The sequence below is a fragment of the Malania oleifera genome, chromosome 7, assembly GCF_029873635.1.
Source record: "Malania oleifera isolate guangnan ecotype guangnan chromosome 7, ASM2987363v1, whole genome shotgun sequence".
Classification (NCBI taxonomy): Eukaryota; Viridiplantae; Streptophyta; class Magnoliopsida; order Santalales; family Ximeniaceae; genus Malania; species Malania oleifera.
Window position 1 is genome coordinate 12,505,706 of NC_080423.1, and position 72,089 is coordinate 12,577,794.

At 36.3% G+C, this 72,089-nt stretch overlaps 2 protein-coding genes, 1 long non-coding RNA gene and 1 pseudogene across 3 annotated transcripts; 1 reads left to right on the plus strand and 3 right to left on the minus strand.

Annotated features, from left to right (window-relative positions):
• Nucleotides 1-17,636: 17,636 nt before the first annotated feature.
• LOC131160754 (uncharacterized) lies at nt 17,637-19,648 on the minus strand. Its single transcript, XM_058116635.1, has 2 exons — nt 19,292-19,648; nt 17,637-17,894 (listed from the first exon to the last, which is right to left on the minus strand). The coding sequence occupies exons 1-2, from the start codon at nt 19,646-19,648 to the stop codon at nt 17,637-17,639; spliced, it is 615 nt and encodes a 204-aa protein (XP_057972618.1).
• A 3,824-nt stretch (nt 19,649-23,472) lies between these two features.
• LOC131159201 (uncharacterized) lies at nt 23,473-51,827 on the plus strand. Its single transcript, XR_009137742.1, has 2 exons — nt 23,473-23,938; nt 51,135-51,827. It is a non-coding gene; the product is annotated as an uncharacterized LOC131159201 (long non-coding RNA).
• A 9,591-nt stretch (nt 51,828-61,418) lies between these two features.
• LOC131160460 (heavy metal-associated isoprenylated plant protein 23) lies at nt 61,419-63,009 on the minus strand. Its single transcript, XM_058116163.1, has 2 exons — nt 62,147-63,009; nt 61,419-62,042 (listed from the first exon to the last, which is right to left on the minus strand). The coding sequence occupies exons 1-2, from the start codon at nt 62,304-62,306 to the stop codon at nt 61,744-61,746; spliced, it is 459 nt and encodes a 152-aa protein (XP_057972146.1). The 5' UTR covers nt 62,307-63,009; the 3' UTR covers nt 61,419-61,743.
• Nucleotides 63,010-70,531: 7,522 nt separating this feature from the next.
• LOC131159999 (probable CCR4-associated factor 1 homolog 7) overlaps nt 70,532-72,089 on the minus strand; it is a 2,881-nt pseudogene continuing 1,323 nt past the window's right edge.

The following is a 72,089-nucleotide window of genomic DNA, read 5'->3' on the forward strand; positions in this document are numbered from 1 at the left end:
AGCAAAGGACTGGTTGGTTGACCTAGGGCGATTTTCCTTTTTTCGTGAGTTTGGTCGGCTGGTCAAATGACTGGTCGACCGTGCCTTGAAGGTCAGTCAATTAAGGCTATTTTTTATCTTAAAGGTTGGTTGGTTGGATGGAGAAGGTAGGAAAGGTCAATTTCAAAAGTTGGTCGACTGTGGAAGCTAAGTTTAAAAAATTGTCGGTCAACCAAGCTTAATCAAACTTTGACTTCTAGCCTAAGGTGTGGTCATTCGACTAAGGCACTTTGAACGTGCATAGGATGGTCAACCGAGGTCAGTGAAAAACTTAAGGTTGGCCCAATTTTTTAACCCTAAATGATATAAACCTTTTTGTATGATTTTAGTTGTTAAGAAAAAGGTTTTTCCTTTTACCATGTTGGGTGCCCTAAGATCAGTCTATGGTTCATCCTGAGCATTCAACCATATCATGCATGAGATGCATTATTACAACCCAAAAATATATAAAAAAAAAAAAAAACTGAATGCAATTATAAAATAAAACATTCGTCTTCTTCTTCTTTTTACTCTTCACTTCTTCATGGAATTCACCACCCTATATAAGCTTTACATTCCTCCTAGCTTCTGTCTTCTTAATCTTAAGTGTGATCTGAATTATGAACCTGTTCACATGCTAAGTACACACATAAAAAACTTGTGCTTTGTCAACATCAAAATAGGGATCGGACACAAAAAGTCAACAATGCTCTTTGGAGAGCAAGCAAGAGTCTTAGGTCGTAGACTCTGGTGCCTCATTTCATGTCACTTGCAGTAGAGATTGCCTAGAGGAGTATACACCAGGTAATTTTGGTAAGGTATACCTTGGCAATGATCAACCTTGCGACATAGCCGGCAAGGTAATTTTGAAGATCAAGTTAAACGGGTTCGGATGGAAGCTAAATGACGTCAGATTTATTCCAGACCTAAGAAAGAACTTGATCTCAGTTGGACAATTGGAAGGTGAGGGATACACCTCAAAATTCATTGGCAATGAATGGTGATATCAAAGGGTGCACTGGCAATTGCACGAGTCAAGAAAAATGAAACCCTTTATCTGACCTCCAATGCCTACATGTCTATTTCAATTGCTACAAGAAATGACGATAGCAACATTTGGCACCAACGACTCAGTCACATGAGCGAGAAAGGACTCAGTGTGATGCACTCAAAGGGAAAACTTAGTGATCTACGATCAGTAGAGATTGACATATGCGAGGATTGCATACTTAGGAAATAGAAGAGGGTTAGTTTCCTAACATACACCCATACCCCAAAGAATGAGAGACTAGAACTAGTCCACTCAGATGTATGGGGACCAATGATCATCTCATCCACAGATGGAAGGAGTTACTTTATGACATTTATTAACGATCATTCTCGGAAGGTATGAGTTTACTTTCTGAAATATAAGTTAGATGTCTTTGATGCTTTCAAGATTTGGAAAGCAATGGTTGAAAATGAAACAGGTTTAAAAATCAAGAAGCTGAGAACTGACAACGATGGTGAGTATGAAGACATCAGGTTCAAGAAATTATACTATAAGCATGATATCAGGACGGGAAGAACTGTGCCAGGTACGCCCCAGCACAACGGTGTAGCTGAGTAGATGAACAGATCGTTGATTGAAATAGTCAGAAGCATGCGTATATAGTCAAGCTTACCAAAGCAGTTCTGGGAAAAAGCAGTCAACATAACAGCATACTTGATTAACAGGAGTCCATCAGTACCATTAGACCACTGTCTACTAGAAGAAGTATGGAGTGGAAAAGAGGTGAGACTTTCACATTTGAAAGTCAGTTGTGTTGCATATGTGCATATTAGTGATCATATCAAGAACAAGCCTTATCCAAAGTCCCAAAAATTCACCTTCGTTGACTACGGGGAAGATGAGTATGGGTAACGCATTTAGGACGATGAAAACAGGAAGGTGATTAGAAGTAGAGACGTGATCTTTAACAAAAAAGTGATATACAAAAACAGACACATAACAGAACCCACAGAACCAGTTCAGAATGAAACAATTTATGTATACACGGATGATGTCCCAAAAGGTGTCGAGAAACAGTAGCAAAATGCCGAGAATCCTCAGGCGGAGGAACTTGTAGGGCAAATCATCGCACCACCACCTCCTACTCCAGCTCCAGAGCTTAGGAGATTTCCTTGGTCCCATGTACCAAATAAAAGGTATATGAATTATTTACTTCTTATAGATGGAGGAGAGCCTAAATGTTATGATGAAGTATGTCAGACAAGAGATTCAAGCAAGTGAGAGCTTGCGATGACGGACGAGATGAAGTCCCTAACCTCCAACAAAATGTGGGAACTAGCTAAGTTGCCCAAAGTTAAGAAGGCTCTTCGCAACAAGTGAGTGTACATGATCAAAGAGGAGCATGATGGCTCCAAGAGGTACAAGGTCCCGTTGGTAATCAAAGACTTCGAGTAGAAGGAATGAATCGATTACACCGACATCTTTGCGCCAGTTGTGAAGCTAATAACCATTAGATCAATCTTGAGCATTGTTGCCTCGAAGGGCCTACATCTCGAGCAGTTGGATGTGAATACGACATTTCTTCAAGATTATCTAGATAAGGAGATTTACATGCACCAGCCAAAAGGATTCTTTGTGTATAGGTTGAAGAAGAGCTTGCATGGTCTAAAACAAGCTCCCAAGCAATAGTACCGAAAATTTGACTGCTTTATGCATAGGAAAGATTTTCAAAAGTGCAACGCCGACCATTGTTACTATTTCAAGAGGTATTAGTATAGCTATATCATTCTGTTGCTATATATCGATGACATGCTAATCACAGGACCAAATATAGAAGTGATAAAAAAATTGAAGCAGCAATTGTCAAAGGAGTTTAACATGAAGGACTTGGGTTTAGCAAAGTAGATACCTGGAATGCGGATCTCTAGAGACAAGCAACAGGGAACATTGCGGTTATTTCAGTTCGAGTACATTAGTCATGTTTTACAAAAATTCAACATGAGCAGCACCAAAGCGGTAAATATACCATTGGCCGGACACTTTTTCCTCTCCAAGAATCAAGCTCCCCAAACAGATGAAAAGAAGGACTTCATGGCTAAGATACCTTATGCCTCAGCCATCGAAAGTCTCACCTGCGCCATGGTTTCTACCAGACCATACATTAGCCAAGTATTGGGAGCTATCAGCAAGTTCATGTCAAATCCAAGGAAGACTCACTGGGAAGCAGTGAAGTGGATCTTGAGGTACCTAAGTGGCACTATTAATAAATTCTTATATTTCGGAAAAGGAGACTTGAAAATTAAAGGGTATGTAGATGTCAATTTTGCTGGTGAAGTTGATCACCATAGAAGCACCACCGGATATGTGTTCATTATTGGCACAATAATTGTTAGTTAGATGTCACAGATACAAAAGATTTTTGCCCTATCTATTACAGAAGTTGAGTACATAGCAGTGACAAAAGCCAGCAAAAAGATAATTTGGCTTTAAAGTTTATTGACAGAACTTTGAATAAAGCAGATAAGGAATGTTTTGCATAACAACAATTAGAGTGCGATACATCTGGAAAAGAACTCCACATTTTATTCCAAAACTAAACACATTGGATTTTGTTCTCACTTCATCAGATCTTTATTAGAGGACGGAGTGCTGACACTGGAAAAAATTCAAGGTAGCAAGAATCCAACAGATATGTTGACAAAGGTGGTGACTACAGAGAAGTTGAAGTTGTGCTTAATTTTAGTTGGTCTTCATTCTTGAAGACATATGTGAGCACATCATTTAACTATACACTTGTTGAGATAGTGTCTCTGTCTCCAAATGGTAGATTGTTGAGTTCCAGTGGAGACGTTGGCAGCCACCTCCACCAACCCAGCTCACCTTGGTTGAAATTAAGCTAACTACTCTTGAATTCCACCCCATCCATGGCTATATATAGGAGATGTGTGTGTGTGTGTGTGTGTGTGTGTGTAAGAGGTGTGTGGAACAAAGTGAAATTGTGTTGAAGGCGAGAGAGAAAGGTGTGTGTGTGTGTGTGAAAGAGAGAGAGAGAGTTAAGTTGAGCGGTGCCTCCTCCTCCTTGTAATTTTTCTCCCAATTTTTAGTGAGATTGGTGGGCTCTGTGGATGTAGGTCAGTTTAGGCTGAACCACGATAAATCTTGGTGTTCATTTCCTGCTTGTTTATTTTTGCTTGTGTGTAATTATTGTTCCTAAATCCCTAACATAGATATGATAGAGGGCACAGATCAAATTAAAGGAGTCTAATTCTCTTTTGAAGCAGCTAAATCAATACAGCAAATATTCACAACCCAAGACAATTCGCTTTGTCCAAAAGGATCAAGTTTAAGAACACCAAAAAATACTCACCTTATACTTGGGAGTATACCTTGTGTAAATTGAGACAAAACTTAGTAGAAAATTATGTTGAATTTTTTTTAAATCAAAATCTATACTCTCAAACATAAGGATAAAAAAAAAATGAATATGTTGAATTTGAGAAACGATAGGAGAAGAAAAGACAATCTCTTGATTCTACCATATCCAAACAAATAAGGCGATGGGCGTTAGTAGCCTGGCTTCATTTCTAGATTATGTCCAGTAGACCTTCACAATACTTGTTAAAGAGCATTCTAGTCCCAAGCCTACATGTTCACTTGTAATAGCAGCTTTAACCTTAGGATTAATACCTAGACAAAAGAGGGTTTACTTTTTTGGTCAACGCATTATGCATGCCTATGACCGCTTGTCTTATGTGCATGGGATGGGTTACCATCATGTAGATAATAATATTGGTTTTATACTTTGAATAGGTGTAAGACTTCGCGTAAAACAGGGAGTATGACTCCTTAAACAATGTTCCCTAGTGTTAGAGGTAAAATAGCATATAAAGCTCTTTATAGAACGGTGATTGTACATTAGTCTTGTTAAATTCACCAGCATTTGTTAACTGTATTTAGCATACTTGCCTCCCTCGCTAAACATATGTTACTTATAGAGGTGTTGTTGATGAATTATGTTGTTTTAATGTTTACCACTTGCTTTCCATTTGCTTTCATATATTGTTTACTACTTGTACTTACTTTTAATTCAACTGCTGTGAATGTGTTTTTGCAGTAAACTGTGGTAATCTTTGGTTGACTCGTTAAACAAGAGTGCTTTACCTAGTGCAGTAGTGTCACACAACCCTTCACAAAATGTGAAATATTTGGCCCGTGATGGTAAGTAATGGCTTAGGGAAGATTAATATGTAAATGTTTGTGCATGGGTAAGTAATGACTCAAATGTTGTACATGTGATAATATGAAATATGCACAGCCCAATAGCTACTGGCCCATGCTTTTGAGGTTGATTATGTGTGTGATTTATATAGATCCATGCTATGGAAATACATGGATTAATATCTATCTGCTTTGAAATGTATTAATCTCTATCTACTTTGAAATGTATGTCTTCCTGATCATTAATCTCTTTCTCTCTCCCTCTCTACATATTTAATCATAAAGTTCTCAAATTTTAAAGATTATCTCTAGCATAGGGTTTCTAAGCAACACAACATCCCTAATCCATAAATCAAAAGTGAAAGCATCATTTGCCTAAAAAATCATAGAAGCACAGTTCATAGTCTGTGAATAGATCAATTTAGAGGGAAACCAAGAAAAAGTGTTTACGTCTTCGCCTTTGTGGTTGAGCTTTCTTCTTTACCTCTTAAGGCTAGTCTATAATACAAATTTCTCCTTTACTAGAATATATTTTTTGTTTCTTCACAAATTTCTCTCTTAAAATTTTGAGAATGGGCAATGGAAAATGGGTGAAGGAAATGGAGAGACGGGATATATGTAATTAATTTCCTAAAAAAATGAAGTCATATCTTGATTTCCAAATAAACAAGAATGTAATTATAAGACTTCTAAAATTTTTCTTTTATACTTTTTATCTAGTTAGATTCAAGCTAATGCTTAACAATCCTATCAATCAGCATAAAGGAAAGGTTGTCTAAAAGTGCAACAACTATTTTCTAAAGTTACGTTTTTGCTTTTTTGCTTAGATAACAGATGAGCCTTGTCTTTTGCCTTTTGTGGTATGTTTAAATTGCTTTTTTTTTTTTTTTTACATCAAGTTGTATAAAACCTTGCTACATTTACTAACTTGTTAGATATTTCATTTAATGTAGGACGGATGCACAAGTAAACTTTGCTATCCATCATGGTGGTTGTTTTGAGGAAAATAATAAAAAATTGGAGTATGTTGAGGGTAAAATAAAGGTGTGTGTTGGGGATCCTGATAATCTTAGTTCATTTGAGTTGATAGAGATGGTCAAGTAATTGTATTACAAAAATATAATTAAAGTATACAGTCTATCCTCAGAAATGAGCTTAAATATCGGTTTACAACTAGTATGGAATGATGAAAGTATTTTAAAAATGCTTGATTTGTTGGTTGTACACTATACTATATAGAGAATTATATGTAGTGCATGATGTAGATAATGTCAAAACTATTGATAATGACATTCTAATTCTACTTGATAAGAGTGTGAGCTGAGAGAGTCAAAAGCAAAATGGGAATGAAGACTTAAAGAAAAGTCAGATCACTTATCAAGTGAATAAAGTGATTTTGAAAGCCATAGTCATTGGGACATTGAATTGGTTTTAGATGATGCGGAAGTATGGCAAGTAAAAGAGAAGATAAAATTAAACGCAAAAGACACATCCTCTTTCATTGATGATGTCGATGATTAGCAAGTTAGTGTTTTGAAACAAAGGAATAAGGGGGAAACATGGCTAGTGGCAACAAATAGGATGAATCAAAAGGTTATTATAGCAACTTTGACTAGTCCTTTGAGCCTAAGAGTGTGTCCTAGTGATTTTGGTGAAGATTTTGAAAGTGATGGTTCACTAGAAAGAAAGAAAAAGTTTTCTATTTTTGACAATAAAATACAAAATGAAAACATATGGTTTGAGGTGGGCCAATCATGGTTTTCAAAAATCACAGTAGCAGGTAGCGTAACGTAATGGTAACGGGTGTAACTGGAAGTAAGAATAGAAGATGTTACATAATGGAAAACAAGAGTAACGCTCGTGAATTTTTTTTCAAACACGCGCAAACTTGTGCATATTAATGTACTTGCATGTTTTAAGCTTTTAGCCCTTCTTAGAAAGAGTTGTAGTGTATTTGAATCCTTTAGGTCAACAAACTAAGTTGTTTGGTAAGGGCAAGAAGTTTATATTTGTTTTAAACCACCATTAACAGAAAATGTGTGTGTGTGTTTATACTTCTCATTGTTATGTGTGATATAAATTTTTATGTGTGCTAAATTAATTAATAAAACAAAATACATTTTACTTTACTTTAATCTATTAAACACATTAGACATACAAATAATACAAATATAAAATAATTAGAAAAAAAAGAAGGTTGAAGTTGAAAAATATAGAACATAAATATGAAATTACTAATATTATCAAAATAAAATATTTTCCTAACAAGTTAGTATTTTCAAATTGTTAATTAATGCACTCTTGTGAGTATTTAAAAAAATAGTAAATTTTTTATCATTAGCATCCTCATTATAATCTTTTCCCCCTCTTGCCACATATTATATTGAGAATGAGGGGGGGGGGGGGGGGGGAGAGTGAAAAAAATGTTGGCTTAACAATCCTATAGTGATTATTAATGGCCACAACAACCTTTACGCAATGATCGCAGTCAATAACAGTTGCTACAAATATGATTTTCTTCCCACCGATTTCGTAATGTGTAAAAGTATTGATAATCCAAAAAACTAATAAGTAATGGCATCACATAACGGTCACGGATATTATTTAAAACCATGGAGCCAATGCTTCACTAATGAAGTAATTCATCACAAAACTTGATAACAATGATATTGCTAAGGGGTTCAATACTAAAACATACAAAATAATGCCCAAAGAATGAGTGCAAGATGTGTGGATGGTTGTAATTGGAGGGTGTAGGCATCATAAATGCAATATGAAAGGGAATTTCAGATGAAGACCTTGGAACCGGTGCACATTTGTGCCAAAGGCCACTCAAATAGAAGAGTGTCCAATAAGTAGCTTCCTCAACACTATCTATAAAGGTTTGGAACTATTCTAGATATGAAGACCAAGGATTTTAATGATGTTGCTATAAAAGAACTCAAAGTCAAGCTTATTAAAAGACAATGTGTGAGGACAAAGGCTAATGCTATGGAGGTCATCTATAGTTATAGGATTATGTAGTATGAAGTATGAACTACTTGGGAGCTATGTAGAAGTAAGGTAGTCAAACCTTAGTTTGAGAATAAAGATAAGTCTTGATAGGCAAGGGGAGAAACCAATGTTTAATAGGATGTCTATATGTCTTGAGGCATAAAGAAATGACTTTAGAAGTTTGTAGTGTTGTAGGAGATGGCTTAGTGTTAATGGTTGCACTTTGAACAGGTTTAACAAAGGGGAGCTACTTTTGGTAGTTGTTAGAGACAAAAATAACACCACAACATCCTTTTGCATGGGCAATAGTTGAATGTGAGAACACAGATTCTTGGTTCTAGTTCTTAAGCCTTGTTGTGATATGGATCGAATAAATAGAATGCATGACAAAATAAATAACAAGTAAATGCAAACACAACCAGAATAAGAACAGCAACAGATTTTACATGGTTTGGCAAAGCCTACATCCATGGAAGCAATGACACACAAATTTCACTATAAAATCACAATGTACACAATACACTTCTCAAAATGATCACTCACTACTTCAATATATGCCTAGAATAACATATATAGAAGTTACTCAGAGGTTTCCCTCCATTTACTCAATCACCCAACGTTCAAAAATTCAAAATTCAAAAAAACTGCTCGCAGCCCATGCCTTTCGTCAATGAGTCCAGGGATTCATCGACAATCTATAGAAGACCACTCGTTAATGATAAAATGCTTTCGTCGACGAGTCTAGAACTCTGAGATTTTCCTACTCGCGGTATTTTCTCGTCGACGATTTCAGAACCTTTGTCGATGAGTCCTGGCTATCCTCTCGTCGTTGAACACAAAGCATTCGTCGACGATCTCCTACTGTGCTGCCCTTTCATGTTTTTCCTTCTTCCTTCTTTGTTTAAGAAAAAAAAAGTATAAGAGCCACAAAAAACAATCTCCACCTTGGCAATTATACGCCCTTTAGGAGAATCCCGAAAAATATGTTTAACTGCTCCACCTTGAATTTGTAAATAGTTGGTTGGGTATGTCTCCCTTCATCACTTGGAGACATGGAGTAAGTCCAAGCAATGTTTGAACTTCTCCGAAGTAACTGATTTTGTCGGAATATCCACTGCATTTTCAGATGTGTGAACTTTCTCCAACACAAGCTCACCCGAAGCAATCAATTCTTGAACCCTGTGAAACCTCACATCAATGTGCTTGGTTCTAGCATGGTATATCTTATTTTTCACCAAGTAAATGGCACTTTGACTATCATAATGTAGCACAACACCATCTTGCTGTAACCCCAACTCTCTGACTAAACCCATAAGCTATAAGGCTTCCTTTGTAGTTTCGACAACTGCCATATATTTCGCCTCATTGGTGGATAATGCTACCAAAGACTATACCATGGATTTCCAACACACTGGTCCTCCTATAAGGGTAAACACATATCCCATTGTAGACCTTTTGTCATCCATATATTCATCATAATCAGTATTAACAAACCCCATAACTGAAGGATAACCCTGTTGCTTGTTGAACATGATGTCATATCCCGATGTACCCCGTAAGTATCTAAGTATCCATTTGATGGCTTCCCAATGTTGCCTTCCTGGATTAGAAAAAAACTTACTTGCCACGCTCATTGCATGAGCCAAATCTAGTCTTGTACACACCATGACATACATCAAACTCCCCACAGCACTAGCATAGGGGACCGTTGACATGTCCTGGATTTTCTCATCCGAACTTGGGCAATCTACAGTAGACAACTTGAAATGATTCACCAGCCATACTAAACCTCTTCAACACCTTCTGTACATAACCGCCTTGAGATAACCATAACCTCCCTGCAGTTTTGTCAGGACGAATCTCCATCCCAAGTATTTTCTTGGCTGAACCAAGATCCTTTATGTCAAATTCCTTATATAATAGGTCTTTTAATTGATTCACGTCAGTTAAATCCTTTGCAGCTATCAACATGTCATTGACATACAATAACAAGAAAATAAGAGAACCATCCTCAAGCTTATTCACATATACGCAACAGTTATACTCACACCTTTTGTAGTCAATCTTGCTCATGTAAGAATCAAATCATTTATACCATTGCCTTTGAGACTATTTCAGCCCATAAAGAGATATCTTCAACCTGCAAACAAAATTTTCTTTTCCCAGTTCAATAAATCCCTCCGGCTGTACTATGTAGATTTGTTCCTCCAAGTCACCATGAAGAAACTTCATCTTCATATCCATTTATTCCTAATGAAGATCGAAATGAGCTACCAACCCCAACACAATTCTGATAGAAGTATGTCCGGACCACTAGAGAAAAAATCTCATCATAATCTATATCCTTCTTTTGTGAGTATCCTTTTGCCACCAACTATGCCTTGAATTTATCTCCTTCCTTTTCTAAAATTGTCTCCTTCTTCCTTTATACCCATTTACAACCTATCAGTCTCTTCCCATTTGGAAGCTCCACCAAGTCCCAAGTTTTGTTCTTATGTAGCAATTCCAACTCCTCAATCATTGCTCCTATCCGCCTATCTTTCTCCTGGTTGTACACTACCTCTTGAAATGTAGTTAGATCATTGCAACAAGTAAGGGAAACATAAGATACTAAATCTTCAAATCCTTACCTTGATGGAGGTCTGATAGTGCGTCTAGATCTCCATATAGGAATATCGTCGACTTGCTGGTTCCCCAAGGTAGAGCTCCCTGCAACCATAAGACCATGATTATTTCCGTTGCCTTGAGCTTTCAACTCCACCTGCACAACATGTTCATCACTACCCCAACTTTCTGGCTCCTATTTGTTTTTTTCATACTCTTAAGTACGCTTCACCATAGCCTTCTCATTAAAGACTACATCCTTACTGATCACCACCTTGTTTGCCACTGGGTCCCACAACTTGAACCCCTTCACACCTTTTAGATATCCCAAAAAGATGTAACAACGAGACTTCGGGTCAAGTTTATACCTCTCCTCACTAGACACATGGACATAGGCTGAACACCCGAATACCTTCAATCTGGAGTAGTCTACTGCATTTCTCGTCCAAACCTCTTCTGGCACTCTACCCTCTAGTGCTGCCCTTGGTGATCGGTTTATCAAAAAACAAGTCATACTAACTTCCTCAACCCAAAAGTTCTTCGGTAGCCTTGCATTAAGCCTGATGCACCAAGCCCTATCAGCAAGAGTCTGGTTCATTCGTTTTGCCACACCATTTTGTTAAGGTGTCCGGCGAATTGTAAAATGTCTCTTCATGCCCTACTCCGCAAAAAACTCCATAAACTGAGAATTAGTGTACTCGGTCCCATTATCCGACCTCAAGTATTTGATTCTTCTCCCCGTCTAGCTCTCCACTTCAGCCTTCCAAATCTTAAACCTTACAAATGTATCCGATTTGTGATGCATGAATTATTCCTAGACCTTCCATGAGTAATCATCAATAAAACTCACATAATACACATGTCCACCCTTTGATGCAACTCTAACTGGGCCCCAAACATCTGAATGCACATAGTCAAGAATACCTTTCTTCTTGTGAGTAGCTGATCCGAACTTTGCCCTGTTTTGTTTTCCAAGAACATATATCCTACAAAAGTCCAACCGACATGATTTCAAGCCCTTCAAGAGTTTCCTCTTGTGTAGTTCCTTCATGTCATGTTCCCCCATATGCCCAAGGTGCATATACCACAAGACTGTCTCATTTGATTCAGCATCCACGGTTGCAACTCCACCTACAATGGTAGTTCCCTACAATGTGTAAATATTCTCATCTAGTTTCTGCCTTTTCATTACAGTCAGTTATCTTTCAATACCGTCAAGACTTCACATTTAGATTTGTAATTGAAGTCATTACAATCCAAAGTGCCAAGAGATATGAAACTTTTTCTCAACTCAAGTATATGTCTTACATTACACAATGTTCTTACAGCACCATCAAACATATTTATCTTTACATTTCCTATGCCAACAATCTTGCAAGAAGCATCATTACCCATAAGAACTGATCCAGAATTCACTAACCTGTAAGTGCTGAACCACTCCTTGTTCAGAATCATGTGATAAGAACATGCTGAGTCAAGTATCCAAGAGTCCATTAGATTATCTGACCCCGCTGAAACTAATAAAACATCACCATCCACTGAATTTTCTTCTTGAACAACATTTATAGCTTTTGAAATCCCCTAATGTTTTTTAGCATTTCCCTTCTTCCAATCCGGACACTTTGGTTTCGTATGCCCATTTTTACCGCATTTATAACACCGAATTTCTTTCTTCTTCTTGGATTGTTTTCGAGATGATTTCTGACTAGACCCATTCTTAAACTTTCTTTTGCCTCACTCATTACTACCCTTTACCATAAGTCCTTCTCCTTCTTCGCATATCTTCAACCTTTGATGAAAATTTAACAAGGCACTTGGTACCTCTTCCAGATTAAGAGCTTCTTTTCTTTTCCCCACATAAGAGTGGTGACAAGATTTTCGTAGGTATAAGTCAAGGGCAAAGAATTTAATAGCATCAAAGTCTTATCATCCTCATCAAACTTCACATCAATTCTCATCAAATCACTTATGATTTGGTTAAAAGCATTGATGTGTTGATCCAGACTTGATCCTTTAACCATCTTAAGCCAATATAAATGCTGCTAAAGAAAAAGTTTGTTATTGAGGGATTTAGACAAGTACCGACTTTCTAACTTTCGCCAAATAGCCGATGGAGAATCCTCCTCCATCAACCCATAAAGAACTTTGTTGGCCAAACACAAGCATATTGTAAACGTTGCCTTTGCTTTCAAATCTACCAATGTTGCCTCATCCATTCCTTTTGATTGAGTATCAAGCAAAGCCTTAGTCATTCCTTGTTGCATAAGAATGTCCTTCACTCTCCTCTACCATAAACCGAAGTTTTCGATTCCATCGAATTTGACAACGTCAAATCTTGTAAAAAGACGGTCCCGATGCCATAACAATAATCGCTCTAATACCAATTTATTGTAATATGGATCGAATAAATAGAATGCACAGCGAAATAAACAACAAGTAAACACATACACAACCAAAATAAGAACAACAACCAATTTTACATGATTCGACAAAGCCTACATCCACGAAAGCAATGACACACAAATTTCACTATGAAATCACAATGTACACAATACATTTCTCAAAATGATCACTCACTACTTCAATATATGCTCAAAATAACATATATAGAAGTTCCTCGGAGGTTTCCCTCCATTTAACCAACCACCCAACATTCAAAAATTCAAAATTCAAAAAAACTGGTCACAACCCAGGCCCCTTTCGTCGACGAGTTCAAGGATTCATCGACGATCCTTAGAAGACCATTCGTCAACGATAACATGCCTTTGTTAACGAATCCAGAACTCTGAGATTTTCCTACTCTCGGTATTTTCTCATCGACGATTTCAGAACCTTCGTCGATGAGTCCTTGCTGTCCTTTCGTCAACGAACATAGGGCATTCATCGACGATCTCTTGCTATGCTTCCATTTCATGTTTTTCCTTCTTCCTTCTTTACTTAAGAAAAACAAAGTATGAGAGTCACAAACAACAAGCCTATTAAAGGAAGATTGTAGCATTTAGATGGAAAAGGATGGACAGTCCAAACAAACCAATAGAAGGTAACAATTGCGGCATTCATTTGCACATTATTTTGAATTTAAGGCACTCAATAATATTTAATATAAGGTTGTTGGTTGCAAAGTTCAGTACCTACCATTACAAAGCTTTTCCTATATGTGAAGGTAGGAGTTGTGCATGGCAACTCTATGCTAACTTTAGGAAATACTAGAGAGGTACAATATTCCAAGATCAATTCTTTACCATTGCCAAAGAAACTAATAAAATTTTTTTAAGTAAATAGTAGGCGAAAAAGGGAAGTTATTTGATGAAGTAGCCAATGTGCTTAAAACATAGCCAAAATTTTGGTGCAAGGCATTCTTTCTTCTCTACTCATAATGGGTGTGATGCAATCACTAATAATATGAGTGAAATTTTTTAATGGTTTCATTATTAGGACTAGAGCTTTGCTAATAATTACAATTTTGGAGGAGATAAGAAAAGCATTGATGGATAGGCTTACATGAAGAAGTTAAAGAACTTAATAGGTTTGTTAGCATATCCTTAAATCATTGCATAAATTGAGAATAACAATGATAGTAGGAGATTTGGCATCTACTTTTGTAATGGAGACAGGGGATATGAGGTGAGAAAGGGATTAGAAGGATTCACTAACATATTAGAGACTATTACTTGCACGTGTATGTCATGGAACATGACGAGTATTCCATGCCTACGTGCAATTACAACCATTTAGCACAAGAGGGAGCATGTATAGGATTATGTGGCTTTTTGGAATAAGGTGACCACATGGATGAAGGCATATGCCAATTTGTTGCAATCAATCAAGGGTTTCAATCAGTGACCAACAACCCAATATGAACCCTAACTACCTAACTACCACCTTCATCAATGCCTATGCCAAGCATAACAAAGAAAACAAGGAGGAGAGATGTAGGTGAAGAAATGAAAAACTATTAAAAGTGCAAGATAAGTTCAAAGTGCATCTAACATTTTCACTTTAACCTAATAATTTTTTGACAATAAAATCAAGTGTCTAACTTAAGATTCTTGTAAAATCATTATATTGCAAGTTTAAAAAAATTAGATTTAAATAAAGGGAAAGGTCCACTACAAAGAAAAATAAGCAACCAAAATGCAGTAATCTCTGCTCCAAGGCCAAAAAAAATAATATCAAATATTCATGAGAAGAAGCAAGGCTGTAGAACTCAACAAACTAAAGCTAAATCCACACAAACACAAGGCAACCATAAAAAACCTGGCAATTGTGATGCCACGACTTGGTAGCACTTTGAGATGTGAGTCAATAAAGCAACTTAAAGAGAGCAGTTTGCAAGCAAGTGGTAGTAAGGACATCAGTAGGCAAAAAGAAAAAAAAAACCGAAGTAAATGAGCATGTTACAAGCAAGGGATCATTTTATATATTTATTTGTTTGTTACAAGGCCTCAATCTACGAGGTTCCCACAATATTCAAAGAAATATTGAAATTCTATTTCTTACTTCCTCAGCATACTCTATACAGATTAACAATTAAACCAGGGGAAAATATTCAAACAGTTATTCCGCAAATGCAGACTTGAAGTAACAGCCATAGTCTTCATGAGTACGAAGAAGTAGTATTTACCTAGGTATGTGGATGGTTGGCCAATTTCAGGTATGTCACTCAATTATTCTTCTACTTGATGCTTAGTTAAAGATTTGAAGGATTTAAATGAACATTTAGTAAGGAAATATTGTTAGATTTTAATCTAATATTCTATTGTAATTTTACCAAAATAGGATGTTTAATTATCATGATCTTCACAAATATATTACCTTTGATGCAGAAAAATAAAGAAAGCTATAAATTAACATACCGAGATCGTTCATGATATATATCAATCGGGAAGAACAATTGAAGAAATCGTTTCTCTCGCTTCACCTTGATATCTTTCGGTACTTCACTAGATCATATTGGAGTAGGACTGATGATAAGAGAGCAAAGGTAGAGAGAGGACAATTTCTATATATCCCTTTCTTTTCATTCCATTAGATTACTATATATTAGCTACTCCCCATAATAGTAGATATATAGGAAAACCTTTTCACTTCCAGCCATTAATCCTCACATTATTTTCAAAGCTAAACTCTTTAGTTAACCCATAAATGTGACCTTTCATTATCCTCATCATATGTCATTACCCTTATCATATAGGACACATATGGGACATACTCTTACATTCTCCCACTTGGCCCATATGAATGACATTAATACGGATTAAAAAGATAACTATAATGTACGCATAACATTAGCTTATTCATATGTTAGTGAGATTACCATTATATCATAATTAAATAACTCACTAACATGAGTCATGGCGGTAAATATCAATAAAGCGACATCTTTCCTTCCATGTACTACAATACTAGAAAATCACTTAACTATAATCCATAATAGGAAGTAACCATAATGTCTCCGTAATGTCTTTTGTCAAAGACCATTCCTGTTAATAATAATCCATCTCCATAATTACGTAATTGATGGTAAACAGGAAACAATGTTCAAAAACACCATTAGTGATATCAGTATACATGTTATAGAACAAAACATAAAGATCCACAATCATACATCAAGGATTACAATAAAGATCCATGTGATCAGCATGTTCTTTAAATGTCTTCAGTGCCAACCCCTTAGTTAAAGGATCTTCTATCATGAGTTTAGTCCTTATATGTTCTATAAGCACTATTTGTTTCTGAACTTCCTCCTTAACGGCCAAATATTTGAGCTCCATGTGTTTAGCGCCATTAGAATATTTGTCGTTCTTGGAGAAAAAGATTGCTGCTGAATTATCACAACAAATTCTCAGCAACCAGTCTATACTGTCGACAATTCCAAGTCATGAGATAAAGTTTTGTAACCACAAAGCATGAATTGTGGCCTCAAAGCATGCCACAAATTTAGCTTGTATAGTAGATGTTGCTATGATAGTCTGTTTGGCGCTCTTCCACGACATTGCCCCTCCAGCTAATAGGAACAAATAACCCAAAGTTGACTTTCGACTATCAAAACATCCAACAAAATCTGAGTCGGAGTAACCAGTCAGCTCCAACTAATCTGATTTTTGATATGTGAGCATATAATGTCTTGTTCTTTTCAAATACCTCAAAACCTTCTTTGCAGATTTCCAATGCTCCATTCCGAGATTACTTTGGTATCTCCCGAGCATTCCAACTGCAAAACTAATATCCGATCTCATACAAGCATGCATATACATCAAACTTCCAACAATAGATGCAAAAGGAATATTTTCCATTCTTTTCTTTTCTAATTCATTTTATGGACAATCCTTTGCATTGAACTTGTCCCCTTTGCAAATAGGAGCAGGAGTTGCCTTACAGTCAGCCATTTGAAATCTTTCCAGAACTTTATTGATATAACCCTTCTAAGACAACCCTAACAATCCACATGATCTATCACAGAATATTTCAATTCCTATCATATAAGTTGCCTCACCCATATCTTTCATTTCAAAGTTCATAGAAAGAAATCTCTTGGCATCATTCAGTATACTAAGATCATTATTGGCAAGCAAAATATCGTCAACATACAGAATCAAGAAGATAAACTTGCTCCCATTGACCTTTAGATATATGCACCGATCAACATTATTTTCCTTAAATCCAAAGGTCATAATGGTATCATTAAACTTAAAATACCATTGTCTGGAAGCTTGTTTGAGTCCATAAATTGACTTCTTTAATTTGCAAACCATATGCTCATTTCCTTTAATCATTAAACCTTCAGGAAGATCCATATACACCTTTTCGTCTAAACTCCATTCAAAAAAGCAGTTTTCCCATCCATTTGGTGTAACTCTAAATCCAATTGAGCCACCAAAGCCACCAAAGTCATTATGATTCTAAGAGAGTCCTTTTTCGATACAGGAGAGAACGTCTCTTTGTAATCAATACCTTTCTTTTGAGTGAAACTCTTTGCTACAAGTCTAGCTTTATATCGTTCAATATTGCCATTATAGCTGTGTTTGGTCTTCAAGACCGACCCATTTACACTCGATTGTTTTAAAACCTTCAGGCAAATCAACAATGTCCCAAACTTTATTCTGTTCCATAGATTTCAACTCATCATTTATAGCATTGATCCACTTTTCAGAATTATCACTTTCAATAGCTTGTGAAAATGTAACCAGATCCTTACTAGTCCCTAAATCATATTCCGATTCTTGCAGATATACCAGATAATCATCTAAAATATATTATCTCCTTACTCTTTGAGATCTCCTTAATGTTATTTCTTGTGATTGTTCTACAATTGGTTCAATGGTGACATTTTTATTACAGATCACCAGATTATTGTTTAATATTCTCATAATGTTCAATAACTGGAGGAACAACAATATCTGTTAAGGTCTAGATATCGGGATAGGAACCCAAATTTCTTTAATGACCACATTACGTGATACATCACTCCCACTAATTTCACCATTCTCAAGGAACTTGGCATTACCGGTTTAAACAATTTTCACACTATGGTTAGGACAGTAAAACCTATACCATTTATACTTTTCTGGGTAACCAATAAAGTACCCACTCACAATTCAAGAATCCAAGTTCTTTTCGTGTGGATTATAGATTCTAGCCTCCGTTGGACAACCCCAAACACAAAAGTGCCTTAAACTCGATTTCCTTCTTGTCCATAGTTCAAAAGGAGTTTTCTAAACTACCTTACTGGGAACTCAATTAAGCACATAAACAGTTGTCTTAAGGGCCTCCATCTATAATGAAATGAGTACTGAGGAGTTACTTAACATACTTCTAACCATTTCCATAAAAGCACGATTACACCTTTCTATCTAATTGTCGCTCAACTTCAAGCAATACACTTTTCATAAGACGAAAATCTTTATGTTCAAAATACAAACCATAACTATTATTATCAAGTCTTGACATGGAAATTAAATTGTTAGAAATAGTTGGAATATAAAAGGTATCAAACAGGTCTAAACAATGACTCGACTCTAAAAATAAACAGAAGGTTCAAATGCCAACAACGGGTACTTGATTTCCATTCCCCAAGACTATAAAGTACTCATTTTCCTTTATGTTCTAGATTGTAAGGTATCCCTACATCAAATTTGAAACATGAACAGTTGAACCAGAGTCAATCCACCTTGTATTAGAAGGAACTTGTGTCATATTTGATTCGAAACATACATAAGCTGATACCTTACCTTTCTTTTCGAACCAAGCTTTACGTTTTAGGCAGCTTTTCTTTAAATGCCCATAGCCACGACAGAAATAACATTTCGGTCCATTAGGTTCCTTGTAGTGAGCCTCATTTCCATAAGAAGTACCTGCTACCTTCAATGGATCTTTCTTCAAACCTTTCTTTGATTTCTTTCATATACTTCCAACTACATGTCTCGTAACATTAATTGAATGTTGTCATTGTTATTTAAGTCTTGCCTCTTCTTGAATTAACATGCTTGCCAATTCATTCATATTCCACTTTTCTTTAATAGTGTTATAGTGAATCTGAAATGACACATATTGAGGAGGCAAAGAATTCAGAATAAATTGAACAGTGAAGCTCTCATCAACATTCATTCCCAGAGATTTAAGTATAGCAGTTAGACTAGTCATATCAAGGACATGTTCGTTCATTCCTCGGCTACCATCAAACTTCATGGTAGTAAGTTCAGCCATTAATCTCCCTACAAGGGACTTGTCTGCATAATGAAACTGATCTTCCACAGCCTTAAGATATTCCTTTGCATTTCCAAGTTGAGGAGGTGTTGACTTAATATTGTTTGCTAGACACATCCGCATAAACATAATACTTATTCTGTTAGACCTTTCCCATGACCTATACAAAGTTCACTGCTCCAAACTGCTTGTTTCAGTAATAGCAACCATTTTATCTATTTGCAAAGCTAAATCCAAATCCAAAACACCAAAGTGAAACTAAATATGTTCATTCTAGTTAGAGAAATTTGTCCCATTAAAGATCAGAAGAGAAGAAGCTAGCGAATGTAGTGAAACAGGAACATACATTGCGATAAAATAATCACAACATTAATGTTTTGAGTAAAACATTACAATTAGTAAATTGCATTTAACCATTGGATTAACTTATGCAATATACTAATATTCACCTTTAATGGTGATTTTCACCCACCTAGGCATAATTGATAACCCTAAAGTTCAATTGGTTGTCACCTTTGGGCATACAATCCATTCTCACTTTCATTCTATCAATTATCCTAATTAATTTAATGATTACTTGAAAGTTGGTGCACCTTTGGGTCAACCATAATAATCAAATAATCATTCCATAATATTTTTTTTTTTTGCAAAATCACATTTCATTTCAACGTTTATATTTTTTTCTAACAAGATCACTTTGGTGACAATATGCTAACTATAATATAAACATTGATTGATTCCTTACTCGCGCCGGCCTGACCATAAGGCCGTTGAGGTGTTTGCTTAGGGCCCCCAAAATTTTATGACTATTTGACACAACTCTTGTAAGTTGAAATTGACTACATCTATTATGTCTCTAACTCTCTATTACTCTCATCTCTTTCTCTCTGCTTCTCCGTCTCTCAAAAAATCTCTCCATCTCTCTCTCTCTCTCTCTCTCTCTCTCTCTCTCTCTCTCTCTCTCTCTCTCTCTCTCTCTCTCTCTCTCTCTCTCTCTCTCTCTTTCTCTCTCTCTCTCTCTCTCTCATCTCTCGGTCTTTCTGTGATTTTTGCTCCGACTCTTGTGTTCATCATCTTCGGGCCTCCGACTCTCTATAATTTTCATCAACCCTAATTTTGATTTCAGTGTTTATGCATTATTTTTCTATTGTTTTCACTCTGAATTTTTTTCTATTTTTTTCTTAAATTTTGGAAGCTTTGAGAATAGAGCATTGTATCTGGTAATAATCTGATTTCTCTAAAGCCTCGCTTGCCAATCGATTTGTAATAATAATAATAATAATCAGGTTATATTATTTCAATCTATTATTTTTATAGATTTATTAAATTTATTTTTACTTGTTTACATAGTTTGTCAATTTACATAATAATAATAATAATAATTAGGTTATATTGTTTGAAAATCTTGAATATAAAACTTTAATTAGTGATTTTGCATATTAAAAAGTTAAAAAAATTAATCTTAAATAAAAATAAAAATTAAACAAAATATTAAGGACCCCTAATTATTTGCCTAGGGCCCATATTGTGAAGAGCCGGCCCTATTCTTACTCAACAACAATTTATCCAAGTTTTTAAGTAGATAATTAATTTTCCTGAGAATTTTACTAGGATTAATTTTTTTTTTTTTATGTAAAATCTGGAAGCCCATATATTCATGCATGCATAAATATATTTATTAATCCAATTAAATATGTAAGTGGCCCAAAGCCGAGAACCATGCATCTCTTTTTCCAAAATTCTCCCATTAAAGCATATGATTCAGCAATAAGACTTTACTGTGCAATTGATCATACCTTTTGTTCAATTCACAACTAAATCAATTTACTCTCCGGAATACTAGTAGAATCCATTCGTAAGTATTGAAGTTACTACAAATTAAATTTATAAATCTGCCAAAAAATAAAATCCACTAAGCCTTATGCAAAGCAGATCCATGACAACTAAACAAATAGCCAACGATCACTTTACATCTCGAGTAGCGAGATTCACGATTTTAGAACATGATATTTCAAGCAAATAAAATCCCAATAAATCCAGCAAATATCATGAGCACAAATTTTTTGTGTAAAATAATAACGAGATCGAAAGGGGTTAATGGAAACGATCTTTATATTGAAAAGAAGATCAAGATAATTTCAACAAAATGCTCTGATACCACATATTAGATTTTAATCTAATATTCTACTGTAATTTTACTGAAATATGACGTTTAATTATCATGATCTTCACATATATATTACCTTTGATGCGGAAAAATAAAGAAAGCTATAAATTAACATACTGGGATCGTTCATGATATATATCAATTGAAAATAACAATTGAAGAAATCGTTTCTCTCGCTTCACCCTGATCTCTTTTGGTATTTCATCAAATCTTATGAGAGTAAGAGGGCTGATGGTAGGAGAGCAAAGTTAGAGAGAGGACAATTTCTATATATCCCTTTTTTTTCATTCCATTAAATTACTATATATTAGCTACTCCTCATATATAAGAAAACCTTTCCACTTCCGGCCATTAATTCTCACATTATTTTCAAAACTAAACTCTTTAGTTAACCCATAAATGTGACCTTTCATTATCCTCTTCATATGTCATTACCTTTATCATATAAGACACATATGGGACATATTCTTACAAATATGTCAGATAGGAATGAAAATAGATGCAAAGGTGGTCGAAATAAACACATGCAAAGGTAGTAAGAGCAAAAAGAAAAAAAAGGAAAAAACATACACACACACAAATCATGTTTGCGAATAACAATTGAAAAGTATAGATGTCCATCATGAAAAGTAAAACTACAGATTGCATTTTAAAAAAGAAAGAAATCTTCAGACTTGCTGATCTTTATTTCGTTTTGGGTTCAAGAAATAAGCCGTTGCAATTTGCAAAAACATGTCCCTATTGAGCTTTATTTTGTTTCGGCTTGTAAAATCGAAATTGAAGCCATCCTCCTCCAACACATCACCGGACCCTATTTAGGCTTGCCCATCTTGTGTGTTCTTTGAAGAAAATTATGAGAATTGATAGTATCTTTTTCAATTTTAGGTTTAAAAAGATTAATATAACCCCAAGTATTTGAGAATAAAGGTGTAAATTTTTTTGTTACATTTTTTTTTATTGCCCAGAATATTTATTTTTCTTTGACAATTGTATTTTAACAATTAAAGATGAAAAGTCTTCGTATGAAAATATAGGCATTCCAAAACAAATCAATTTTCAGTGTGACGCGCTAACCTGAGTTTGCCAGGAAGCACTACATCTCTCCTCCTCCACCTGGACCAGACAATAGGGGACGGATCTTATCGAACTAATGATTGGTCCCACAGACCAACACGTGTCATTTTCAGTGTATTTTGTCTTCACTCATACACTTCTTGAGAAAACTTTCTAAGAGGTCACTCATCCCAAGATTTTTCTAAATCAAGCACGCTTAATCGTGAAATTCTTATGGGGAAGGCTCCCGAAAAGAAAAATACACCTTATTGATATGGATAGTAACATTAATCTTTTTAAGTCTTTTTATCCTTGGGTATCACATTCACTGTCAAAAGTCATTTATTGGATTAAGATTTATTAGCTTGATTTCTTATTACCAGTGAGAATAACTTTTTAGAGAGAAATTTATGAGTACAAAATTTTTATAAGGGATGTTTAGTTAAGAAAATGTTATTAATACATGAATAATTTTAAGGGTGCTTGTGAAATACATCAATCTACTTAAAAATAGAAAATTAACTTTTGGTTTTAAAATTTTTAAAACTTTATTTTCTATTTTGTTTAAAAAAATTAAGATCTAACGACTTAAAAATTTAAAAATTATAACGTATTATTATCAACTTTATTTACTTTTTAAACGCAACCATTCTAATACCAAATTTTGATTCAACTTTGATAATTTTACTTCATAAATAAAAGAAAATACGGTTGATTATATAACACGGCCGGCGAAGAGTTGACACAACAGTAGCGTCACTCCATCCTTTACACTCAGTCACACCCCCATTTGATTTGGGTATGTGAGTAGGAATGAAATCACTTTGTTATGTTCGATTTGCAGAATAGGAGCGGAATCGAATTCCATCCAGAATACTACTTCTATCGGAATTGTGATTCTTGTACAAAAGGGTTGGAATCATTTCTCATTCAATAGAATCAACCCATTTCCCATAAAATGTCCTTGGGTCTTCATACCCTGCTTCGCCATCAAAGCTACGTGCCCATTACTTCTTGTTCTCGTTATCTGGCTGAAAGCAAAATCCTCTCAAAACCCACTTCCTGCAACCAAGAAGTCACCGCTTGGCTTGGGCATTGGCCTTTCTAGCAGGCATCTTCGGTGGTTTGGTTTCTTTTCCTTCTGGAGTCCGGCGCCCGTCCGGGCTTCCTATGCCGACATTATCAATGTGAGTTCCCAAATGTATCTTTCACGGGTTTACTTTTTCTTCAATTTTGGTTTCTCTTTTGTCTAAATCTTCTTCAATTACTGACAAATTGCCACTTATCTCGTGGACCTCCATTTTTGGACACTGGAAAGTGAGTAAGAGTACTTGGGAAAATTCTATGATGGGTTATAAAAAAAGGAAAAAAAGAGTAGGTATTGGTTCGTGGGTATATAGGTAGGACATGTAAAAGTGGTTAATGACTACAGACTAGTGTTATGAGTTTAGGTGGTGAGTTTTGGAAATGTCCAATCACTGCCATTGTGCATAAGGGTCTGCTTTAAATCGTTATTATAATATTGTTCTGATAGCTATAGATTCAATTCCTAGTTGAAATTATGGAGAGAATTTGTACAACTTGGAGGTATCAAATTCAAATATAATTAATACTTTTAGTAATTCCAAGGAGAAATCTTGGATAAAATATTAAACTTGTAGGTCAAGAAAGTTCTAGTGGTCTAGTTCTTGTTACCTTGTATCTACTATGTAAGCACAGGATATAAGCACAGGGAGAATTTGAAGAAAGATGTGACACAAGAAGTTAAAATGAAGATGTTGGATATATTCCAAAGAATATGTCCCACATGAATGACATGGGTCCCACATGAAAAAGTATGTGTCCCATGTGATAAGGTATGGATTAATTGTCTTGCTTTGAAAATGCATGTGAGATTAATATCTGGAAGTTGAAAGGATTCCTATATATATATTAGCTATTGTTCTGGGGAGAAGCTGTAAGGGAAGAAGAGAGTTCATTTCCTGCATGTTTATGAAATGAACTAGAAGAGATATAGGAAGGATTGTCCTCTCTCTACCTTATCTCTCTGTTCATCAGCCTACTCCCATAAAATCTGATGAAGAATAGAAAAGAGATCGGGGTGAAGCGAGAGAAACAATTCTTGAAGTGTCTTCTTCGGTTTGTATACACCATGAACGATCCCGGTATGTTTATATTATGTTTTCTCAATTTTTCCGCATGTAAAGATAACATATATATGTGAAGATCATGATAATTTAAAGATCTTGGGAATAACAGCATATTAAATTTCTTACATGTGGTATTAGAGCACATGTTGAAATAGTCGTGATCTTCCTTTTATGATAAAGATCGTTTCCATTAACCCTTTACGATCACATTATTGTTTCATATGAAAATTAGTATTCATGATATTTTCTGGAATCGAACTGAAAATTCATATGATATATAATTCCTAAAAAATTTATGTGATATATGATAAATTTATTGTGTTTTGTTGATCTGAAATATTGAAGTTTTGTACTGTGAACTTGTTGGCCGAACAAAACCGTCGACGGTTTTCCTGAAACCATCGACGGATTGAGATACCGAAAGCAGTTTTTTCTGAGCTTCAGAAAAACCATTGATGGTTTTTCTGAAGCAGCTTGAAACCGTCGACAGTTTTCCCCTATACAGTGATACTAAAGTGGGCTGCTAAATGAAATGCATGCAAACTGTTTTAACTACTTGATTAAGAATGGAACACTCACATGTTTTATAATAGTAAATTGATAATGATAGTATGTTCTGGACTCATTTGTATCCAGAGAACAATTATGTTTATGCATGCATGAGCTGTCGAATTTTACATAAAAGTAAGCAAGTAAAATTCTTATAGTGGGGAATTGGTTATTTGCTGTGAACTTGAACAAATTTTTGTTGAGTAAGGTATCAATCAATATTTATTTTATGGTTAGCATGTTGTCACCAAAGTGATCTTGCTAAGAAAAGTTATAAACATTGAATTGAAATATGTTTTAGCAAAAATTATTACAGAATGCTTATTTGATTATTATGGTTGACCCAAAGGTGCACCAACTTTTAAGTAATCATTGAATTAGTCAAGATAATTGAGAAAATGATAGTGAGATTGGGATGGATGCCCAAAGGTTATGGATTTGGACTTAGCTCTGCGAATAGATAAACCGACTGCTATTACTGAAACAAGCAGTTCGGAGCAGCGAGCTTTGTATAGGTCATGGGAAAGGTTGAACAGATTAAGTATTATGTTCATGCGGATGGGTATAGAAAACAATATTAAATTAACACTTCGTCAACTAGAAAATGCAAAGGAATATCTTAAGGCTGTGGACGATCGGTTTTGTTCAGCAGACAAGTCCCTTGCAGGGAGATTAATGGTTGAACTTACCACAATGAAGTTTGATGGTAGCCTAGGAATGAACGAACATGTCCTAGATATGACTAATCTAGTTGCTAGACTTAAAACTTTGGGAATGAATGTTGATGAAAGCTTCCTTGTTCACTTTATTCTGCCTCCTCAGTATGGGCCTTTTCAGATTCACTATAACACTATTAAAGAAAAGTGGAATGTGAATGAATTGGCAAGCATGTTAATTCAAGAAGAGGCAAGGCTTTAACAATAAGGACAACATCCAATCAATGTCATGAGTAATGCAGTTGGAAGTAAAGGAAAGAAATCAAAGAAAGGTTTGAAGAAAGATCCATTGAAGGTAGGGGGTACTTCTTATGGCAGTGAGGCTCGCAAGAAGGAACATAATGGGCCAAAGTGTTACTTCTGTCGTGGCTATGGGCATTTAAAGAAAAGGTACCCGAAGCGTAAAACTTGGTTCAAAAAGAAAGGTAAGCTTTTAGCTTATGTATGTTTTGAATCAAACATGACACAAGTTACTTCTAACACATGGTGGATTGACTCTGGTTCTACTATTCATGTTTCAAATTTGATGTAGGGATACCTTATGATCCAGAGCGTGAAGGAAAACGAACACTTTATAGTCTTGGGGAATGGAAATCAAGTATCTGTTGTTGGCATTGGAACCTTTCGGTTGTATATAGAGTCAGGTCATTGTTTAGACCTGTTTGATACTTTTTATGTTCCAATCATTTCTAGGAACTTAATTTTCATGTCCAGATTGGACAATGATGGTTATGGTTTGTATTTTGGACATAAAGGTTTTCTTCCAATGAAAGGTGGCTTGTGTGTTGGCTCTGGTATTTTGTCTGAGGGGTTGTATAAATTTAATCTTACTGAAAAATTTGCTGAAATACTCCTCACCCTGCATCATAATGTTGGAACTAAACGTAGTAGAGTTAATGAAAATTCCTCTTTCTTGTGGCATAAAAGACTGGGTTATATATCTAGAAATAGAATGGAGAGATTAGTAAAGGATAAGATTTTGACAAACCTTCATTTTATTGATGTATGTGTTGATTGCATTAAAGGAAAGCAAACCAAACATATAAAGAAAGGAGCTACAAGAAGTGGAAATCTTCTGGAGATTGTTCATACTGATGTATATGGACCTTTTGACTCACCGTCTTATGGTGGAGAAAAGTATTTTATCACCTTTATTGATGATTTTTCACGTTATGATTATGTCTATTTGTTGCATGAATAGTCTCAGGCAATAGATGCTCTAAAAACATATATTGCTGGAGTTGAGCGACAACTAGATAGGAAGGTGAAAATCATTAGATTTGATAGAGGTGGTGAGTATTATGGTAGATATGATGGAATTAGACAATATCCAGGTCCATTTGCTAAATTCCTAGAAGAGCATGGTATTTGTGCACAGTACATAATGCCTGGTACGCCTCAGCAGAATGGTGTAGCTGAAAGGTGTAATTGTACTTTATGGAAATGGTTAGGAGTATGTTAAATAACTCCTTAGTACCCATTTCATTATGGACGGAGGCCCTTAAAACAACTGTTTATATGCTTAATCAGGTTCCTAGTAAGACAATTCAAAAAACACCTTTTGAATTGTTGACAGGGAGATAATTGAGTTTAAGACATTTTCATGTTTGGGGTTGTCTAGCAGAGGTTAGAATCTATAATCAACACGAAAAGAAATTGGATTTTAGAACTGTGAGTGGGTACTTTATTGGATACCCAAAAAAGTCTAAGGGGTGTAGGTTTTACTGTCCTAACCATAGTATGCAAGTTGTTGAAGCTTGTAATGCAAAGTTCCTTGAGAATGGTGAAATTAGTGGGAGTGATATATCACGTAATGTGGCCATTAAAGAAATTCGGGTTCCTATCCTTGATATCTAGACCTTTAATAGATATTGTTGTTCCTCCAGTTATTGAATGGTATGATGACATTGAACAACAAGCTGGTGATCTGTCACTTCGTAATGAAAATGTCACCATTGAACCAATTGCAGAACAATCACAGGAAATAGCATTAAGGAGATCTCAAAGAGTACGAAGATCAGCTATTTCAGATGATTATTTGGTATATCTGCAGGAATCTGATTATGATTTAGGGACTAGTAAGGATCCGGTTACGTTTTCACAGCTATTGAAAGTAATGATTCTGAAAAGTGGATCAATGCCATAAATGATGAGTTGAAATCCATGGAACAGAATAAAGTCTAGGACATCGTTGATTTGCTTGAAGGTTTTAAAACAATTGGGTGTAAATGGGTCTTTAAGACCAAACACGATTGTAATGGCTATATTGAACAATATAAAGTTAGACTTGTAGCAAATGGTTTTACTCAAAAGAGAGGTGTTGATTATAAAGAGATGTTCTCTCTTGTATCTAAAGGGGACTCTCTTAGAATCATAATGGCTTTCGTGGCTCATTTTGATTTAGAGTTACACCAAATGGATGTAAAAACTGCTTTTCTGAATGGGAATTTAGACGAAGAGGTGTATATGGATCTTCTTGAAGGTTTAATGATTGAAGGAAAGGAGCGTATGGTTTGTAAATTAAAAAAATCAATATATGGACTTAAACAAGCTTCTAGACAATGGTATTTTAAGTCCCATGATACCATCACGACCTTTGGATTTAAGAAAAATACCGGTGATCGGTGTATATATCTAAAGGTCAGTGGGAGCAAGTTTATCTTTCTGATCCTATATGTTGAAGATATTTTGCTTGCTAGTAAAGATCTTGGTTTATTGAATGACACCAAGAGATTTCTTTCTATGAACTTTGAAATGAAAGATATGGGTGAGGCAACTTACGTGATAGGGTTTGAAATATTCCGTGATAGATCACGTGGATTGTTAGGGTTGTCTTAGAAGGGATATATCAATAAAGTTCTAGAAAGATTTCCTTTGGCTGGCTGTAAGGTGACCCCTGCTCCTATCTGTAAAGGAGACAAGTTCAATGCAAAGGATTGTCCATAGAATGAATTAGAAAAGAAAAGAATGGAAAATATTCCTTAAGCATATGTTATTGGAAGTTTGATGTATGCACAGACTTGTACGAGACCAAATATTAGTTTTGCAGTTGGGATGCTCGGGAGATACCAAAGTAATCTCGGAATAGAGCATTGGAAAGTTGCAAAGAAGGTTTTGAGATATTTGAAAGGAACGAGACACTGTATGCTTACATATCAAAGATGAGATTAGTTGGAGGTGATTGGTTACTCTGACTCAGATTTTGCTGGATGTGTTGATAGTCGAAAGTCAACTTATGGTTATTTGTTCCTATTAGCTGGAGGAGCAATATCATGGAAAACCTCCAAACAGACAATCATAGCAGCATCTACTATGGAAGTTGAATTTGTGGCATGCTTTGAGGCCTCAATTCATGCTTTGTGGTTGCGGAACTTTATCTCAGGACTTGGAATTGTCGACAGTATAGCTAGGCCGTTGAGAATTTATTGTGATAATTCAAGAGTAGTTTTTTTCTTCAAAAACGACAAATATTCTAATGGTGCTAAGCATATGGAGCTCAAATATTTGGCTGTTAAGGAGGAAGTTCGGAAACAGACAGTGCTTATAGAACATATAAGGACTGAGCTCATGATAGCAAATCCTTTAACTAAGGGGTTGACACCGAAGACATTTAAGGAACATGCTGATCACATGGGTCTTTGTTGTAATCACTGATGTATGATTGTGGATCTTTATGTTTTGTTCTATAACATGTATAATGATATCAATAATGGTATTTCTGAACATTGTTTCCTTTTTACCATCAATGCTGTAATTATGGATATGGATTATCGTTAACAGGATTGGTCTTTGACAAAGACATTACAGGGACAGTATGGTTACTTCCTATTATGGAGTGTAGTTAAATGATTTGCTAGCATTTGTAGTATATGGAAGGGTCGATCGCTTTAGTGATGTTTACTGTCATGACTCGTGTTAGTGAGTTCTTTAATTATGATATTATAGTAAGCTAACAATTGTGCACATATTATGGTTATATTGTTAATCCAAATTAACGTCATTCATATGGGTCAAGTGGGAGAATGTTAGATATATTCCAAAGAATATGTCCCACATGGATGACATGGGTCCCACATGAAAGGTATGTGTCCCATGTGATAAGGGATGGATTAATTGTCTTGCTTTGAAAATGCATGTCAGATTAATAGCTAGAAGTTGAAGGGATTCCTATATATATATATTAGCTACTGTTATGGGGAGAAGCTGTAAGGGAAGAAGAGAGTTCATTTCCTGCATGTTTATGAAATGAACTAGAAGAGATATAGGAAGGATTGTCCTCTCTCTACCTTAGCTCTCTATTCATCAGCCTACTCCCATAAAATCTGGTGAAGAATAGAAAAGAGATCGGGGTGAAGCGAGAGAAACGATTCTTGAAGTGTCTTCTCGGTTTGTATACACCTGAACGATCCCGGTATGTTTATATTATATTTTCTCTATTTTTCCGCATGTAAAGATAACATATATGTATGAAGATCATGATAATTTAAAGATCCTGGGAATAACAGCATATTAAATTTCTTATAGAAGAATGTTGGGGCTGATGTGTGAAAGGGTAGACTTGATATAAGTTGGACTGAGATACTCCAACTTTATGAGATCGTAATGGATGAGTACCAAAGCAAGAGTCCTATGTTCAAATCTTGAGAACTTCCCATTCCTACACTCATCTTTATATTCTTGCAAATACTAGCCTTTTTCTTGAATATCATCCACTTTTCCAAGCTTCCAAGCCCCAAGAGCCCTTTGCATGTGGAAATTGGTTAGCTGTCTTGAGCTTAAATATAAAAGGTTGGGCACTTGATGATCATCTTAAGTTCATAACAATTCGGCATTATTGGTCTACCCACTATGTCATTAATATGATATTATATACGTACTATGTTCAAATATATCAAAAGTTCTTTCTCTTGTTACAATTCAATCTAAGTTAGTTGTGGAGTCATTATGGTTAAGATCCAACATTCAAATCTTCTAGTCAGTCCCTCTTATTCATAATTTTCATGTGTCTAAGTGTAGGCTCACATGTTAACATGACCAACTTTGATTATTAAAAAATTTTCATATATTGAATAAAGGACTCACAAGCATCAAACCATCATTGCACCTTAGTCCAAGAGCGCAAGCATATAAATTTGTGTTATTGATTACCAACTATCTTTAAATACCTAGAATTTTTTCTTTAGCTTAGTCTCTTAAATTTTTTGTTATGATGATACTGTTTTAGTTAGATAGAAATTCTTTGTTAACGTTGTTTTTGTTTAGAGCTGAATTGTGAAGTTTTTCCGCTATTTGTAAATGAGGTTGCCTAAGATTGATTTTGTTTGGTGTTGAGCATGGTTTTAAAAAACAGCCATTGTCATTACATAATGCCATCCTGATATTGTTATAGAATGATATCTCATAACTGCCTCGATTCACATTCGTGTTGTCTTCTATGCTGTTATGGGTTTTTTTTTTTATCTGTAAAAAATGTTGCATTGAAAGGCATCAAGGGGATGCCAAACCAAGGTACAAGAAGTCAATCACCCTGTAGGGTGTCAAAGAAATAAAAAAATTACGTTAAGCTCGTTTGCCACAAGTCCACTATGCCAACTATTTACCGCAGTAAACCACTGCTCTTTGCTGAGCCGAAACATTGAGATTAAATTTTTGAAAACCCTTCTATTCCTCTCTTTCCAAGAACACCAGAAAAATGTGAGAGGAATGAGAGTCCAGGCCGCCTTCTTTTCCTTTACTGCCTGAATCCCTCTCTAGACCCAAAGCTCCCCTCCCATAGATCTAGTGGTAACCCACCTTTGTCTGATAAGAGACAAAGCCACATTCCAAAGATTTCTAGCTTAGGGGCAGTGGAGAAGGGTATGGTCAACTAATTCAGCCTCAACCATGCAGAGGGCGCATTTGTTGGCAATGGGGAACCCCCTTCTCTACAAGTTGTCCAGCGTCAAGATCTTACCCTAAGCTGCTTCCTTGGTTAAAAAAAAGGCAACCTTTTTTGGGGCAGCAGTCATCCATAACTGAGTCCAAGGGGGTTGAATGTTGATTGGCTCCCAAACAAAAAGTTTCTTGTAAAAGGATGTAACAGTGAAGACCCCCTTCTTGTCCAAGGACCAAATAGGAAGGTCAAGAGTGTTTTGAGGCCGGATCTTGTAAAGATGACTATAGAAATCAGTGACTGGTGAAGTTCCCAATCTTCTGCATTTATAAGAAAAGAGATATTCCAGGAAAGGCCTGACACGATGCTTGAAGGTGCTGGCTAACGCGAGCATCTCTGTCACAAGCAATGTTGTAAATGCCTGGAAAAGAGACACTGAGAGCCACCGGATAGATCCACAGATCATGCCAAAAATAAATGTTGTCTCCAACCCCCACCTCAAATCAGATAAAGGAGTAGTCATTCCAACCTTTCCTAATGTAATTCCACAGCCTTGCATCATTAGGTCCTCTACTAGCCCAAGAGGTCCACCCGTTGTTCTCAAGCCCACATTTGATAGCTGCAATTTTCCGCCATAGGTGATCCTTCTCAGTCATGGATCTCTAAAGCCATTTTCCAAGAAGGGACTTCAAACCCAAGCCTCCTAAACTGATTGGCTGCTTCACCAATCCCCATTTCACAAGGTGAAATTTGAATTCTGCCCCCAAGTTCCCTTGAAGGAACCTCCTTTGAGTCCCTTCTAGCTTTTTGGCAACAAAAAGTGGGAGAGGGAGGAGAGACTTGAAGTAAACTAGAAGGTTTGTCAAGGTACTTTTAATAAAAGTGAGTCTCACTCCTTTTGTTAAGAAGTTCCTTTTCCATCCTACTAGCCTTTGTTCAAACTTCTCGATGATGGGGTCCCAAACTATTTTGTCCTTAAATTTGGCTCCAAGCAGTAGTCTGAGGTACCTGAAAGGGAGGGATCCTAATTTGCACCCGAAGAGACTCACAAAGAGTGGTCATTTTGAACTATCACCTATAGGAATGACTTAATTTTCCTGAGATTAACTTTCAAACTTAAGATGGCCTTGAAAGCTACTAATATGCGATGCAAGTTAAGAATACAAAGCGGGTCATTCTCACAAAAAATGATGGTGTCATCTGCGAATAAAAGGTGAGATACCTCCAGTGATCTTCCATTACTGCCGACTCTGAGGCCTTTAAAGAGTCCTTTGTTAGTGGCTTTTACCAACATGAGACTCAGCACCTGTAGCACCATAATGAATAGGAAGGGAGACAAAGGATCCCCCTTATCTCAAACCTTTGGAGCCAAAGAAGTCAAAGGGGCACCCATTGTGTACTTATGCAGTGGGTGATCCAACTACACCATTGCTCCTTGATACCCATCTTTCTAAGGATAAAGAAGAAACTTCTAGTTGACATGATTGAAAGCTTTCTCCATATCAAATTTACACACCATGCCACGTATCCTTCCTCTATGATAGGAATCCACCACCTCATTAGCAATGAGGGTTGCATCCATGATTTGTTTTCTTGCAACAAAGGCATCGTGGTGCTGTCTGATTACTTCAGGGATGGCTTTTTTTTATCCTTTTAGCAAGGACTTTAGCTAGAATCTTATACATACTCCCCACCAGGCTAATTGGACTTGATGTTAAAAGCCCCAGATTTCTTTGGAATTAGGGTAAGGAACGACTTTAAAGTTGCGCATGAACCTACCTAATCTAAAGAAGTCCTCAAAAGTGTCGATGAGATCCTATTGAGAGTCTCAATTAGATTGAAAAAAGGATAAGGAGATGCCATCAGGGTCGGGTGCTTTGTCACCATTGCAATCTCTAATGGTTTGGATGATTTGAGCTTCTTCGAAGGTTCTCTTAAGCCACTTCGCAATAGAGGGGCTAAGTGATTTGAAATTAATTCCATCCATGAAGGGTTTCCAGTTTTCCATTTCAGAATACAGGGTCTTGCGAAACTCACATATGCCTTTTTTGATTCCCCTTCCTCGGCCAATGTATTCTCACCAATTTCTATGCTTTGTATTTAACCTGTGGTGAGCGTTTCCAATCCGGTGGAAAAATTCAATGTTAAGATCTCCCTCTTTGAGCCATAAGGCTCTAGATTTCTATCTCCTGGTGGTCTATTCAAGGCTAATGATCTCTGACAACTCCTTCTTCAGCACTATCCTTTTTGTCCTTCCTTCTGTACTGAGGCCTCGACCCATCTCTTGATCATCAAGATCCTTGATGTCATTGTGAATGATGTTCTTTTTTGCTTGGATATTTTTGAAAGTTCTCTAGTTCCACGCATTGAGCTTTTCTTTCAACCCCTTCAATTTAGAAGCTAGTACAAAGCTAGTCTTCCTCGCAACCTGAAATGAGGACAACTAGTTCTTTACATGGTCTTTGAGCCGTTGTTCTTTAACCACATGTTCTCAAAGCAGAAAGGGGTTGACCCCTATTTGATTCCTCTCGTGTGAATAAGAATAATGAAATGATCTGATGTGGGTCTGGGAAGGAGTTCATGAGTGGCTTTGGGATAGTGAATGTCCTAGTCTATAGAGATAAGGAATTTGTCAATCTTGGAGAAAGAGGGTGGCTCTCAATTGTTGGAACAAGTAAAAGATCCCCCCCTAGGAGTAGAAGATCGATGAGGGCATTCGCATTAATGAAGTCAAGAAACTCTCATATGCAATTGCTCTCCACTCCACCTCCACTTCTTTCATAGGGAAAAGCACCATGTTGAAATCCCCTCCGATAACCCAAGGAGTGTCCTAGTGTCTTCTAATTTCCAAGAGTTTTGCCCAAATAATATGTCTAGAGGGTACATCACCTGTGCTGTGGACTCCTATAAGAGTCCAAAGAAAATTGTCGTCTTGGTTTTTGAACTGACATAAGATAGAAAAGGAGTCAATAATCCAGCAACTCTACCACATTGAGATTCCACAAAACAAGGATGCCTTTAGTGTTACCCACAACACCGAGAGAAACCCATCCGTAGGTCTCTCAACCCTAGAGATCTCTAAAAAGAAGAAGATCCATATGTTCACTTTGGTCTTGCAAGCAAATGATGTCACTTCTCCAATCCTTGAGAAAGGACCTTATTACAATTCTTTTGGATTTGTCGTTCAGCCCCCTCACATTACAAGAGATGATTTTCCTCAGCATTATTTAAACAAGCAACCTTGGCTACTACTTGCCTCCGCCAAATCAGTGCTGGATTAACTGACCATTCTAGGCATTTTAGCTCCTTGTTCGTGTCTGATTTCCTATTGCTGCCCATGGGCTTTTTGGTTAGGTAGAAGCTCCACCCTTGGTTGGGTAGAGGCTCCACCCTTCTCTTTTTTTCAATGTCCGAAACAATCTCAACGCCCTATCTTCAAATCCTTCAAAGGATACCCTAGTGGTTTTGCTAACCAAACCTTTCATAGCACCCAATCAATGACCTGCTCCTTGAATTGTGTGCTCTCCGGATCATACCTGAACAACTTCACGAAGTTGGGGCTATCCTGCTTGTCAATAGGGTTGGGACTGCAGTGCACAACCTCAATGGGAGGGGTGGGGGCTGGGATCAGGGACAAATAAGCAACCGCAACCTGCGAGTTCTCCTTCTTAGTGACTCAAGGTGCCTCGAGCTGAGGGGAATGGTGGACTTGGGAGATGGAATTCCAAAGGTCAACCACCAACTCTGCAGCCTTGGCAGGTCCTTCGTGAAGAGTGAAGGATCTGAAAGCATTATCCATAGCTGGATGAGAAGAAACAAGAATTGGGGGACCAAAAATAGTATCCCCCTCAACACATTGTCAGAACCCATCTTGAAGTCCTTGAGATCAACAAAGGAGGAGAAAAGCTTGGGCCTGGCAGGCTTAAAACCAAAGGAACCAAATTCAAAGGGGCTCTTGCTGTTCTTAACAGTATTCGCAAAGGTTTGAGAGGCACCAATCTTTAGCCCAACTTGGGGTGGCCCTTGAAGCTGGTTAGTTTTAGGGAGCAATTGAAAGGGTACGCTAGAATGGGGTAGACGCAAAGGGGGCACGAGTGGTGTTTTGAAGGGCCTGTCGAAGATGGAGGAGTCAAAGGAAGGGTGACATGTTCTAGCAATCTAGATTTGTGCTATGGGAAAAGGGACTGGGGAGTCGAAACCTTGGGCTTCCAGGAGGTGGGAAGGAGCAAGCATTGCCCAATAGTAGCAACTACATTGGACACTTTTTTCCAACTCTTCAAACTGAACCCCTTTAGGAAGACCAGATTTCTTCAACCACCATTGTTGGTCTCCATAAGAAATAAGAACCCGCCATGTCTATTTGATTTAAGAAAAAGCGAAAGGGTTTTTTACCCCTATTCCTCAATTCGCAAAATTAAGAGGAAGAGGAACTGCATGCAGCCCAAAATTCTTCCCAAGCATCAAGGAACAAGGTGAACTCCTTAGGGTTCAAGAAAATGGACTTGTGGTGGCCCCTGTGATACTCTGTTAGTTTGACAATGTTGTATAGCTCGCCTTCTAAAACTAGGTTAAAAGATTTCCTCTTAATCCACACAGAACACTTCGCCTCTGCCATGGTGGAGGAGTAGGGAGCGAGAGAATCACAGGGGAAAGGTAATGGACTGCTAACAAGGAGGAGAGAGATAGTAATGGACTGCTGACAAAGAGTTAGGCTTGTAGTATGGAAGGTGAGAAGGTCAAGAGAAGAGGAAAGGACGAGAGAAGGGGATTAGAGCTGGGGGCGAGAAGATGGTATGGCGGGCCTAAAGGGGGGGGGGGGGGAGAAGGAGCTTGAAAGGGAGACTTGGAGGGGAGGAACACCAAAAATTAGGGCTAGGAATTCAAAGACGCAGGAAGTTGATGGCGAAGGAAAAGCTAGAAATGAAAGGTGGCGACGAGAGGAGTCAAAGTGAGGGAGGAACCTGTGAAGGGGGTTGACTAGGGAAGCAGAAGCGATGAGGGGAGAAGTCGAGGATGACAAGCAAGGGAATCGAGAGAGGTTTAGCTTGCAAGAGTGGGATCACCCTATGTGAGATCGAGGAGGGTAAGGTTGAGCAGCGAGAGGAAGGTCATCGTACAAGCATACCCTTGTTGCCTGAGTTTATTGTTTGTTAATATTGTTATGGGGACTTAACGACCATTGTAGGTTGTTATAGTACATTAGAACCCATTATGCCCCATTTGAATTGCTTAAATTAGTTTTTTTGTAGTGTTTACATTGAAAAAAATCTTTTGAAGCGATGTTTATTCCTCTTTATTATTTGTTGATATATAGAATCCATGTTGTGGTAGCTTGTAAATTTTGAGAAAAAAGAGATTTAGGGTAAAGGAGAAGAGGGATCATTTGGTTAGCTAGGAGATTATGTGTAGGTCTAAGATGGGACGGGGTTTGGGTATTTTAATGGGTAACTGGTTATGGTGGTTTCCCGTAGTCGAGAACTCTTTTGGCATAAAGTTATTAAAATTGAACTTGGCATGCAGATAAATGGGTGGGATGAAAAATTTGGGAATGGGATGTTCTTTCGGGAGTCCTTGGAGGTTTATCTCAGATTTACTCTTTCTTCATTCCTTGTACTAAATTTTTTTTTAGATAATGATTCTCGAATTATCTTTTCGAAAGATACTTGGATGGGTAATATTGTGTTGTTCATCTCTTTTCCTTATTTTTACGGTCCATCTTTGGTGCATGAATATGTTGTTTCTTCCTTTTTGATCTTTGATGGTCACTTTGCCTCTAGATCTCTTAATGATAGGGAGGTGGGGAGCTCTCTCCTTTGTTGATGTTGTTGGAGGGATGTTGTCCTTCCAATATGAGGATGGTTGGTCATGGGTTTTAGATTGATCGAGGGTTTATTCTTTTAAATCTTTTTATGATAATTTGATTAGAGTAACATGTCTTTTCTGCTCCATGGAAGTATTTGGAAGCAAAAGCTCCATTTAAAATTTGGACTTTTGTTTGGTTTTGTTTTTGAAAGAGTAAACCAACCAATTTCTGCAAAGTAGGCGGCCTTCAATGGCATTATCTCCAGTTGAGTTATTTGTGTTTTGCTAGGTCAAAAATAGCTTCTCATCTTTATTTGCGTTGTTCTTTAGCTTGGAGAGTTCAGAATATTTTTTGGGTTATTTGGAGAAAATTGGATTTGTCCGGAATTTGTGGAAGATTGTTGGTTATTTCCTTTTCAGGTTTTGATTGGAGTACAGATGCCTCGATTTTGTGGTGTTTGTTTTTTCTTGCAGTATTGTAAATATGATTGGAACCAAGGTGAGCAACACAAATCTTGATTTCTCACTGTTTCTTCTGTGAATAAAAAGTAAATGTGTTGAAACCTGAGTGAATTAAAATGGAGGAGAAAGTTTGTAGGGCGAGTAATACCACAGGGTTCATCCTTACCTCAGGTTCTCTCGACAAACTGCATTTTTATTCTATAATCATTAATTAGGTGCATTGAATCTGTCTTCTTCCATTCACAGGTTTTATCTACTTGAAGGAAATATTTGAAATGCTGGATCTTATGTTGGGTAGGTTTGATGATGTTCTAATTTTGTGCTGCTTTGCTTTGTAATTAACCATAGTTTAGCGAGCAGAAAATTTCTTTTGTTTGACTAGGCTGTTTGGTTTCCTTTTCTTTTTCTTTTCTTTCATTTTTCTTTATTCTGTTCTCTTCTTTTGGTTCTGTTTTCTTGCCAACCAAACAGATCCCTTCTCTGAACTTCCTTTCTTTTCTCTCAAAGACCCAAATAAATCCAAGGATTCTTGTTTCTTCAGCCCTAAAATCATGAAGAAGCAATAAAGCTTTTATGCATTGAGGTATCTTGTTACTTCAATATTCTTGGATTTGAAGCAGCATTAAATTTCTTGCGTCAAAGGGTATCTTTTGTAGCATTTCTCAAGCGGTTGTCATTATCTTTTTTGTTTCAGTCACCAGCGAGATCTTCTCCTCTCTTGTTATTTTTTTCTTATTACAATTATTAATACTTTTTCCAATAGTTGGTTAGTTGTGGAGATTTTGTGTTTATGATTTGTAGGCTTAGTATATGCATTTTGTGTTTTTGTGTTTTTCATTTGCAAGTTTTGGAATATACAAAATTTTTCAAAAAGTACTATTGCATGTTTTTTAAAAATAAAAAAATAAAAAAATAGTCTAGCATGGATCCACACCCAAAATTGTATGCTTTAATTTTTTTTTTAATGCTTTGTATTGTGTGTGTAGTTTCTACTAGCTGTAGGGTGTGAGTTAGAAAATTGTCTATATGAAACAAGTTTGCAAAAAAAAAAAAAAAAAAGAAATTCGCAAGTAAATTATTTGTGCAGATAGCCGGTCCCAAGGTCGGATAAAGGAGCAAGGTTGTGTTAAGTAGCTGACAGCCAGCGTAAAACTTTGTCAAATCTTATTATTATGAATTCTTACCAAAATCACCTAGTTCCAGGGAATAGACCGGGTTAGTATAAAAGGAGAGTTAATAAGTTAGTACAAGAAATTAAGATTATATTAGCAACTTGGAATATAGACAGGGTGGGTATTGTAGACAAAAACCTAAAAGATATATAGTAGATGTTAAAATAATAAGGGATAGGATCATTAAAATCAGAATAACTTTATGCCTAGAAATAGTAAACATCATTAGGGCATAAGCTTCCCAAATAGGCTTAGCCAAAAATCTTAAAAGACAAATTTGGGAAGATACGGATAGTATTTTATAAGGGATAACAATGTCTGAAAAGATACTCATAGGAGCTGGCAGGGATCGTCTATCTTGTAAGGATTGTAAAATTATTCTAGGTGAAAGTTTAGCTACACAACATAGAGTCTTAGTATTTGATACACATTAGAAAATGGAAGAGAAGGAGTAGCATAAATAAACACAAGAGGACTAGATGGTGGAACTTGAAGGAGATAATATAGTAAAATTTGAAGATAAAATGAACTAGTGTGATTGGACACTAGGAGATAGGTTGATGCAAATATTGTTTGGAATAAAATGACAAATTCAATTTTAAGGATAGCAAAAGAGGTTTTAGGTGAGTCCAAAGGAAGCTACTCGGGTAGTAAAGAAAGTTGGTGGTATAAATCAAAAAGTCCAAAAAGCCGTTAAGAGAAAATTGAATTGATATAAAATATGGCAAAATTGTAAAAAAATATAGAAAATCTTGCAAAATATAAAGAAGTGAAAAAATGCAGAAAAAGCCTATTAGTGAAGCTAAACATAAAGCTTATGATACTTTATATACTAAACTAGATACAAAAGAAAGAGAAAAGGACATTTATAACTTACTAGAGCTAAAGAAAGAAAATGCAAAGATTTAAGTGATGTAGAATAACAATAATGATAATGTTTTAATTAGAGAAGAAAACATAAAAGAGAGATGACAGAGATACTTTGATAAGTTGTTTAATATAAACCAAAATGAAAGATTGAACTGGGAAGTGACAAATGAGGAGAGCCTAAAAATAGGAGGTTTATTCACAAAATTAAAGTCTTTGAAGTTAAGATGGCATGAAAAAAGATGAAAAGTAATAAAATACCAATTGAAGTTTGGAAATGTTTAGGGGATAAATGAATTATTTGGTTAACTAATCTATTCAACACTATTATAAAAACCAAGAAAATGTCAAAATAATGGAGAAAAAGTACGTTTGTACCTTTGTACAAAAACAAAGCGATATTCAAAACTTTAATAAATATTGTGGAATTAAGATTATGAGTTATATGATGAAATTATGGGAAGGGTAATTGAACATAGAATAAGATAAGAAACGGAGATTTCTAGAAAATCAATTCGGTTTTATGCTTGGGAGATCAACAACAAAAGCTATCTATCTTTTAAGAAGTTTAATGGAAAAGTTTAGGAACCTGTATATGATTTTTATTGACCTATAGAAAGCTTATGATAGAGTACCTGGGAAAGTTCTTTGGTGGGTCTTAGAAAAGAAGGGAGTTTGCAGTAGATATACAGAGGTCATTAAGGCTATGCATGATCAAGTAGTGACTAGTATTAGGACTGTAGTAGGAGAATTTATGAATTTTCCAATCACAATAGGTGTACATCAAGGTTCTACTTTAAGTTCTATCTTTTTACTTTAGTAATTGATGAACTAACTAGGAATATACAAAATGAGATCCCTTGGTATATGTTGTTTACAGATGATATCTTGTTGATTGATGATAGTAGGAGCGGAGTGGGATCTAAGCTAGAACTTTGGAGTGTCACATTAGAGTCTAAAGGGTTTAGGATAAGTAGGAATAAGACAGAATATATGAAGTGTAATTTTAGTAATGTAAGGAGTAGTGGCAGAAAGAATATTAAACTTGATAATCAAGAGATTAATAACACTAAGCTAGAACTTTGGAGAGTCACATTAGAGTCTAAAGGGTTTAGGATAAGTAGGAATAAGACATAATATATGAAGTGTAATTCTAGTAATGTAAGGAGTAGCAATAGAAAGAAGATTAGACTTGATAATCAAGAGATTAATAACACTAAGTTAGAACTTTAGAGAGTCACATTAGAGCTAAAGGGTTTAGGATAAATAGGAATAAAACAGAATATATGAAGTGTAATTTTAGTAATGTAAGGAGTAGCAATAGAAAGAAGATTAAACTTGATAATCAAGTGATTAATAACACTAATAGATTTAGATATCTTGGATTTATTATGCAAGTTGAAGGGGAAAGTGAAGAAGATGTAGTATATAGAATTAAAACAGGTTGGGTATGTGATCGTAAAATGCCCTTAAAATTAAAAGGAAAGTTTAATAAGACGGCTATAAGGCCAACTATGCTTTATGGTTCAGAATGTTACTAAGAGACAACATGTACAAAAAAAAAAAGTTACTGAGATGCAAATGTTAGGGTAGATGAGTGGTTTAACATTAAAATATAAAGTAAGAAATGGACATATATGCAATAATTTAGGCATAAACATTGGTTTAAAATAAGACAAGGGAGGGGCGACTTAGATGGTTTGGGCATTTGAAGCATAGGCCTAATAGAGTACTTGTAGGGAGGAGTGAGTTAGTTATTGTATTTGACATGAAAGGGGGTAAGGGTAGGCCTAAAATAACTTGGAATGAGGTAGTGAGGAAGGATTTAACACCCCGTAATCTAATAAAGGAAAACGCTCTTCATCGAGTGAATTGGCGGAAACAAAATGTAGCCGACCCCACCTAGCGGGACTTAAGGCTTGTTTATTGTTGTTATTGTTGTTGTTGTATTGTAAATTTGATGTGGAACAGAATGCACATATATTTACATGGAAAAGGTCGATGCATTCTTTGCTACAATATACACTTTGTTATTTTGTAGCTAGGCTCTTTAAAAGAGTATGTTCTTCAATTGTAGTGGGATTGGCAGACATTGTTATTTTGATTGTTTTTCCTTCTGTTGTCATCTTTGCTTCATAGGAGGATCCCTTGTTCTTCTTTTGTACATTCTTTCTTCTTTAATGAATTCTCTTCTTTTTTTAATAAAGAAAGCATTGGAGAGTTAGCAAAAGGGTAGGGAGGACAGATTGTTTGTCACAAGTAAATACATCTATGTTGTGTATGAGGTGGAGAAGTTGTAATATAATATGTGCATCAAACATATTTGTAAGATAATGTCCATTAAACATATTTAGTGAATCAGTTAATATAAATGAAATTCATAAATCATTTAAATATTATTTGTTACACAAATAATGGTTAAATAAAATATTGTTGTAAGTTTACTTTTTCATAAATTTCAAAAGCACTTGTAATAATCTTTTGTTTCAATAAAAATAAATAAAATAAATTAAGAGAGAAATTTCTCTTCACTCCTAAATCTCTCATTTGCATTCCGGGGAAATTTCATTGCTTGGTTCAAATTTCGACAAGTTTCGCTGAAATTTCGAGATTTCTATAAATTTAAGATGATTCATTGAATTTTCGACAGAAATTATGCAAGACAGAAATCGACTGCCATTTCGATTTTGATGGTGACGGAAACCGGAAATTTCAATGAAAATTTCAACAATTTTGTGGAAATTTAAGACCATGCTTCACATGATAGTTCAATCATGGTTCGTAGTACGTTTAACTATGGTTAGGGAAGTGTTCAGGTATACTTGATCACATCATTATGCATCTATGGCCAGTAATACCTCTACTTCAATAATGTCAAAGTGTGATGCCATCCTAGACGACCTACCCATATAGTGTCATGACACTCTCTCAATAGTGTCTTCCTCGAATTTCTAGCTCAAGGCACAAAGTGTCATTTACCATTTTTCATAAGCAATCCTCTTTTAATCAAAACTTGTGTGCTTTGCCCTCTTCCATGAACTTTATGAGGTTTTGGGCAACTAGATCTTTGGCAAGGCTCTCCTTAATGTGCTCGTGCATTATCATGGTGACCTTACTTACTATCAAGTGTGTTACCATTTGTGCACTTGCGATTTGGTTCACCACAAACTATGTAAAGAAGTGACTAACCACTTGATACTAAGTAAAGAAGTGACTAACCACTGAATTATCTGTTTTCACCACAAACTTCGAACCAAGTAGGTAATGCCACCACACTCAAAGACAAGTTATCACTGCTAGTATCTTTTTCTCTTGAGCGTGTACCTCCACTCAACCTTATTAAGCTTATGACTCTCATATGCACCCAGATGTCCATTCTGTAACAAGGCTCTCCTAAGGGCATAATCTGATGCAATTGTTTGCACCACAAGGGATTTTATGATGTCTAAAAGAGTAAGTACCAGATCTCTCATTATGGCATCCTTCAAGTTATCCAAGGATCCTGGACACTTCTTTGTCCAATTCCACCCATGACCCTTCTTCAACAATTCTGTCAAAGGAGCAATTCTCCTCAAATACCCTTCCACACACCTCCGATAGTAATTGGCAAGTCCAAGAAAAGAATGCTGCTCATTCACGTCGTCGAGGATCTTCCAATCTTGAATAGCTCTCACCTTCTCTATATCCATCTAGATATGACCTTGTTCAATCACATAATCGAGGAATTTGATGCTCCACTAAACAAAAGAGCACTTCTCTTTCTTCATATATAGACTAATCTCCTTCAACCTTTCAAACGCCTTCCGTAGATGCTCTTTATGTTCCTCTAAAGTGGAACTTTAGAACACAACGTCATCCAAGTATACGATGACAAACTTGTCGAGGTACTCATGAAATACTTGTATCATCAAGTTGCAGAATGTCGCTAGTGCATTCATCAACCCAAATGGCATTACTCTGCTCCATACTGTGTCACATAGGTCGTCTTCGGTACATCCCCATCTACTCTCTTGATAGTAAACTGACCTCAACTGAAGCTTGGTGAAGTATTTTGCATGACTTAGCTGATCAAATAAATAAACAATCAGCAGAATAGGGTACTTATTGTGCATGGTCACCTTTTTAAGTGCGCAGTACTTAACACACGTTTGCATGCCCCCATTAAATTTCCTCTAAAACAACACCAGTACTCCTAACGATGCTTTGGAAGGAAGTACATAGCCCGCATCCAAAAATTTATCGAGTTGTTTCCTTAACTCTACTAACTCTAGAGGCATCATACGATATGGCCCTTAGCAAGTGATTTCACTCTTGGTAAATGGTAACTTGATCTTGTGCTCCACACCTTGACATGGAGGCAAGTAGTGAGCTAGCTTGTCTTACCACCAGCATGGTAAGATTTGTCTGTTAACCCTTACTCAATCTTTTCTTGAGTTCCATGCAAGGGTGGTCTCCTATCAGATGAAGGGAACTGAAAAATGGCATCGATACTATCTTAGTCTCCCTTAAGAATTCCATTCGAAGAATCACTTGAAAATCATCCAACGGCACAACTATGAAATTCGCATGTTTCGCCCACTATCCAAGCTTTACAATCACTTGGCTATTCCCAGAGTAGGCTGAGCTGCAAAGTTAATCGCTTTCATGTATCTTGAATCCTTCTCTAACGATAAGTTGAGTCTTTGTGCTTCTACATGTGAAACAAAATTATGGGTAGCACCGGTATGAACTATAGCTCGGGTGCTCTTCCCATTGATCCGTAGACCCACTAACACTAACCATTTAGCCTGAGTAACGTTTGATTCTTTCATTTGCCTCTCCAACATGCTCACTAATCGCATCGCACCCATTCTTGGGATATCCTCCTTATCCTCATCATCTTGCAGTGCCCCCTCTATAATGGAAGCTCGTAAGGCACTAAGAGATGACTTGTGACCGCACTCAACAACTCTATGAGGGCGTCGACATAAGAAGAATATCATCTTATCCTTACCATTAGGTGTTTTGAATGATCGATGCGATGAAGATTCTTTGGAAGTTGATGCCTTGGTGTTGGCTTCCCTTGGGTTTGCTCTTATTGAAAGACTTTCTATTGTTTCCACCTATGCTACTCTCTTTGGATGTTGTGGAACTCTTTCTAGCATAGTCAGTTAAGCGTTCCTCAAATAGATTGTGCAGCAGGCAAGCCTTAAACTCTTTGTTGATGAAGTTCTATCCTTACTTACGGTTTCAACTCCTTACAAAAATACCACAAATTTTCTTTCTCTGACATGTCTCGAATATCCAACATCAAAGTAGAAAACTATTTCACATACTCCCTAGTTAAGCAATTGTGCTTAAGATCACTTAATTTAAGTTGAGCATTGTACTCAACATTCCCAAGAAAGAATTGGGCCTTGAGCTCTCTCATCAAGTCTGGCCAACAATCAACTACACAATGTCCATTCTCAACTTCATCATACTTGGTACACCACCACAGCTTAGTGTCACCAACCACATACATTGTTGCAATGGTTACTTTCACCTGTTCTAAGACGGTCCTCATCACGCAAAAGTATTGCTCCATATCAAATAAAAGAAGCTCTCCAACTCCTTAGCACCGTAGGCACCCCTAAAAGTTCTAGGTTTTGGCACCCTAGTTCCTCTATACTCCATAAAATTGGAGTTTCCTATTGCAAGAACCATCAAGTTCATCTTTGCAGTCAGATTCACCATTTGAGCTTGCAATGTTTCCGCGGTATGGTGGAGGTCCTCTAACATGTCTACCATGGAACTTTGTTGATGTTTTTGTAATCCCTCCAAAGCATCAACACATTTAGCAAGTTTGACCATCTCAATTGCCACATTGTTGGTTGTATCAACCTGTGCCTCTAGTGCTTCAATTCTCTTGGTATTGGTTGCATGATCTCTTGTCAATACTTAACAAAATCCCAAAAATGAAGGCAACTGAATTCATGTCACAAGTAACCAAGCCTTGATACTATTTCACATGTTGTGAAGGGCTGCGTTGAACTAGCTAAAACACTCTTGCTTAACTAGTCAACCAAAGATTACCGTATTTTACGATAGAAACACATCCATAATAGTTGAATGTGAAGTAAGCGGAAGCTACAAGCAATTCATGAAAACAAATGGCAAGCAAGTGCTAAACATTGAAGTAATGCAATTCATTGACAACACCTCCATAAGCAACGAGTGCTTAGCGAGAGATGCAAGTAGGCTAAACACGTTAACAAATGTCAGTGAGTTTTACAAAACTAATGAACAATCACTCTCCCTAAAGAGATTTATATGCTATTTTAAATTTGGTACTAAGAAATATTGAATTGTCGAAGGAGTCATACTCCCCTTTTTATGCTAAGTCTTACACCAACTCAAAGCATGAAACCTATACTAATATTTACATGATGCTAACCCATCCCATGCACACAAGACAAGTAGTCACAAGCAAGCATAATACCCTGAACAAGCTTGGCTTGTGACAGGGAGGATGGTAAGGTATGTAGGTTGCATAAGGCTTATGGTCTTGAGTAGTCTCCTTGAACTTGACAAATTTAGTAAGGTGGCCTTTGCATCATTTTGTGCTACTTTAATCATTTAGTCTTTGTTTGCCAAAACAAGACAAATGTGGTGCTTTTAGTAGTTTATGTTAATGACATGATTGTCACTAACAATGATCGCAGTGGGATTGCAAATGTCAAATGGTGGCTTCAAGAACAATTTTAATTCAAAGATTTGGGTACTTTATGTTATTTTTTTGGTATTGAGATTGTATGGTGTAACAAAGGGTTGAATCTATCTTAACAAAAATATATCTTGGACTTTCTAAGTGAGACTGGTATGTTGGGAGCTAAACTAGTTGATACTCCCATGGATCACAATGTGAAGCCACCTAGGGATGTTGGACCGGACTTTGAAGATAAACGTCGATATAGGTAGTTGGTTGGCAAGTTAATCTACTTGATATATCCTTTTTTGTGGGCTTGGTGAGTCAGTTTATAGGAAATCTCAAATAACCACATTAGGATGTTTTTTGTAGGATTCTAAGGTATCTCAAAGACTGTTGATAAAGGTTTGACATATACATGTAATAGAAACTGTGAGGTCATGGTATACTTTGATGCAAATTAGGCTGGCTCAGTTGATGGTCAAGGGTCTACTATAAGATATTGTGCATTTGTGGGAGGTAATCTTGTTATTTGACATAGCAAGAAACAAATTATTGTAGCTAGATCTAGTGTTGAAGTGGAATACCAAGCTATGGTTCATACTCTGAGTGGCTTTTGTGGTTGAAGTTTCTTATGTTAGAGATGAGATTCTTGGTTAAGAAGTCCATAGATGTGTTTTGTGATAACCAAGCTGCCATTTATATTGCTAGCAACCCAGTGTTTCATGAGAGGACAAAGCAAATTGATGTTTACTTATTTTGGGAGGGATTCTTTGTTGAAGAAGGTTGTAAGGACTCCATTTGTGAAGTCTATGGATCAATTAGGTGATGTTTTCGTGAAGGCTTTATTCAAGCCTGCCTTGTGTAACAAGCTAGGGTTAGGTGATATTTGTAAACCTCCAACTTGAGAGGGGGGGGGGGGTGTCAGAATAAATAGGTTGTTTTAGTAATTATGTGGGGTAAGTAGGGGTATTTTTATCTTTCAAGATTTTTTATTATTAATTTATAAAAGGACTGACATGATGCTGAACATAACTCCAGGAAACTGCTGCCTTCTCCTTTCTCCTTTCTTCTTTTCTTCTCTTTTTTCTCACCTCCATCTCTAGTTGTTTTTTCCTTATGTTGTTATCTTTACTTCATTGGTTGATGTCTCATTATTGTTTTTGTACATTCTTTCTTCTTTAATGAATTCTCTTCTTGTTCTTTTTAATCAAAAAATGTTATGGAGTTAGCAAAAGGATGGAGAGGACATATTGCTGATAGTTCAATTCAATTAGAAAACCAATAAAAGTTCTTTGAGCACCATATCAAGAATCTTGAAAGGGAATTCACTCTTTTCAAAAGCTCCTCCTTGAAATTCTAATTCCTATAGATTGATCTTGTCATATATATATCAATAACTTTCGTTCAATGCTTCTTATGTTGTCCAAACTTGAGCCTCTCTTTTTGCCTTTTAGCTAGAGCAAATTTTGAAGCCATAAGCATGTTTTTTTTAGCAGACTATCAATCTTTCAATTTCTTTGTGGTGGCATTTTCCAAGTTTTAATTATTGGTTGAGTTGTTATTATCAATTGTATGAAATGGATTTTATTTGAACATTTTAGACTTTGTTGTCATATTCTTATCTACACTAGATTGTGCCAAGGCATCCTTGTAGATTTATATGGGAGACGGCATTCAGTTCCAATATCAAATATAAAATACTAAAAAATTTCTGTAAAACATTCTCTCTTCTCGGAATATTTGTCTTTACATGTCTTCAGGTTTGTGTTACTCATATTGCACATTGCATCGCGTATATTGCAGAGTTGAGGAAAATCAAATGTTAAATAAAAAAAAAATTCAAAAACACATTTCAACCTGTGCAAGTCTTTATAGAGTTTTGTATCCAGCCAATTCTTGAGCAATTTCTTTTCGTATTTTTGGGGGTAGGGCAGTCTTAGATTTGCAACATGACTTGAGGGTTGCTTTGATGTGACCTTTGTTTTCTGTTTTTCTTTTAGAGAGTGTATCATTCCTTTTTTTTTTTTTTTTTTCCCCTCTTTAGAGGATTCCTAGTCCTCCCGTTTGTTTTCCTTCTCTCTTGAATGGATCTTTTCCTTTTTCCTGCTAAAAAGGCTATATCTTGGCACTTGTTTTATTCGTTGCAGTGTCTTTAGTCGTAGATGGAAGGTAGAGACGATGGAACAAGATATTGAAAATAATAAATAAAAGCAATGGTGGATTCAAGAGTTTATTGATTTCAAGTAAAAAAGATATGATAGGATTACCCAATCTGTACTAATCCAAATCCACCTTGTTCTTCTTTCAGTAAACACTTAAAAGACTTAGGCATATTTGTAAGTACTGATCCCTAGTGGAACTTGTTAAAGCAACTATTACAGGATCCACATCAACCTTAAGAAGCACATATCCTTTTTTCTTTTTTTGTTGGTTTACCACTCTGTAAGATCTGCTAGTGGTACGGTATTTAGCAACTATAAAGTATTTAACAACAACAACAACAACAAAACCAAGCCTCAAGTCCCTCTAGGTGGGGTCGGCTATATGAATTTTTTTCTGCCAATTTATGCGATCATGGACCATTTCTTTTGACTAAAGTATTTAGAAGCTATAAATGTGGTAGACCTCTTACTGGGTGAGTCAGCATTGGTGAGGTGTGAAATTTTAGTACAACTAAAAGTTTCTTTTAATCCAATCTTACATTTTATGAATTTTTTGAGTACTGATATTAGCTGTTCATTTCCCAGTTTACAAAATAATCAATACTAGTGCACCTGAACTGACTTGGAAATGCTTACTGTGGATAATAGCAAAACCATTTCTTCACTAGGACATTTTAGTTATTCTAGGTAGTTTTCTCTTTACTCCTTTTGCTATATTGCTGCATGTAACATTTAATCCATATATATTTTTCTAAACATAACTGCACTGATCTTCGACCCTGAGTTCTAGATGGGCTGTTCTATCGTTCTGTTGGGTTAAAACTCAATAGTAATGATATTTTGATGGTTGGAGCAGTTTTTGCCTTGTTTGTGCATGTCTGAATGGTGTATTTGTCAACTCACAGAAGAGTTTGGCATGGTTTTCTTGCAACTTATATTTAAAAAAATTATGATTCACTTGGAAATGTAAACAATCAACTAGTCATTCAAAATTATGTAAAGCTTGTAATTAGTCTTTCACTTTTTGCAGCATTTGAAATGCATCTTTTATCCCTTTCATAGGATCTTTCTTTTTTATGATTTTAAGAAATCAACTAAGTTTCAACTTCTTTCTGTTGATGAAATTGTCGTTTTGAAACAATTCTATTCGAGGATAGATTTTGTGTTTGGATGAAGTTTGGAACAGATGGAAATCTTCATGTTCTTTTGTCATTGTTGTTGTTGATGGAAACAATCTTACTGTAATAACACCTCAGAGGTATTTGCACAAATGCTGTGGTGGGCAAAATGGCAAGATTGTTCAAATGTTGGCGTTCAACCTCATAAATTGGTCATTTCATTTCTTCATCAAATCATTTGAAGGGTCAATATTAATTTAAAGGTTCTTGAGATGGTTGCAATTTATCCCATTACTTTGTTTGAGCAATGACCCACCTCATTTTTCATGAATACCCCAAAAAAAAAATCCCCAAGCCACGCCCTAAAAGCCAAAAAAGTGAGGAATTGCTTACATGGCCATCAAAGCCTTTGAAAAGGGGTATACCAATTGTTTCCAATCAATGTGGGTTGTTCATAAATCATAAGTCAATGCCATAATTGCCTAGGCTCAAATGCTGCCCATTGCACGCACATGGAAACTATGATGCCCACGCCCATGAGATTTCTTAGGTGACAAATGATCTTATTTGGCTTGGTGCTTTAAGTTCTCATAGTAAATTTATTCATTACTTGGTTACTTTTAAGACATTTGATTGTGCATTTTTATTTAGCAGAGGAATTGTGAGAAATGGTCTACAAAATCCATGACTACCAGCATGTGCTGTTACCGCATGTTACAAGTGGACAAATGTCCCCAGCAATTATGTTTAGATCAGTTTGTCCTGTACGTTATTAACTTAAGCTAGGAGGCTCGGCATTGCTGTGCTTTCTATATTTTGATACCCTGTATTTTTCTGAAATAGGCTTCATTCTTAAATCTGGAGGGTAATGCTGCTTTGGTAGGGTGTAAACAACTGATGCAGAATGCAATGGATTTTACCTCCCACAAGGGCAGGAAATGCCTTTTAATGGCCAAGTCAACCATGCTTGTTTGGAGCTGGGACTGCAATTCTTGGCTGGATTGACCATTGATATCAGTGTTTTGCTCAAAAGAAAAAGCAATTTACATATCTGTTGGTTAGTTTTCACATAATTGCCTTGTAACCGTATATTTCTTTTGGGGCTATTGGTTGCATCTTGAAGCTGTTATAGCCAGATGTAATTATACATGCCTTTTTTGCAATCTACCATACGAGAATATCCACATTGGATGCCCCACATGAAGGGAAGTGTAAATATCAGATATTAGTAACAGCCCTGGTATTGTGCGGACTTTGATTTGACCAGATGAATGAGCTGGAATCTTTCATTCTATGATATTTTCTCCATATAATTTCCTTGAAAATGATTTCTGGTTAAAGAGTATGTGGTTTTAGGTGCATTGAATCATCTTCTTCTGTTTTTTTTTTCCCCTCTCTTTGCTGGGGATGTAATGGATCACCTCAGCATTAGGTATAACTGTAAATATGATTTAAAAGTGCCACATTGTTGAGTACATATTATGTAATGAATCAATAGTCATTTGCTTATTTATTATTGCCCCTTTATTGAGTTAAGTTCTATGTATGTGGATAAGTGTTTGCATGATGATGGATGTTTACTATTCTCTTTCGTTCTTATTTTAAATGCTAATTTTTGTTTATTGTTCTTTATTTGAAAAGTGCTGTTTAGGAAAAGAGCAAAGGTTATATCTGTGTTGCTTCCTCATCCTGTATGTTCTTCATTTTAAATGTTCATTAGCTTTTGAAAATACTATGTATTGCACGTGAATCACTTGCGCATGATCCTCATATTTATGTTTGCTTCTCCTAAAGGGTAAGGTTAAGGGCAAAGGCAATTGCACTTGCTCTTTTTTTATGCATACTTGAGCAGAAGAAAGAAATAGAAAAAGGAGATTTGAGTAATGACTGGTTGGAGGAAAATTCTGCAATGTATATTGGGTCCATCTCCACCATCCACGTAGTAAAAAACCCATGCGGGACCTCCAATTTTAGAAGCATTGGACCCATTATATGGATGATGAAGATTTAATAGTGTTCATGCAGCAGGGCATATGATGGCATTTCTCCTGGTGGGAGATGGTGATGGATGTGGTATTAGACTACCATAATAGAGGTGATAGTGATACAATGGAACTATAGGGTGTTTATTTTTTTTTGTTTAAAAAATAGAGACAGCCTGCATGCCAGTTGCCAAGAGAAAACGACAGAAAATGGAGAGGTCCAAAAGATATTTTATATATAATATATAATTCACTTTTAGTTTCTTTCCTTGACTTTTGGCAACAGAAAGAAATTCCCTTGGTTGGCGTTTTCCTTTCTTTGGCCTTTGCTCCTTTTGGTCATCAGATGGATTAGATTAAAAAAATTTTGAATTTTTTTATCTATGTTTGTATGCCAGACTTGTATGTAGAGCATTGTGTTTTAGAACAGGAGGGTGTGTTGTGAAATCGCTACATACGAAAAATAGAGAAAATTTGAAGAGAGAAAAAAATAATAAATTTATGTGGTTCAGTAGTGTGTTTACATTCACAGAATTCCTGCATAATTTTTACTATATCATCTAACAAAAATTATCTTAGGGTTTTAACGCTTATTTATAATATATATAGCTAAGTGTTAATATATGTGTATATATATATATATATATATATATATATATATATATATATATACACACATGTATGAATAACGTACTGTATCATTGTGCAAGGGGATTTGCCTCTCTGTACTCCCGCTAGGTTTGGTTTAAGTAGACAAGCAGGTTTCACGCATAGTGGGCTCAAGAGTCCTATTGGCACTTTCTGTGTGAAATCTCTCTTATAACAAACTTCAAGTTGATAACCATTTTGAATGAGCCATAACTCGACAAGGTGAGCCAAGGACTGGCCTTTAACGGACACATTACTTCGTTTCCAATAAATGCAACTTCAAGGAAACTATAGACTGTGACCACCTAAACCTCTTGAAGCAAAACATATATCCAGAAGGGCAAACCCAGCAAAACATTCAGCCACAGATTGAGTAGCTGGAATTTCTTTGCATCATTTAATTACCTTGGACTCATATCGCAACACTAATTTTTCTTTTCTCCCATCCAGATGCACGAGAAATAACTTCTTGAATATTTGCAAATAGAAGAGTATTAGCATAAGAGCAAAAGACAATAACCTCTTTGTCGAAAAGATAAACATCCTTCCTGATTCAAAAACAAACAACCTCTTGTAATATTTGATATAGCAACACTTATACCTTTATATTTAATGTGACAATTATACCCCATCCCCTCCCTTGTTAATTGATTTTCTGTGGCAATATAATATATTTCATGCTTAGAAGTCCAACGTAAAATTGCCATATTAGAAGACAGTTAGGAGAAGAAGCCTGCATTGTTTACTTGTTACTGTATTTATTTGCCTAAATTATTTTGCAATTTACATTTCAGTTTTATAGCAAAATAGTTTGGTTTAAGCATTCCAATCCAAGGCAGGTTTTTATCTTGACGGTGTGGAAAAAGTTAAAAGCCATTGGTAATATGGCCAAATGGAAATCTAATATTGATCTGAACTGCATTATCTGTATGTCTGGGCTGGAAGCCAATACCATTTATTCGTTTAGTATAGATTTTCTAAGAGATGAAAGAGGATTATTTAAAACAGTTTTTTCCTCATTACTAGGTTATGGAACCAATAATATGGCTGAATTGAAAGCGATTATTATAGGAATTAATCTGTGCAAAGATCTCGGATTTGATCAAGTGGAGGTTGCTTGTGACTCTGCTTTGTTGGTTCAGTGGATTAATTCTAGGAAGTGTTTGGCTTGGAACTTATGGGAATTGTGGGAAGAGTTTGTGTTAGCATTGAGAGACATACATTACAAAGTGGAACACGTTTATAGGGAGGCGAATCAAAGTGCGGATTTCTTTGCCAAACAGGGTGAATCTGATATATCTCGATCATATAGTTGTCAGGATGAGCTTCCACAATAAGTCAGGAGAATGATTCGATTGGATTTGTTGAGATTTCCTTCCTTGCGCTCGTGATGCTTTGTGCTGGTGTTTGTGAAGGTTGGAGTGGTTGGTTTATTCCTTGAGATCTTCTAGAGTTTTGTTTGTTTTCCACTTATAGTTATTTAGTTCTTATTTATTTGTTTGGTTGTTGGTCATTGGTTTATTGGTTTTGAATAAGTTGGTTAAGTTATTTTTAGATTCTTGGGGTTTGATTTTGTTTTCCCCAAGTCTCAAGGTTAGAACCACGGTATTCCTCCACCATAATAAGTGAAGAGTTTTCTAATAAAGATAGGAGGTGCCACCCTCTTTTTCCAAAAAAAAAAAAAAAATGTTTTCTAAGGTAATCTATGCCATAGAAACAAGTATTCTAAATCTTCTTTATCTTGTCGGAACTTGGGAGGAGAAAATGTAAAGACTAATAAGCTTCAACTAAAGTCCAAAGGAAGAATTGAGCTATAAGGCATTTACTGCCACTGGATATCATACAGGAGGAGCAGGAATAACTGCATAGTTGAATATCACTGATCCTAATTGTGATCTGATTGCTTTTTGTATTGTGGAGTGTTAGGGTGTGGTTTGTATTGGAGTCGGCAGCCGCACCATCTAGCAGCAATAGTTGACGCTGGAAACTGACAACCACCAAACAATTGTCTACCATGTTGAATTTGCAGCCACCGTGTTTGACTTTTCCCCTCCCATATGTGTATATATATGTGTGGCAAGATTGTGAGTGGCGTGGCTGTGTGTGTGTGCAGCAGTGAGTTGTGTGTGCTGAGAGCTGTCTTGTTGTAGAGAGGTGTGGAGTGTAGTGAGGTGTGGTGTGTTGTGCAAGAAACAGAGTGTTGTGTGATGCAAAGTGAATCTTTGTTGAGAGAGAGAGAGAGTGGAGTTGAGGGCAGTAGCCTCCTCCTCCTCATTGTAATTCTCACAGTTATAGTAGATTGTGAGTGCTTCCATGGACGTAGGTTACAGTGGACCGAACCACGTAAATCTGGTTTTAGATTGTGTTTGTGTAATTTTACTTGTCTGATTGTTGCTCGTAGATCCCCCCCCCCCCCAAAACAAATGGTATCAAAGCGAGGTTGGAGCAAAATTTCCAGATCGAAGCGAAATTCCCAAATTATAGCCTTTGCCCAGTAGCTTAAAACTCGTTTTTGAGACCACCACAACGTTCTTCTCATCAAGACGAAGCCAACGGCGATAACCGAAGCTCGAACGGAGCTCAGACGAGGCCGCACGCGCTCACACGCGCCAACAACGGAAACATTGTGTCGCCATGCATTCTCACACGCTGGAAGGAGATCGGAGGGTGGGATCACGCGCTCCCACGCACTGGCACACATACAATGAGAGTTTGGAGGTTGAATACGCTGATGTCAATGCTGAGCCATCAGACACGTCAGTGGGTTCATGGCCATGTAGCGCCACGTCAGCACTGACTCGGCTGCACAGTCAACAGCCACGTCAGTGGGGGGACCTACGCCACCTCAACAGACGAGACCGTGTCATGTTAGCAGCTGGGACCAACGGTGGGCCCACAGGACATGTCAGCAGGTGGGCCCCGGGCCATGTCAGCAAACAGCGTCAAGTAATGGCCTCAGGAATATTCTGTTAAAGGAGGGAATATTCTGTTAATTTTGATGGAGTGTTGATTGGTTTGACCTGAAGTTTGACCGGGCTTTTCGGAGCCATTTCAAGTTGGTTTTTCGAACGGTTTGAACCATTTCTAAGGTTTTCGGCCATTCCAGAGCTATTGATGGAGCTCGTTTTGCGAGATTCGGAGCAGAATGGCAGGTGTTGGCACCTCAAAATTTGGGGTGGAGAAGTTTGATGGGCGAAACAACTTTAGTTTGTGGCAAAGCATGGTGAAAGATATTTTGGTTTAACAAGGCTTGATCAAGCCATTGATCGATTGTTGATGTAGACTTTTGTAGGGTCATTTTGAAGAAATCCTCGATTCTTCAATACATTCCTAATCCATATACCATGACAAACAATTGAGTTGGCAGCAACATACTCAACTTCACATGATAGCGTTACGATGAGTTGCTTCTTTGATGACTATGTAAACGTTGTATCTCCCATGAAGAATGTGAATCCAGTCGTGCATTTTCTTTCATCAAGATCTCTTCCCTAATCGCTATCTGAATAGCTGATAAGTTTGCAATCACCTCTTGATGAATAAAACATACCATCAGTGATGATACTCTTGACATAACGGAGTATCCTCTTCGCTGCATTTAGATGGAACTGGTCAGGAGTCTCCATGTACCTGTTGACAAGTCCAACTCCATACAGTATGTCTGGTCTAGTGCACGTCAAATACCTCAAGCTTCCAACCAAACTCTTGAAATATGTGGGGTCAACATCTCCTTGTTCATTCTTTCTCAATTCCAATCCCGTTTCAACTGGAGTTGTCACAGGATTGCATTTGTCCATCTCAAACTTCTTCAATACTTCTTTTGCATAGTGGCTCTAGGAGATGAAGATTTTCTTCTCGCTTTGCACAACTTCTATGCCAAGAAAATGAGCCATCAGGCCAATATCTGTCATTTCGAATTCTTTGACCATGCTCCTCTTGAAAGCGGCAAACATTTCTGGATTGTTGCCGGTGAAAATTAGATCATCAACATATAGGCAGGCAATCAACATGCTTCCGTTTGACTCCATCTTCATGTATAGCGCATGCTCGTAGGGATACTTCTCAAATCCATTCTTCTGGAAATAATCATTAATCCTCATGTTCCATGCACGAGGTGCCTACTTCAAACCATAGAGTGCTTTCTTCAGCTTGTACACTCTATCTTCTTTTCCCTTCTTCACATATCCAGGTGGTTGATCGATATAGATCTCTACTTCTAGAAAACCGTTCAGAAATATTGATTTCACGTCAAACTGGTAAATCTTCCATCCATTTTGTGCTGATAGTGAAATTAGTAATCTGATGGTTTCAAGTCTAACAATCGGGGCAAAGATTTTTCCATAATCAATTTCTTCTTTCTGCTTGTAGCCCTTGGCGACAAGTCTTGCTTTGTATCTCTGAACTTCTTCTTGAGCGTTCTTCTTGGTCTTGTAGACCCATTTCACACCAATAGTTTTACGGCCCTTCGGGAGATTTGTCAACTCCCAAGTCTTGTTCTTCTCGATGGATTGAATCTCTTTATCCATTGTTTTTCTCCATTTGTCTTTTTCGTTAGCCTCCTCAAAGCTAACCGGGTCGCTGGTCAACAATAGACAATATAGTGTAACATACTCTTCTATTGGTTCTGTAGTTTCATATAGATCAGTTAGATTATGAGCTCCTCTAGGCCTTATGTCTGAAATTTCACGCTCAATTGGTGATGGAGATTCATTCCTTTGGTGAACTGTGTGGAGGTGTCTGCAGCTCGGGAACTTGTGATCCTTCTTTCGATCGGCTCGTAAGATCGTTCTTTGAGCGTCAAACATAGTTGATTTGGCTTCTTTTGATGGGTTTTCTTTGTATCCATCTTCAACAATGTCCATGACATCTTGAGGACCTAGAAAGACTCTCATTTGAATAGACCAGTTGTCATAATTCTCCCGTGTCAACTTTGGAATGACCGCTTGGGTAGCATAGTTCGCCATCGGGTTTAATATATCAAAAACAGAGTTATAGAGATTGATTTTGGCAAATTTGATGTCATCAATGTGTTCAGAAGGTCAAAAACCTTTAGGAACCAGCTTTTGGTTACAAAGAACAGATTTAAAAATCACTAAACCAGTCAAAACAATTATGAATTGGTTTGACTAGGCTGGTTTAACTTAACGGACGTTAACGGATTAAACTGCATGAGTGATTACTGTTAGGGCCACGTGGCGGCTTCTGGGCGAGCCGTGTGTCGGCGTCTAGATGCAGGTCGGTCAGCCGGGTCGGGTCGTGCTCGCAGGGCTGGTTTCGGGTTGCTAGTTGCTGGGCCAGGTCGCGAATCGGGTGTCCCGATCGGGTCTCACCAGCCGGGTGAGGAAGACGTGTGCGAGCGCATGGAGTGCGTGACGTCGGCGATCAGTATCCTTGCCAGCACGTGCGGTGTGTGTGGAGGACGCTGTTTCATCTGTCAGCGTGTGTGGGGGCTCCCAAACTTCGTTTGAAGCATGATTTTCATTGCTGGACTCGTCTTGACGCGAATTTTACAATGGTATACTTAATTTTGGATTTTGAGCAACTTCAAATCTGGAAGAAAATTTGAATTACTCGGTTCACTTCTGTTGAATTTCAACAAACCTGAGCGCTCTGATACCACTGAAGGGTGGAGGGGACTCACTCAATCACTAGTTGTGACTGAAACTCAGTGAGGATTGCACACAAATGCACTAAATTGATTTCAATAATAAATGGAAATAAATTACAGAGGAAACTCTCAATACAAATCTCTCACTCATTGGTTATTGACCTGCTCTACACCACATATATTACACACACACACACACACACACATCTATTTATAGCAAAGAATGAATGGTAGGTTGATATTAACTTCAACGAAATTGGCTGGTAGGTGCAGTAGGTTGCCTGCATTTCAAAAAATTTCAACAATATTGGGCTGGGTTAGTGGAGCAACTGTCGACCAAGTTTTGCTGCCACCGTCCCACTGTTCAAGTTTAATTTTCAACATTCGGTGTTAGACGAAACCTCACCGATGGAGCTCTGGAAGAAATTGGAGCAATGATATACGTCGAAGTCCCTTACCAATATGTTGTTTTTGAAGAAGAAACTTTATTAACTCCGAATGAATGAGGGAAGTAGTCTTTTTGATCACATAAATGATTACAACAAGATTTTGACTCAGTTGTTGAGTCTCGGTGTAAAAATTGATGAAGAGGATAAGGCGCTTATACTTTTGTCATCTCTACCAGCTTCATTTGATGGTCTGGTAACTGCATTGCTCGTGGGGAAGAATACCTTGAAGTTGGATTATGTGATGACATCACTTCAAGATTCTGAGACGTTAAGAAAACCGATTGTGACATCTTATGAGCAAGCTTTGGTGGCTAATAGTGAGAGACAAGGAAGAAGCAAAGATTGAAAGTTCGGAGGCAAACAATGATGTTCAAAATCAAGAGGGCGAGATAAAAGCGAGGTCGTATGTTATTGGTGTGATAAAAAGGGGCACTTCAAGAGGGACTGTGAAGATCGAAAAATGATACGAAGAAGAAAAGAAGACACAGGATGGTGTCAATGTATCGGAGCATGCCACATGGCATGATAATGATGAGGTCCTTGTAACGACAAGCAACTTACATCGACAAAATCAAAATAATGTGCAGTGTTGATACTGCAAGAAGTACGGTCATATGAAGAGGGAGTGTCGAAAATTGATGAGAAAGAACATGAATGCTCATGGCAGTCCAAACGATGATGGATGAGTTTTGGACTCTGGGAGTTCAGTTCATGTTTGTTTAAGAAAGAATTTTTCCATTCTTTCAAAGAAGTTCGTAGTACGGTATCATTCGGTGATGGGTCTTCATGCGATGTCAAAGGGATTGGATCTGTGAAGCTGAAGACGCCTGTTGGAGCGGTTCGTATTTTGGATGATGTAAATTTCGTTCCAAGGATGCGAAGAAATTTGATCTCCCTTAGTCGGTTGGATTCTAAGGGTTGCTAAATCTCTGTCGCAGGTGGAGCTGTGGAGGTGATCCGACGTGACTCAATGATATTTATTGGGAAGGAGTCTCGTGGGCTATATCAGTTGATGGGAACCACAATGGTTGGTGGTTTGACCTCGAATGATGACAGTTGCACGTCATCAGAAACGAACAAACGAGTTCAGTTTGCCGATGAAGAAGGCAATACTCTTAACATGGTTCAGACGTTTGAACCAAACTATGAAGATTTGCCTTGATCGAGTTCTTATCAAGGTGGAGCTGTGGACTAGGGAGTTGATACTCGCCAAGGTGGAGATTGTTAGGGTGTGGCTCGTATTGGAGCCGGCAGCCGCACCACCTAGCAGCAATAGTTGACGCTGGAAACCGACAGCCACCAAACAACTGTCTACCATGTTGAATTTGCAGCCACGGTGTTTGACTTTCCCCCTCCCATATGTGTATATATATGTGTGTAATTGTGTGTGGCAAGATTGTGAGTGGCGTGGTTGTGTGTGTGTGCAGTAGTGAGTTGTGTTGTTGTAGAGAGGTGTGCAGTGTACTGAGGTATGGTGTGTTGTGTGAGAAAAGAGTGTTGTGTGAGGCAGAGTGAATCTTTGTTGAGAGAAAGAGAGAGTGGAGTTGAGGGCAATAGTCTCCTCCTCCTTGTAAATCTCCCAGTTATAGTAGATTGTGAGTGCTTCCGTAGACATAGGTCACGGTGGACTGAACCACGTAAATCTAGTCTTAGATTGCGTTTGTGTAATTTTACTTGTGTGATTGTTGATCGTAGTTTCACCCCCCCCCCCCCCCAACATGGAGGATGTTAAAGCAGAACTTGGGGAGTTGGGAGACTTAGAAGGTTCTAAAGTTGAAACTTTTTTTTTCCCTTTGAATTAATACATTCATTCTATATTTTTAGTAAAAAAAAAAAGGTAACACTTCATCAATTAATCGAAAGGGTAAACGTGTGATTAAACATCACTATGTATTTATTTTTGCAAATTTTAGGATTAGTTTGTCTATTTTAAGTTTACCTCATGTTTACTTTGAGGAATGGAATAAGGTTTGAATGGAATGGAATGAAATTTTAAATTAAAATTATAAATTCGATTTCATTCTTCTTTTTTAAGTACCAAAGTTTAAATAATATTACATTCTTCCTTTCATTCATCTTTGTAAATATGCAAGTTTCCCAAATCTTTTTCAATCCTTGGGGTGTCATAGTGCACGTAATGGTCCATACCTAAAAGCACAGGAAAGACCTTTGAAGGAAAAGGCTGCAAAAGCAAAAGCTTTATTGCTTCTTTGCCTACTTTATTTGTTATGCAACATGCATCTATCTTTTATCTTTTCTCTTGTTCATTAAGTTACAGTCCATTGCTACATATAGCAGCCATTCTTGCATCACCCTATTATACGTCCAGATTGCACTTTAATTAACGAGGGAAGGTACAGCTGGTGAGTACTGTTGACAAGCCAAACCCTTCAAAGACAAAACAGCAGAAACCATAAAGTCAGGCATAGACGTATGGTAATAAACCAAGAAGGATACAGTGTTGTCTTTTTATTATACGGAAGAAAAAAAGATACTAGTAGGTGTCTCATAACAAGTACTTCCCAACTATTCTGTTCCATCCAAACCACTCATTGCAAAATTGCAACAGATACTAGAACACGGACCCCAATCAAAAAATGGAAGAGAAGTTCATCAACCCAATAATTTCTAAACACCTTTCTATTAGAAGAAGGGAACTCTGGCTAGATTGGAATTTTACAGTGGTGGGAAAACTTATCAGGTTGTGGGAGGAGGGAAGGCATTTATAGAAACAAGCTGGTTTCTGTAAATCTCATCTTCTGCTGCTACATGATAGAGCAGGCATTTGGATTGTCATCACTAAACATGGTGGTGTAGGGATCCTCGTATCTAGTCATGGTGCCAGTGGTGGCATTGTTTTCCACTTTCCTAACATAACCAGGAGGAGCTTTCTTGTCATAAGCCTGAGCAATATAAGGCTGAGCCACCAGGTTGTAAGGCACATAGGGCCAAATTTCAGCCTTTTTCCCTGTTGACTTTGCCTTCTTCAACACCTTGCTTGCATCAACATACCCCGTTACAGTAACCTTCTGCTGTTTCCTGTTTATCTCCACAGTTTTAACTCCTGCACAAGGAAACAATTTACAAGGTCATCATCAGTTGCCATCATCATTATCACACTGCAATACAGGAAGAAAAGAGATGGCAAATGGCAAAAGGGCAACTTACCACTCAATGAAGAGAGGGTATTCTTGACCTTGAGCTCGCACCCATCACAGTCCATCCTGACTTTGAGCTCCACAGTCTGCATCTGCTTCTTCTTCTTCTTGTGCTTATGGCCACTAGCCATCAAGTCTGACAAATACTCCAGAGTGCCTCCAACTCCCATTTTATGTTGTTTTTTTGTTTATCAGGATCAGTCAAGAGGACGGGCACAAGAGGAATACTCCAGAGAATTAAAACCACTAAATTGCTTCTATGCAAGCTTCAAGACCCTTACGGATTTTTGACAGCAGGAAGTAGCAGACAGACAGACAGACAGACAGACAGACAGAGGTTGCTCTTGGGAAAACAGAGAACAGGTGGGTTTGTGATAGAAGATAGATGATATTTAAACCAGGAAAGTTTGAAGGTAACCTCCCTAAGGAAATTGCTGGAAGTTTCCCTCCAAACAATGGTTCAAAGGATTCCTTCCTTGCCTTCCAACAAACGAAGAGCAAAAGGGGTTTCGAAGGCTGCTCTTAAACCTCCTTTACTTCCTTCTGAGATCTTTCTTTGCACAGCCCTGCTTCTTATATAGGACCCCTTCACCAGTTTCACACACACAGCAAAGGTGGTGGCCCCCCACCCCCTTAAAAACTAAAAGCGGCAAACAAAAGCACGCCTTATGCTTTTGCCTCAAGAGAGCTTTTCATACATTACAAAGCAAATAAAAAAAATTTATTTGGGTTTCAAACGGGGTTTAGAGAGAAGCCTTGGCACCTAAGGAGCAAGCTGTGAAGAAAGAACAGCTAGCCGAGGTGCAACAGTGACCATTTTGAAAGCAATACCAGTAGGCAGGGACTTGTCAAAACCAAACACTGGAACGGCCCATGGGTTGAGGGCTATGATGCAAAAATAATAGTTAAAAATATTGTGACTAGGGTGGCACTTTTGGCTGTGGACCGCGTCATGATGTTGATGGGTGACACGTGGCAGGATCTAAGGGTCGAGGTGCAAAGGGCGAGTAGGAGCTTAATTATTGAGAAAAGCTGGCTAGTGGGTTGTCGGTTTGTGAGTTGGGTTTTGGGTTTTGAATGGGTAGAGGGAAACATTGCAACGTTACCACACGCTCCCTCTTCACAAGCTGCTCCTAGGCCTAGGGTTTCAAGGAAAGCAAGCTGTTCATCATCAAGAACAGCTCCAAGTTGGGTTCCTAAAGGCTTTGTTTTTTTTCTCTTTTTTATTTTATTTTATTAATTGAGTAAATAAATTTAAATGTAATTTTTTTTTTATTCATTGAACAAATGCACATGTCCAAAGTTTAATTTCATTGAACTTGTAAACAAATGAATACGAAAATTTTAAATGAACTCGTATTATGTTTGGTTAAGAAACTTTAATGTTATTTCAAAAGGAAAAATGTAATACAAAATTATACTAAAATTTAAAAAGCATAAAAATATGAATCGAGCATCAAAATATGTCTAAAAAATAATTCGAGTTGCTAAACTATGCATGTCTGTTCATGTATGTCTATTTATAATTTTTTTAGACAATAGTAGAGCTTACTTAATTGTAAAAATAAAAATAAAAAAAAATAATACATTTCCTTTTCTTTTTTAAATTTTTAAATAATTACAAAAAAAAATTATCATATTTTTTTTTGTTTTCAAACATTTGCAGGATAAAGATGGAAAATAATAAGAAAAAGGTTTATCCTTCTTCACTAGTGAAAAATGAATTTATTTTTTATTTTATAATTTTTAAATAATTATAAAAATTTTACCTTGTTTTTAAATTTTCTAAATTTGCGCAAGAAATTTGGAGATTATTTTTTTTTTTTTTATAAAAAAACTTCTAATAAAAAATTAAAATGAAAAACGATTTTGTAATTTTTTGAAAGTTTATAATTAAAAAATGAAAACAATGTCTGAAAAAATCCTTTTTTTTCATTTCTTTAATATAAAACTTGAAAAACTATATAGTTAATTTGCATTTTAATATTTTAAAAAATAAGAAATAAAAACTATTTTCTGCAACCAAGGGCCCGTAATACTTACTTTAATGTGTATGAGTGAAAATTTGTTTAATATATATCTATGCACATAATGTATTAAATAATTTTTGAAAATTCTAAAATAATGCAAAAAAAAAAAAAGGTATCTTCAAAATAACCTCATAAGATTTTTTTCCTTGTAACATTGTAATTTAATATTGTAAATTTTGAATAAATTATTTGCACTTAATTTGTCAAATAAACTCCTTTTAAAGACCTTGGCGTGATAAGTGGAGCTTTTGATTTTATCTTTCAGGACTTAGAAGAAATTATTTGTAAAATAAATTTAACAAGTTCAAGCTCGTTCAATAATAAAAAATTCACGGAGTCAGCGGAGATCATGGATGATAATGGAAATGTGTCCCCGGAGTCGAGTTGGCTGAACGTCCAATTGATGCGCAGAAGTTGTGTCCGTGTCCGGACTCTATCCTGATCAGGGAGACCTGTGGGCAAAGATTGCTGATCCGTAGGTTTGGTGCCGCATCAAGGGGTTTGAAGGACTCGTTAATAGCTGGAGTTCCTATGTAATAATAATAATAATAATAATAATAATAATAATAATAATAATAATAATAAATTATAATGAAACAGTTTCGACGTTGTTCAGTCTAAAGTTTATTATTTGTCACAATGACATTATCAAAATTTTCATGAGTGACATAATCTTTAATAATAACAATGAACGTTTTCTTATTTACTAATCAAGTGACTAAAATCCCTTTCAAATAGAAAAAATTTCAATAGAAAAAGGACACATATCTTGCAAAAGAAAATTTCAAATTTGACAGTGATAGTCTAGCGCAAGTGTTCCTAGGGAACATGGGTATTGAGAAAACTAAACTAAATGGGTCTAAAAAAAAATAAAGAGAAAAGCATGACTAATGAGCCCCATCATGTGAAGCTTGAAAATGAGTCTGCCAATTGCAATTCCGCTCATAAAATTTGTGAGTTTCAATATAGATTGGGGTTTATTTATGGATGAACAAATTTTATTTGCTCAAACAAAATCGAGTTATAATGTAATTCTCATACGATCGTTTAATAATTAGGATTAATATAGGGGCGATCGACGACTCAAATATTTTGTGTTTAATTTTTGTGACTTTGAATTTATATTTATGTGGGCAGTTGTGGCAAGGGTTCGCTATATAGATTGTCTTGAAAACAATCAAATCAGTTCACAACCAAACTCTTCCCCTCCCTTCCTCCCTCTATGCACACATTATTCTCTAATGTCATGTTTGAAGTATAGATTTTGATCCTTAGATTTGAATTTAAATAGATCTGAACATATTTTAATACAATATTATAATATATCTTATCTAAATCCAATACAAATCTAAATTTAAGGTATTTCCAAACATAGTGATATAGCCTGAAAAAAAACTCACAATCGAACTTGGCATTAACTTATATTAGACTAGAAAATGAAAAGACATTAAAGGATCAATAGAAAAGAGGTAGCGCCCATTAATTAAGGACATGTTTGGTATCACTGTTATATTCTGTCTTTTGTTTTTGTTTATCTACAGTGAAGAAACAGATTATAAAAACGTGCTTGTTTATATTTTTAGTTTTCAGTTTCCATTATTGGTTTTCAACTATTTGCTAAAAAATTAAAAATTAGATTTTATTATTTTCAGTTGTTTTGGTAATCTATTACTAGAAATTTTAATATCTTGAAATAGTTTTTGGATTAAATTATTCATTTTATACAATTTTTAATTAAAATCAAAATTAAATGATCTTATGAATTTGAATATAATAAAAGGAAAAATATGCATAAATTTTAAAAATATTAAATAATGCAACAAAAAAAATTTAATATTTTTGAATTTATATTTATGTGGACATTTGTGGCAAGGGTTCACCATTTAAATTGTCTTGAAAACAATCCGATCAGTTCCGACCAAACTCTACTTCCCCCCTCCCTCATTATACACACATTATTCTCTACTCTCTTGTTTGGAGCATAGATTTCACATATTAGATTTGTATCAGAACAAATCTGTAGATATTTTAATATAATTTTATATTACATCTTAACCAAACCCAACACAAATCTAAATTTAAGATATCTCCAAATATAATGATATAACCTAAAAAAAGAGACTCCAACATTAAACTTGACGTTAACTTATATAAGACCAGAAAAGAAAGACACTAAAGGATCAATAGAAAAAAGGTAGCATCTGTTAAATAAAAAATAAGGGGATACACACTAATCTTTACTTTCTAATAACATATGCATAACCAAAATAATAAATACCCATTAATAGAAAAATCAATAAGAAGGTATCTCAAATGCCTATAAAAAGGACACCTAAAGAAGGTAAGACATCTCATTCTCATTCTCTCCTTCATTATTATGATTATATAATCTTTTTAAATTCTCTTACTTAGGCATCACAATGATCCTGTAAAGTACATCTCGGGTCCTCTAAGTCATTTGAACCCAATTTTTTTTTTTTATTTAATAATCAGCACATAACTGTATCCAATAAAAAAAAATCTAAGATAAAATATCACAAAACAAAAGTCGCCATAGTAATAGTCATTTTCTTACTGATTCTTTTTTTTTTTTACAAATTTGAAGTTACGACCCTCCCACTCTCAAATTTGACTTATGAAGTTACATTCAAATTTCAAAAAGTTTCAGAAGAAAATGGGAAAAACTTAAAAAGAAATTAATTTTTCATAGATATATGGTTTAAAAACTAAAAATGTGTTCAATTATGATTAAAGTTTTTTTTAAAAAATCAAAAATCGATATGCTCTATGAGCATGGGTACTATGTACGCATGTGTTCACTCCATCCCTAAACTTATTATTTAGGGAGATAACAAGTAAACTAAAAAGACAATTTTCTAATTGTGTATAATATTAATTTACTCATTTATTCATTAATTTTAATTTTTATTAAAATTAGAATAATAAACCCATATGAGAGAGAGAGAGAGAGAGAGAGAGAGAGAGAGAGAGAGAGAACAACTGTAGACAACCATAGAAACATCATGAATGATGATAATGGCGCAGTGGGGACGAAGGGAGCCGGGGAGGGCGCCCCACTCCCACCTGGAAAGGCTTCCATCTCTCTCCTGCCGAAGCTCCTCTCTCTCTCTCCTCCCTAAGCTCCTCTCTCTCTCTCTCTCTCTCTCTCTCTCTCTCCTCCCTAAGCTCCTCTCTCTCTCTCTCTCTCTCTCTCTCTCTCTCTCTCTTCCTATCATGTACCTAGCACCATGGTCACATGCATGGCGAATTGAGACGCTTAACTTATCTATCATGCGTATCAAAACCTTTTTTATTTGCTTAAAAACTTTATCATGTTTTTATAAGAATGTAAATTTGAGGTTTTAGATTTTAATTTGAATAAATTTATATAAATTAACATTATTATTGTGAAGAATCGAATTGCTTTTGCTACTCTCGATTATGACCATCTCAGAAGAATTAAATAAGAATGACTTGAAGGACCTAGAGCATACTCACATATCGGGACTTCCAAACCATTCTTATTTAATTCCTTTCACGTGGTTGCAGTTAAAGGATAGTTTAACAAAAGTCGTATGATTCTTGACACTTGACAACAACAAATATAATTTTATGTTATATTTTATTCAAATTTAATACAAATTCAAATCAATAATCTCTCCAAATATAGTATTATTTTGTCCAGTATCATAGAATAACATATATAAAAGATTAGTCACTTATATACATAGTTCGTTCAAGACTAAATAACTTAAACTTTTGAGTCAATATAGTGTTAACTTATGTATATCAATCAAAAGCAAAGAGTTTTTCCGATTCTAACGTACATAAATTATTGGCTCAATAATAATGACTTATCATATCATGTTTTAGATAATTAAATTCTTAAACTTTGAATGGTTTTCAACTATTTTCACTGAAGTAGAGAAAATTACTTAAAATTTACATATTTGTAGGGGTGGTAAAACGGGTCGAAACTCTGTGGGTGACCCGTAATCTGTTCGATTAATTTGGGTTCGGGTTTGGTAAAAGGTGACATATTTATAAACGGGTAAACCCAAACCTGATCTGTTTAATAAACATGTTACACGGATTTGAGTTGGGTACTTGTTAAGAGACCTATTTAACTTGATATATATATATATATATATTACATTAAAAAAATATTAATTAAAGAAATGTAATATTTTTTACATTTTATGTTTTTTTTGTTAAGATATTGATAAATAAAATAAAAGAAAGCTGTTTTTTTTTTTTAAAAAAAAAATGTCACTTTATATGAAAATATTTTTTAAAATTAAAATAAATAAATTATATTTTTCAACACATTCTTAACAGGTACCCGTTTATGACCTGTTTATTAAACGGACGAGTTTGAGTTTATATGTTAGTCAACCGTGGACGAGTTTGAGTTTATATGTTAGTCAACCGTTAGCAAACGAGTCAATTCGAACCTGTTTAACCCTTACTCATTTACGACCTGTCCAAATCCGACCCACTAATCCATTTTGCCACCTTCTACATATTTGATTGACTATTTAAACTACAACATAATTAGTAAACTTCAATATGAAAAATTAAAAAAAAAAAATGGGGGTAATTGTCACTTGATTGTGAGAGAAGAACAAAAAAAAAGATGAAATATCAATTGTATTTTTTGCAACGTTAATGACATTTCTTTTAATAAAAATGCCTGACGTCATAAATTTAAAAATGTTTGGTGCATTTTACCACAAAAAATATTATAATATATAGAAATGCTTACACTAATTCATTGGTCATATATTCATCAACACCATGCTTTTACCAAAAATAAATAGACCATTGATAAAGAATACATTTTAAAAACATGAGCATATGAAAGCATATGAAAAATCATTTGATACCAATTACTCATTATGACTTTTAAATCTGCTTTCGTAATTAAGTGATGCTTTAGTGCGCTTGAGGGCCGCCAATACTTTCACCTTCCCGAGTCGCATGTGCACAGGCACGTGCGGTAGGGAAATACCTTTTAAAAAAAATTCCAAATTTTTGCTAAAAGTAAAAGACCATACTTAAAAGTTGCTAATTCATATTAATTAGCTATTTTAAACGGAATGAAATATCACTTTTATAAACCCAAAATGCATAATAATCATGATTCTCCTTATAATGTAATTAGGAATTATGGTTCAACGATAGCAAGTGACTTTCGTGTGACTTAAAATTAATTAAAAAATTAGCATAATTAAGTTAATAACCTCAAGAGTGGCTCATTAGTAAACTTAAAGTTTGCTAATTAGCCTTGTGGTTCAAGTTTTAGGGCTATGAACTTTCTAATTAAACTTAAATCTTCGTATTTAAGTCAAAAAGGATGGAGAAGAACACTCATTGTCCTAGTAATTATTCGAATGCTTAAAAGATATTATACAACATTGTGTGTGTGTGTGTGTGTGTGTGTCTGTGTATCTATTTATTTATTTAAAATATAAGGAATGGTAAGATAATTTTAAATTTTTATTTATCTTTTAAATGAGCATTCTAGTGATTAAAATTTGAGACTTGATGCACCTAAAATTAGTAGACATGCTCATGAGGGGATATGGTTACAAAACCACCATTGAAACCTCACATAACCGCACTTGAGTTTTTCGTTAACCTCCCGATATAGTTACAAAACCACTATTGTTATTCTACATAACCGCCCTTAAGTTATCTACAACCCTCTAAACATAATAACACGCTTGTAAATGTTAGAATTCAAGATCCAATACAAAGAGAAAGAGAGAGTTGCCGCACAAGAGGCACACAAGATGCCTTTGCCTTTATGCTATTTATATATATATTGAATACAATTGAACTAATGAATAAACCTAACCCTAATAATGATATAAAGACTAAAGTTCTCCTTAACTAAAATATTAAAATATATATGATATTATTAAACATCCCACCTCAAACTCACAATGGCGCACCAAGAAGCATCGAGAGTTTGCCGAGTAGAAACTGGATGGTGGTTTTGTGCGGAGCTGGGAGTCATTTGCATGTGATTCCAGCGTCGGTGAGAAGACCAAAACATTCACAATTTGCCACCGGGTGTGATTTCAACAAATTTGTTGCAGAGAGTGTGGCAGAGTTGCAAGGAGAGTGCGGCTGTGGATGTGTCAGAGTTTCAAATAGTGCGACAACAGAGTTGCAGAAACTAACGAAGTTGCAGAGAGTGTGGAAGTTTCAGAGAGTTGTAGAGAGTTGCAGAGAGTGTAGAGTTGCAAAGAGTGTCGGAGTTGCAAAGAGTTGCAAAGAGTACAGGAGTTGCAAAAAGTTACAAAGAGTGTCAGAGTTGCAGAGAGTTACAGAGAGTGTCATTTTGTTTTCTTGTCTTTTTAATGAGTATTTTGTCCATTTTCAACACCAAAACCATACAACACACCAGCATATTTCTCAATTGATCCATCAAAGAAATTTTCTTTCAACTTCATGAATGCACAAGATGTGACAAGACTATCTGAACCAGCTTGATGGCAAGCACCAAACCTCTCCACTTCCAATAGCTCCGCGAGCGTGTTCAACCCATCGTGGAGGTTGTTGCAGAACCTCATTAGGTGCTTAACATCATAAAGTGTGGGGAAGTACATGTTGATCAAATTGAAAAACTCCACTATTGTTTCAGATAATTTTTGCAAGTAAGAAGATTGAGTAAGTACCCAAAATCATACCCACTATGAAATGTAACCCACTGGACATTATCACTCAACACAATCCTTAATGACATCAGGAGCTTACTGAACCGGTGAGCATCCCTTGTAAGAACCCAAACCGTGATAAATGAGTTTAAATAAATAAGAGAGGGGTAAATTTGGTATTTGAAAAGGCTTCGTTGACGAAGCCAAAGTTCATCGATGAAGGCCTTATATCTCTCGTCAACGAAGTTCGAAGGCTCATCGACGAGGAGAAGTCGAGGGGTTTCGAAAAACTGGAGATCCCAGACTCGTTGACGAGGTCTTGGTCTCGTCGACGAGAATACTATAGAGCCTCGTTGACGATGATGCAATTCGTCAACAAGAAGTGGTCGGGTCAAAGGGCTATAAATAGAAGTTTTCATTACTTCTCAACTAAGAAAACTAAATCCTATCTCTCTCTCTCTCTCTCTCTCTATAGAAACCTCCCTACTCTCTATCTCTCTACATTTCTTCGTTGTTCATCGCTAGAATCGTGAATCTGAAGTTACCACGAGGATTATGGAAGGATTCTCTACAAGTTCTACGGATCGGAATCCCATTTCGGAGATTTTTTAGTTTTGGCGTAAAATTGAGGTAAGGCTCGGTTTTCAATTTTGATCTGGTAGTTTAGTAGAGAACAGTGTTGTGAGTATCTTCTGTACTGTTGTTTGTAGGTTTTGGAACTTGGTTTTCTGTTTAGGGGCCTTGGAGTTTGGGAATCTCTCTCAGGGGAAAGGTAAGGGGAATTGTGTTTATATCGGTTATTTTTGAAATCAGACTTGGTAGAACTGTGGTTCATGATTTTATGTATGTTTTGGCTACTCATTTGGGGGGGATCTAATGGGGAAAACTATGAGTTTTTCATGATTACAATTTTGGGAAAAAGGGGGCGACGGGTTGCATCCCTGGTTTTGTTGAAAACCGAACGTATATGTTGATTTATACTGTGTTATAAGGATGGACGTGCCTTGACTTGTTTAAACTGTATGTATTTGGAAAACCATGATTTTAGATTACCAAATGGGTGTGGTTTGTTTGGTCATATGAGTATGCATGTGTGTGTGTGATTGGTTTAAATGCTAGTAGGAACGCAGTTCCGAATTATTCCAAGCACTGAGAGTGTCCGGCTTTGTATCTGAGGGCGTATGAAATCGCTGGCCATAGGTTGGCAGAGGTCCGGCTCTATATCCGATGTGTGAGCCTATTCCAGCAGATCAGGTCG

Excerpts from the sequence above, each read along its gene's own strand:
- LOC131160754 (XM_058116635.1), bottom strand. The coding sequence starts at position 19,648 with ATGTGTCTAGCAAACAATATTAAGTCAACACCTCCTCAACTTGGAAAT. Across the intron at positions 17,895-19,291 it reads GCATGTTAATTCAAGAAGAG|GTTTTAAAACAATCGAGTGT; the intron begins GCAAGACTTAAA and ends ATTTGCCTGAAG.
- LOC131160460 (XM_058116163.1), bottom strand. The coding sequence starts at position 62,306 with ATGGGAGTTGGAGGCACTCTGGAGTATTTGTCAGACTTGATGGCTAGT. Across the intron at positions 62,043-62,146 it reads TACCCTCTCTTCATTGAGTG|GAGTTAAAACTGTGGAGATA; the intron begins GTAAGTTGCCCT and ends TTCCTTGTGCAG.